At 35.9% G+C, this 72,000-nt stretch overlaps 1 protein-coding gene and 3 pseudogenes across 1 annotated transcript; 1 reads left to right on the plus strand and 3 right to left on the minus strand.

The window, feature by feature from the left end:
- Window positions 1–16,675: 16,675 nt before the first annotated feature.
- Window positions 16,676–45,612, plus strand: AADACL2 (arylacetamide deacetylase like 2). The gene is made up of 5 exons (XM_032852664.1): window positions 16,676–16,893; window positions 19,668–19,890; window positions 24,928–24,997; window positions 27,799–27,970; window positions 44,687–45,612. The coding sequence occupies exons 1-5, from the start codon at window positions 16,756–16,758 to the stop codon at window positions 45,287–45,289; spliced, it is 1,206 nt and encodes a 401-aa protein (XP_032708555.1). The 5' UTR covers window positions 16,676–16,755; the 3' UTR covers window positions 45,290–45,612.
- On the minus strand, window positions 30,074–37,120 carry LOC116864740 (annotated as a pseudogene).
- Window positions 45,613–47,332: 1,720 nt separating the features above from the next.
- On the minus strand, window positions 47,333–48,128 carry LOC116864786 (annotated as a pseudogene).
- Window positions 48,129–57,335: 9,207 nt separating this feature from the next.
- On the minus strand, window positions 57,336–57,956 carry LOC116864823 (annotated as a pseudogene).
- Between the last annotated feature and the right edge of the window lie 14,044 nt (window positions 57,957–72,000).

A 72,000-nucleotide genomic window follows, 5' to 3' on the forward strand; every position in this document is an offset into this window, starting at 1 on the left:
ATTTCCTTTTACTATTTGGTTTTATCAGTTTTTCCCCTTTTATTTTTCTACCTACAAACATGTCCTCCTAATTGACTCCTAACATGTTACCAACTGTTCTACTTTGCTCCCAACTCCTTCTTTCTGGATAATCCTCTTTTCTTTCTCAGGCTCCCGTCTTTACACTGTGGACTCTGTTTCCCTCTTTTGAATAATTCTTTAAGCTGTGTAATTTGAGAATGGCCATTCCCCGCTGTTTCACTGAAACTCTCTGCTCCCTTGGTTCTGTGAAACACATTTCTTCAAACTTCCTTTTGCCTCTCCCCTTTCCCTTCATCTGTACCTCCCTCTTCAAAACAACACAAACACAAGCACACAAAACAAGTTCTCTGTCTTTGCACTTTGTAAGTGTTCATGTTTCTCAGTATACCTTTCTATACTTTTTGACATTCATGCTCTTTTATTTAGTCCTATTAACTTTTCAACCCTAACACCTCCACGCAACTGTGGACCTCCAGAGTTGTATCACCAACCTTTGTGGTTTGCTTTATGCCCCCACTCCTCTTCAAATTCTTATTTCAATTGTATTTAACATTTATTTCCCTGAGCATTTTTTGCATTTCATGACTCTTTTGTCTTTGAATATATTGCCTTCTGCAAATGACTGCCATTTGGTGGCAGTCATCAAATTTTTTATCTTTGAATATCTCCATATGGTAACAGAAAAAGTGAGAATATAGCGATTCCATCAGTTAATCATATTTTGATCACATTTCACGAGTATAGATGGCTTTCCATTGTTTTTTATTGACAGGGTAGATAATAAACTTGATGTGGGGTTGTTTGGGAATGGAGTAACAGAATTATTTCTTTCAAAAATATTATTATTCTTGTCCCTGTGACACAGAAATTTGATTTCCAGAGAAGGCACCCAACTCTCAAAAGAACTGGGATAGTGATTTGGGGTTCAGGTCAATATCTTTTATTATTGTTATATTATCCATCCCTTCTCAAAGGGGCCCAGCTTTTTATCTCTGCTGGCATAGAGACCTCTCAGAGGCACTGCAGGGTGAGCATCTTTGGCAACACAGCTGTGATAATTCTAGAAATGTCTAGGTGCTTAATTACCCACTATGCACTTGAGTTGTTGGGTTTTGTTTGAGCTGGTGATAAAAATATTAATTTTATTAGATATTCTTTGTTGGAGGAACATTGGGTGACAAATGTTGGGACCATCTCAGAATTTTAAGTCATTGTCAAAATGAGAGATCTTATCTGCTCATGATTTTTCCCTGAATTTTCAACAATATACCAGAAAGACTAGTACACACCAAGTACTTTCTGATCTATTAAGAGGTACTCTGTACTTCATCATCAGTGTGAAGGATTTTCTTTTCCGATCTCTCTTATCCATTACATAGTACAGAAATATACCTAGAGACTTCTAACCCAATACATGATGGGGTTTCTTGGTAAGTGAGAACCTAAGCAAATGGCTCCAATGCTACCCTCATCATAGTTGCTGCCTTAGAGCAACCAGAAGAATCCCTATTGTTTATGATTTGAAGGAAGGAAGAATATTCTTCCTTTTACATTATAATTTTAGCCTAATAGACAACTTTATCATTTTAGATATACTTCTGAAATGGTGGTATGTATTGTATCTGGCTTGAGAACTTTGTCAGTTACTTATGCTATTTGTTCTTTACCCTGAAGATCATTTAAAGTAACAGTTACATGTTGATATGTTACTTTGTTTATATTTTACTATATTTCAGATGTTTTAGCTACAGATTACAATATGACAAACATGCAAAGGCCATCTGGTCAGTATTGAATGTTTAGTATTGCCGTTGTTAATTTGCCAGTTTTTATGGAGAGTAAGATTACTAGTATAGGTAGAAATTTAAAAGTAAGACAATCAATAGAGGTCGTTCTTATAGTCAAAGAAAAAAGATAGCTATATATATATATATATATATATATATATACATGTATATATCTGTACACATATACATATATGTATGCATTAACAGATGTTATAATTTGCTTTACAAATGTCTCTTTTTAAAATTTAGTTTAATTTTGGTTTTTGTGTGTGTGTTCCAAAATTCATTGTTTATGCACCACAGCCAGTGCTCCATGCCATATGTGCCCTCTTTAATATCCACCACCAGGCTTACCCAATACCCCACTCCTCCCCCTCCAAAACCCTTAGTTTGTTTCTCAGAGTCCACAGACTTTCATGGTTTGTCTCCCCCTCCAATTTCTCCCAACTCACTTCGCTCCATCTCCCAATGTCCTGCATGTTATTCCTTATGCTTCACAAGTAAGTGAAACCATATGATAATTGACTTTCTCTACTTGACTTATTTCATTCAGCATAATCTCCTCCAGTCCTGTCCATGTTGATACAAAAGTTGGGGGCTCATCCTTTCTGATGGAGGCATAATACTCCATTGCATATATGGACCATATCCATTCATCTGTTGAAGGGTGTCTTGGTTCTTTCCACAGTTTGGTGACTGTGATCATTGCTGCTATGAACACTGGGGTACAAATGGCACTTCTTTTCACTACATCTGTATCTTTGGGGTAAATATCCAGTAGTGCAACTGCAGAGTCATAGGGTAGCTCTATTTTTTATTTCTTTTTTTAAAATTATTTTTATTAACATATAACGTATTATTTGTTCCAGAGGTACAGGTCTGTGAATCATCAGACTTACACACTTCACGGCACTCACCATATCACATACCCTCCCCATGTCCATAATACAACCACCTTCTCCATACCCCTCTCCCCCCAGCAACCCTCAGTTTGTTTTGTGAGATTAAGAGTCTCTTGCAGTTGGTGTCCCTTCCGATCCCATCTTGTTTCATTTTTTTCCTTCCCTACTCTCCAAATCCCCCACTGTTTTCCAAAGTGGCTGCACCAACTTGTATTCCCACCAACGGTGTAGGAGGGTTCTTCTTTCTCTACATCCTCTCCAACAAATGTTGTTCAGTGTCTTGTTAATTTTGGCCATTCTAACTGGTGTAAGGTGGTATCTCAATGTGGTTTTGATTTGGATCTCCCTGATGGCTAATGATGATGGACATTTTTTCATGTGTGTGTGAGCCATTTGTATGTCTTCTTTGGAGAAGTGTCTATTCATGTCTTCTGCCCGTTTTATGATGTGATTATCTGTTTTGTGTGTGCTGAGTTTAAGGAGTTCTTTATAGATCTTGGATATCAGCCCTTTGCCTATGGTGTCATTTGTAAATATCATCTTCCATTCCGTGGGTTGCCTCTTTGTTTTGTTGACTGTTTCCTTTGTTGTGCAGAAACTTCTGATCTTGATGAAGTCCCCAAAGTTCATTTTTGCTTTTGTTTCCTTTGCCTTTGGGGATATGTACAAATGTTTTTCCGACCAATAAGCCAAATCCATTACCATACTTTATATTTCTATTTCAAAGCTTTTATTTTGAATCAAGAATTCAGGTAGTGCTCATGATATAAAACAGGGTATGCCATCTTGAAGATTTTCTACATAAATAAATTTCTAATGTAAGATACCCACAAATCTCTTGTGCACTCTCAACAATGGTTGTGAGAAATTTGAGTCACCAATTTCGACAAGAATCTGATGAACACTACAGAGCATCTCCCTTACTAACTGCTTTTTTGCTGAAAAATTTACATATAAAATTACAAGGATGAAGACATAATCCTTATCTCTCTCATCTCCCCAGAGAGTCAACATTTTAAAAGCTTCATACAAGAATCTACTTTTTATTTTAAAGACAGAAGTTGATAGTAAATCCAAGTTTGATTGGTGAAATGAAAGATTCCAAGTAGGGCTAATTCAGTTCACGGGACTTGTTGGCTAAATTGAGAGATATTTGGATACATGCACCTGAAGTATAATCATATATGCCTTGTCACTTTCTCTTTTTTTTTTCTTAAGCTATAAACTAGCTCCTTAATATCAATTCCTTGTTTCCTAAGAAGATGCTATTTCTATGATCAAATTCCTTCTACAGGATAAAATTCTTAAAAAATATGGAGTGGATCCTCCCCAAATCTGTATTTCAGGTGATAAATCTGGAGGTATAGTAGCTACAAAAGTGACTCAACTCGTATGGTCAATGAATTAGATATGTTTCTAGTACATATATACTATAATCCTAACACAAAAGAACTGTTTTATTTCAGTCAGAATATTTTTATTGGCCTTATGTTTTAAACTATGAAGTGGCAAATATAAAAAAAAATCAGCCCACTGTCCTTTTGCATAATTTTTCCTTTATAGAACAAAATTAGTGTAAGCAGAGGGATACATACATTAAGAATCAACAGAAGCTGCTAACTCATTTTGTGGGATCACCTCTGCTAGCTTGAGAAAGATCCATTCAATCTCTCTGCCTCATTTTTTTAAAAAGATTTTATTTATTTATTTGAGAGAGAGAGAGAGTGCACAAGCAGGGTCAGAGAGAGAGGGTGAAGCAGACTCCCTGCAGAACAGGGAGCCCAATGTGGGGTGTGACCCCAGGACCCTGGGATCATGACCCAAGCCAAAGTCTGATGCTTAACTGACTGAGCCACCCAGGCGCCCCTGCCTCATTTTTGTTTATGTGACCATTGTTGTTTCTTCCACTCATCCGGTGAGATAATCCTTTTTTTTTTTTTTTTTTTGGGCAAATTATCTGTTTGAGGGTACTAGGAAGGGATCAAGGGCATAGGAGAGATTCTGTTAGGGAAATTTCTCTTTGCTCATTTTCTCTTTGAGCTCATGGTACCTACTATATTTTGAGTGTACATTTGAGAGTTGGTTGAATATCATTTCCTCTTGTGAGGTACCACTGATATTTCAATTAATTTTCTCATTTGGTATGTCAGCTAATTTGGTGGGAGGTATTTTGCTCCTACTCCTACTAGGATAACTATTGTTGTTGCTTAAAAAAACAAACAAACAAACAACACTGCTATGGATTTAGTTTCCAAATTTTTGCTTTTCAGTATACTTTGACAAAGAACAAGGCTGAATTATGGACTCTGCATTCCCTCAGAACAGGTAGAACATGCTGATTCATCTTTGGTTTAAGGGTATCTATTTCTGGTTTTACCCTGAGAAAAGTGTGGAGAAGTCGTCTGTCCACTTCTTGTTTTTAGAGGTTTAATTGATCATTGTTTTTTCCCTTATACCATTGAGGGTGCCCCATTACTAAACAAAGTATGAATGACATACTTTGCTTAGTAAATCACCTGTCCTAGGCTCTTGGGGAGGAATTCAGGGCCTGGGAAAGACAAGTCAGGCTAGTAATGTTCATCAGCTTGAGTCTGTCGCTGTCAGACCAATGCCCTAATCATATATTAGAATTTCTAGCCTGAAATAGCACCAGCAATGGCAAATTTCAGGAATCTGAGTAGCAGAAGGTTTTAAATAGCAAAATCATCAAATTGATGCTATAGGGAATGAATGGTGACTGGCCATGTTTGTTGACTATACTTTTAGAATGTGTCAGAGATGGAAGTCTCTTTCAACATTCAGGTCATTGAACCTTTCCAAGGTATTAGTGCAATGTCTATTACAAAGACACAGGCTGTATTTATAAGAGGATCTGGTTAAGAGCTTGCATCAGAAGGAGGGAATACCTTGCTTAATGTCCCTGAAAGCCATCAACTCAACAGTACTAAGCAAATTCTCAGTCTCTTATATTTAGGAGTGAGGGAGCAGAGACGACAGACTCTGAACTGAGGAAAATCATGGTGAGAGAGTGGATATTAGGGACAGGAATTCAGTTTCTTATTCAAGGATTTTAAAATATTGGTGAATTCTTGGAGCCAATTACAAATCATTCTTGTAGTACTGTATGTAGTCCTGAGGGCTTAAGAACAAAGCAGGCTTTTTTTCTTCAGAATATGGTTTCAGGATGTAGCACATGGTGATTTTGGCTCATCTGGGTTAGAGGAGTTAGATGGGTTAGTTTAAAACTAATGCATCAATTAATGTTGATATAAGATGGCAGATAACATCACATCTTTTTCCCAGACTTAAAAAAAAAAAAAAGGCAAAATAAACAAAATAAAGAACACATGGATGGAGCAAAATCCAGAGGAGTCTAGATACAAGCTTCGAAGAGTCCTCTCCTGATGAACTCGCACTTAATCCTTCCAACAACAAACTGTCACAACATTTGTCTACCAGGGAAACTCATTAGAAACTCAGTTCCTAGTGATTTTGTTGGAGGTTAGTGACTAGGTATCCTCTGCCTTGACACATATCAAAATCTAGATTCCCAGAAGGAAACTAGGTGTTCAGCATAAGACATATAGCTTGTATGAAGTGTTTAGGTTCGGTGAACCACTGTTTTCAGTCCTTTGTAAATGTCATGCTCTCTGTTTGGCCTGTGCTATCTGAATCTGGAGAAAGAGGCCATCAAAACCTGTTTTGAAGTGTACCTTCTTTGCAGAGATCATAGACCGAGGTGTGTACTATTTCAAAAATGAGATATCATGTTTTTGAGGATAATGATCAGATATTTAAAAGGCTGGGAGATGTGCAAAGTGATTATTGTGTTTTCTTTGATCCAAACATGCCATTTTGCCTGATACATGTACATGTTCATTCGATTTTAGTTTGTCATTGTTATTGTTAGTAATGTTTTCATAATACGTCAAATCAGCTTCTCTAAAGGAAAGGAAGTTGTGATTAGAAGGAGAGAATTTGAGGTGAGTTAGGTGAGTTAGGTAGCATGTGAGCCCTGCAGGGAAGGGAAGATCTGAGAAGGAGTGGCCACAGGGGGGATTCAGACCTTTGAAGGTGACTGGGGAAGAGGCTGCAAAAAGTGGGACAGGAGACGCCTGTGGAGTTCAACTTTGTAGCTCCCCATGGCTCGGCCTATGGAGCGCCTGGGCTCTATTGTGGTCTCTCAGGCAGCCTATGCCAGTTGTAGAGAAAGATATAGAGCAGACCTCTCCTCATTCCAGACTCAGTGGGTAGGAGCATTTTTCCTATTGAGACAAACGGTTGCCACATTGCTTTCTGATGGGCTTGCAAAATGTGGGTTTCTGATGGTTGTTGCAAAATGAACAAACTTTTTAGAATCTGTAAAAGAGAGTTTTATCTGAACCAGTTAGGACAGCTGCCCAGGAAATACGACTTCACAAGGAAGAAAGTGTTCCAAAGAATGAACAATTTTTATAGAGAATGCACAGTTTGTACATTTTGTAAAAGTTCAAAAGAATTTAGATAAACCTATAGATAGGAATCATGAGTTTTAACATCAAGGAATGCAGGGAGTTGGAGCATTGATCGATATCTTAAGGACATGATGATTTTGTTTAGGTTACTCGTTTACAAAGCAAAAACACAAAGCATATGACCATAAATCAGGCTTTCAGTTTGAACAAAGTTTATGTGCAGTCATGCTGATTTGGAAAGAAATCTAAAATGTTTTCCTTAAATATCAGGTCTCCAGAGAATTTTTCTCTCATTAGGCTTTAGCTTTCATTGTTTCTCCTCCTTGAGAAAATTTCCAGGTATAGTTCTATAGTTCCAAGTAAAAGTTCATGACTTAGGGCACCTGGGTGGCTTAGTTGATTAGGCATCTGCCCTTGGCTCAGGTCATGATCTCAGCATCCTGGAATTGAGCTCCACATCGGGCTCCCTGTTCAGCGGGAAGTCTGCTTCTCCCACTCCCTCTGCCTGCTGCTCCCCCTGCTTATGCGCTCTCTCTCTCTGTCTCTGTCAAATAAGTAAATACAATTCTTTTTTTAAAAGAAAGGTCATGACTTTGGAGGTTTAGTTTGTGAATTTCTGCTTCTGGTCTCAAGTTTATGAAGCAACAGGAGAGTAATTGTCTTACTTGCTGAGGTTTGCATCACACACAATTCTGTGTCATCAGATCTTCTGTGGGTGTTTGGGTGTTTCTTCTAATACCTTTCCCCTATATACCAGGTCAGACTTGTTTACCCTGAACACCTCTGTAAATGGATGACCAAATAGTTTATTGTACAAAGCGAGGTAATTGTGAAAGTGAAGGGAAATAAGCCATGATGATCTCAAGCAAGAGGAGCATAGGATCACCTTATATAGCATGGAGTGTTTCCCAAGTTCCCTCAGGATAAGCTCAAACTCCTCTATTTGGCTTATGAAGCCTGTCTGTCTTCAGTCCCTATCTCTCTTCGTATCCTTAGCTGCCATTTATAATAGGCAACCTAACCAAAAATCTTTCACATACCTGAATTCTTTCTGCCAGGAGGGTGCTACCTCTTACCCTCCCAAAACAAACACCAGAGACCCACATATTAAGGTTTCAATTCACTTCTTTTTTTTTTTTTTAAAGATTTTATTTATTTATTTGACAGGTCACAAGCAGGCAGAGAGGCAGGCAGAGAGAGAGGGGGGAAGCAGGCTCCCTGCCGAGCAGAGAGCCTGATGGGGGACTCGATCCCAGGACCCTGAGACTATGACCCAAGCTGAAGGCAGTGGCCCAACCCGCTGAGCCACCCCGGCGCCCCTTAGTTCACTTCTTAAGAAATACTCAACTGCTCTTTGATACATTTTTGTGACTCTTTCTCAGGAGAATTTGCCACTGAAATAAAGAGAAAAAAGCATATCCAAATGCACATGCATGTACATTCATATGCATAGATTGTCTCTTTATAGCTGTTTCTTTATTTATTGCCTTAATGGTTAGTGGCTAGGAAAAAGGGAGAGTTTACCATATATATATATCACTCATAAGTTTTAAGATTTTTTTTTTTCATTTTTCCCTGTTGTTTGAAAGGTAGTCTATACTTGTCAATATCTTCTTAGTTCTAAATGTTTTCTATTTCAGGTACCTCGTTAAGGCAGTAGGTAGGGCATCAGTCTCATAAATATTTTCTATTTCATTTGAGTCTTATTTGATATCTGAGTTGTTTAGAGATTCTTTTTTTAAATTTTTTACCTAATTGTGATGTGATCTGAGAATATGGTCTGTATGTTATAATCCTATAAAATTTCTTGAGATTAGGGTTATTGCATAGCATGTGATCAATTTGTATATGTGTCCATATACACTACAAAGAATGTATATTCTTTAATTGTTGAATGAAATGGTCTACTTATACCATTAGCTTGAGCTTATTTGTGTGTTCTATAAATCTTCCACATTTTTTCTGAGACTTTTCTCAACTTGATCCCTTAATTATAGGAATGATGTATTACAATGTATTAAAATTCTGTTAATAACAATATGTCAATTTCTTTTTGAGTTTGTTTCTGTTTTTCTTTCCTATTTTGAGGCTAGTTTGTTAGAGTATGGAATTGATCTGTCCTCTAGTTGCCTAAAATTTAGCATTATTTAGTGATTTTATGTATAGAAATGATTTTTGCCTTGAGTCTATTTCGATTAATAGCAATATAGCCATGCTGGCTTAGTTAGTAATTTCTTGAAATATCTTTGTCTTATAGTGAATGCTAATATTTTTTATACTATATTTTAGATTTGATTTTTGTGACCAATATATGGATAGATATTTAACAATCCTATCAGGCTATACTTATTTTATTTTGAAGATATCTATATTTATATCTATCTATGTAGCTAGCTAGCTAACTAGCTGGTTTTTTGCTTGTTTTTTTGTTTGTTTGTTTGTTTGTTTTTTTGTTTTTTTGAGAGAGAGAGAGAAAGAGAGAGCACTTGCAAGCATGGGGAGAGGGTAGCAGGGGAAGAGGGAGAGAGAGAATCTTAGCAGGATCCACACCCATCGTGGAGTCTGACACACAGCTTGATCTCATGACCCTGAGATCATGAACTCAGCCAAAATCAAGGGTCAGATGCTTAACCTGGGTGACTGAGCTGCCCAGGCACTCCTATTTTGAAGCTGTATTAAATCAACTTTTATTGTGGTTATATTCGTGAGAACTACTTCCCTTTTTTTCAAATATGGTAAAAAAAATACAGAACGTTAAATTTCTTATCTTAACCATTTTTAAGTGTACAGTTCAGTAGTAGTGTTAAATATCTTTATACTGTTGTGCAATAGAGCACTAGAGCTGTTTTCTTTTGCAGCAGTGAAATTCTATACCAACTAAATATTAATATCCTTTTCCCTTTCCTCAGCCCTTGGTAATAGCTTTCTACTTTCTGTTTCTATGATTTTCACTGTCTTAGATACTCCATATGAGTAAAATCTGGCAAAATTTGTTCTGTGACTGACTTATTTTGCTTAGCATAATGTCTTCAAGTTTCGTCCATGTTGTAGTATGTGACAGGATTTCCTTCTTTTTCTTTTTCTTTTTTTTTTTTTTTACACAGACAGAGATCACATATAGGCAGAGAGGCAGGCAGAGAGAGAGAGAAGAGAAAGCAGGCTCCCTGCTGAGTAGAGAGCCTGATGCGGGGCTCAATCCCAAGACCCTGAGATCATGACCTGAGCTGAAGACAGAGGCTTTAACCCACTGACCCACCCAGGCGCCCCGATTTCCTTCTTTTTAAAGGGTGAATAATATTCAAGTATATGTATATATGATATTTTCATTATCCATTTATCTATTGTTGGACATTTGGGTTGCTTCTACCTTTTAATTTTGTGAGTAATCTTCATACTATTATCCACAGTGGTTTCACCATCTTAAATTTACACCAGTTCTAGTTTCTTCACATCCTCACAAACACTTATTACTTTTTGTTTTTCTGAAGAGTAGTCATCCTAATGGTGTAAGGTGATATCTCACTGTGGTTTTGATTGGCATTTGTCTTATGAATAGTGATGTTGAACATCTTTTCATGTGCTTTTTGGCCATTTGTGTATCTTATTTGGAGAATTCTTTATTTAAGTTCTTTGCCCAATTTTCAATGAGGTTGTTTGTTTGTTTTAAAGATTTTATTTATTTATTAAAGAGAGTGAGAGAGAGTGAGAGAGAGAGAGTGCACACAAGCCGGGGGATAGGAGAAGGAGTAGAGGGAGAAGCAGGCTCCCTGCCAGTCAGGGAGGTCAATGCAGGGCTCGATCCCAGAATCCCAGGATCATGACCTGAGCTGAAGGCAGACGCTTAACTGACTGGTCACCCCGGTGTTTCAAGGTTGTTTTTTGTTGCCAAGTTGTAGAAGTTCTTTATATATTCTAGATATTAACCTCTTCTTTGCCCAATTTGATAATTTGCTTTTATATATTACCTGGAAAATTTTGTACAAGATGGTTACCCTCACATATCATTTAGTTAAATAATGGCATACCTCATATAAGAAAGACAAAATAAAATGTTTATTATTTTCTTTTATTTAATTCCACTTTTCAAGATAATGAACTAATTCCCGATTATCTTCAGAATGTAACCGATTGGTTAAGAAATAATATATCAGTACAGACTTGAGAATTCAAGCCTATTTTATTATTTATTTATTTATGTATTTTAGAGAGAACACACACATGAGCAACTGTGGAGGAGCGGCAAGGGAGGAGAGACAGAATGTCAAGCAGGCTCCATGCCAGCACAGAGCCCAGTGATGGGCTTGATCTCACCACCCTGAGATCATGACCTGAGCAGAAATCAAGAGTTGGATGCTTAATCAACTGAGCCACTCAAGAGCCCTGATTAATTTCTTATTAAAGTAGTTCTATAGTCCCATTCTGGGCCAGTGGAAGCTCCTTTCAGACCTCTTGATATGACTCTGAAAGTCATTGAGATCTTCCCTGCAGTCTGGTTTGTCAGTATTTTCCAGACTCACCTTAGGTAGTCCCTGAAAAAAATTTGGCATCAGTCATTTATGCAAATCCCTGGTTTTCCTTTAATATCTGATTTATTATAATGGTGGTGATATTTCAGTACCATAGTCTGAGCACTAGGTTTCTTCACTGGACAAAACTAGGAATTTTATACAAATACCCAATTTTAAAGAAAAAGTAATTCTTGATATTCTTGATAATATTTTCATTCTGATATTCCCAGCCCAAATTCAAGACCACAGCGTTTTTACATAATCTCTTTTATATCTCATCTCTTTTCTCCACACTGACAATCCAAGAATCTAGGCATTTGGGGAAACATGTATATGAGAGAATAAGAACATCTTATAATTTCTTTGTTTTTACTCACCTTACAAATTGAGCAGTCTTAGATAACAACATGAACACCATCATCACTAATTTTGATTACTGAAAAGTTACTTTTGTATTTTTGCTCTTTCTTTTCTTCATTTTATCTGTTTACACTTTTCTACACTGTTAGATAATAATGCCCACTGAACTTTAATTCTGTAATAACAATATATTTCATTACGTTAACCAGTATTTATGTTGTCTCTCTATTAATTTTGGTTTTATGAAGCTCATTCTCTACAAGATTCCTTAGGAAGCACTCTTGGCACAATATATTGAGTTATTATATCTTAAAAAATTCTGGATATTACATTATTTACTCAAATTACTTTCATTAAGTATGTTATATATGTGTTATATTTTCTTTTGACATAAATAATGACCATTAAATACTGAAAATAATCTAATTATTTCCCTTATAAGCCAAATGACTTTTTGCCTGAACATATAATTTCTTTTCCTTTGTTCTTTACAGTATAGTAATTTTTTTTTTTTTTTTTTTTGTCAGAGAGAGAGAGAGAGACCACAAGTAGGCCGAGAGGCAGGCAGAGGCAGAGGGAGAAGCAGGTTCCCTGCCGAGCAAGGAGCCTGATGTGGGACTCGATCCCAGGGCGCTGGGATCATGACCTGAGCTGAAGGCAGCCGCTTAACCAACTGAGCCACCCAGGCGTCCCCAGTATAGTAATTTTTAAGAATATGTCTTCTGTTGATTATTCTGATTCAATATTTTTAGGTACACAGAGCAATCTTTAAATATGTGTTTTCAATTTTTTAAGGAAAGTTTCTTCGATTATAATTTTTAACATATTTTTATTACCTTGTTTTAATTTTTTAAATGACTGAAATTGTCCACATTTGTCTTTTTTTCCTATATTTAATATTTGTCAGTTTCTCTTGAATACCATTTATCTCTTCTTTTCTTTTTGATGTTTAAAATTTTATTCCTTTTCACATTGCATTTTTTTAAGTCAATGGCTTTTGTTTATTTTTTCCATTTCTTCTATTTTAATTTTCTTCTCTGTGTTGTATAGTTACTTTGTATGAGCCTTGAACCTTGATAATTTTCTTCTTTACCATTTTTTATGACCATTAAAATTTTTTTTTTTTACTTATAGAGACAGTTCAGCTATTTTCTCCTAATACAACAGAGTTCCTGCTTCAGTTTTTATAAAGTGTTAAAAAATAGATGGCTTGTTTTCAGAAATTTTCTGAAAACTTCCGCTGTAACTTCTGCTGGCCCCAAATAGGAAATTGGGAACTACTTTATCATTTTTCAAGATTGTTCTGGCTATTTGGAGCCCCTCATAGTTCCAGAGAAGTTGAAAGATTGGCTTTTCCATTTTTGTGGAAAAGGCTGTTGGAATTTTGATGGGAATTGCATTAAATCTATAGATTACTTTGGGTAGTACTGAGATCTTAACAATATTAAGTTTTCCTATCCATAAGCATGTGACGTCTTTCAAATTTTTATGTCTTCTTTAATTTCTTTCAGCAATATTTTGTAGTTTTCAGCATGCAAGTATTTCACCTCCTTGATTAGATTTATTTCTAAGTATATAAGTTTTTTAGTTGCTATGGTAAATAGAATTACTTTCTTAACCTCCATTTCAGATTATAATTGGTAGTGAACAGAAACACAACTTTATTTTATATTTTGGTCTTGTAGTCTGCAATTTTGCTGAATTACTTTATTAGCTCTGGTATCTATCTTGTGGGTTTATTGGGTTTTCTATACATCAGATTATGCCAATTGCAAATGCAGATAGTTTTGTCTCTTCCTTTCCAATCTGGATGACTTTTATTGTCATGTCTTTTCTGATAGTGCTACCTAGAACTTCAGGTACAATGTTGGGCACTAACAGTGAAAATAGGATCCTTGTCTTGTTGCTGATTTATTTGTGTTTTATTGTAATGCCTAACTGGCATAATGCGTTAATGTTAATGTTGTTTGGGGTTTGACTTAGTCTGCTATTAAAAAAAAAAACAAACTATAGACCGAGTAGCTTAAACAACAAACACTGGATTCGGGAAAGTCCAAGATCAAGGTTCAGCAGATTTGTTGTCTGGTGAGAGCCTTCTCTCCACTCATAGACAGCCGTCTCCTTGCTGTGTCCTCACATGGCAGAAGGGGCAAAGGAGCCGTCTAAGGTTTCTTTTTCAAGGGCACCATCCCACTCATGAGGTTTCCACTCTCATGCCCTAATCACTTCCCCAGAGCTCACTTCCTAACACAGTCACTTAGATCATTAAACTCTCAACATATGAATTTGGGGAGAAAACAAACATTCAGTCCATTATAAGAGTTTAAGAAATATTTGTATGCATATACAATGGTATGATACATAATCAAGATTTATGCTCACTATGTTTGTCTTACTGGAACAATGGCACAAGTCAATACTTCTTTAGGAGGGTATAAAGAAAGGGAAATTGATCCACCTACTATATCAGGAATCACAAAAAGCAATGCAGAAGTGGTTGGTCTAGAAATTAAAAATAGGAAGAGTATTTGATAAGCAGGTAGGATCAGAGAACTTGAGGAGCTCATTCTAGGAAAAGAGATATGATGAATTCCAGAGGGCTTATATGGCTTTTTGCTATAGGGTAACTTCCAGCAGTTGAAGTTGGTCTGGATTGTAGGGTCAAAGGAGAGACTCTGAAGATGACTGGAAAGATACATTGCACCACTGAGAAATATGGATTTTATCTTGGAGGGAATGGGAAAATATAAAAATGTTTGAGGTTGTCTGATCTGGATAGAATTGATGTGTGGGAAGGGGCATACAAGAGTCTATAGATATTAGTCAATTGATAATGATATCGTGTGATATCAGGTGGAAACCTGTGGGGAAAATAAGTAAACATTGCTCTGAAATGAGTCTATGGTGTTTTAAAACCTCACAAGCAAAAGGCCAAACAAACTATGCCAAAACCAAAGCTGTGGTGTACACAAAAGGCCAAACAAACCATGCCCCAAACTGGCAAACCAAACTGTGGTGTGCACAAAACCTTCACCTTTCTCCCATTTAGTGATATGTGATAAAGGTTCAAGGTAGACATAAAGCAATGCTGTTGACATCTATAAAATAAGAAAAGACCCACAGGCATTGAGTGTGAGAGAAGATGGTATCAGTTTTATTCCTTTTTCATGTCATGTATCTGATCTGTCTTCCTTCTGTGCTTAACAATGGTGACCCAAAGGACATGAAAAATTATCAAAGTTGGAGATCCCCCTAGGGCTAGACCTAACTTCAGATGTTTTGACTCCAGTCAGAGATCTAACATCCCCCTGTAACCTCACTACATAGACCTGCATTGTCTTGAAGGATTCCTTACTCTTAAGTTTCCTTTCTCCTTTGATCCCAGCAAAAATGCTGAAAATAATACTATTAGTAATAATGACAAAATATGTATTTAGCACCTTTACCTGCAGAGCATTGAGCACTTAGAGGTTACAAAAACAAACAAACAAAATGTGTGATGTCTTAAAGTCCACTAGGAAAGGCAGGCATGCAAATTAAATTTGATAAAAGAGTTATATGATTAGGGTAAGTCTGTTAGTATCAGTTTGTCCAGGACAGTTCCAGTTTATATGCACTGTTATTAGTGCCTCTTTAACTTGCAACAGTTTAATAACAAATGATATTACTAAAATACGCCCTGAAAGATTCAGGGAAGACTGCAATGTAAGTGAATAAAAATAAACATTTTAGTAATGCAATTTAGGATAGACTTTGGAGTTAATCCTTAGGCTTTCAAGAGGCCCAATATAGACTTATACTAGACGTCTGATTGGATTGAATTCTGTCACTAAAAATTACTTTCTTTAAGTACCAATCTCTGGCAATGAGCTTGAGAATTACAGGTTTATTGATTTGTGACTGTTCTTTTATTTCCTAGGTACTGACATACCAGGCAGAAAATCTCCAGTTCCTTGCATCTCTAAAGAACATAAAAATGATCAGCTTTATGGACAGGGTCTATCTCAGGTCACAGCAAGCAGAAGTCCAATATCTGCACTTGATATTGCCACACTAGGCTACTTGGTATAGACTGGTTTTAAAGATTTACCATTTAACTATAAGAACAAAGTCACTGTGTAATCATTTTTTTAATAAAGTGTTTCCTGAGGTACTTACACTGAGCCTCGTGGTCCTTCAGTCTGTTAGAGTTCCGGCTTGATGAATAATGGCGTATGGACAAGTTGCTCCATGCCTTATCTTTTGGCCCAAATTTCGGTTCACCACAACAAGTAAGATTTATTAATACAGTAATCCATGCTAGTTACATAAGCCTGCATTTTGACTAAATATCAGCTAATTTTTTGTAAAGCCTCTTCATACAAAATTTTACTTTGTGGTGTCTTAAGAGCTCTCATGTAGGCTCCAATTTCATACCAAATTGCTTTAGGATGAGGACAGTATGGCAGGGTGAAGAAACACTGTGGGAATTGTTAATTAGTTTATTATCAGATAGGCATGAACTGTTGTTATGCTACAATATCTTTCTCTGAATCTGCGTATTTCAAAAATGAGTCACCACTGATGCAATAACTTCTGAATTAAAAATTTGCTTCACACTGGTACGATGATCGTATATTACCTGAAAGGGTTCCCAATCTGCAGTTGTTCTGCTACTTACTAGTCAGTATTTGTGGAAATGTTTTAATCTCAACGCCGTGAAGAGGCCGGAGAAAGAGGTATCATGGCATTCAAAGCTCTCTGTTTGGGGCTGCTTTGTCCTCTCTTTGCTTTTTGTATATATACCCCCATACCCAGCAACATTGAAGAATACTGGAAAGTAACAGCCATAGATATATTTGCTAAAACTGGCACATTTATGGTAAGATTCACATTTTTTTCTTCTGGAAATTGGAATGCCTTGTTGACTAAAAATCAGTGCTTATGAACTTTTTAGTAGTTACTGCTTTTGAAATAACCATTGCTTCTTTGTTAGAATAGATCAATTACATAAAAGTAAGTAAATAAAACTTGCTGCAGCTTCATCTGTGCAAAGAGAGTGGGGTAGAATTCTTGCTTCCCAGGAGTTTATATCTAAATGTAAAGATTGTATCTACTGTGATATGCATTAAGTGGTATTGCTGAAGGGAAAAGCTTTGTTTACTTGGTAGCTTAACCTTTGAGTTCTATTTCACATGTTTGAGTTTTCAATTAGATTTTACTTATATATATTATACAGATAAACATTATTGGTGTTTGTACCCACTTGATGTTAATTTAGGGCTACCATTATCTCAGTGGTTTCCATTGCTTATTTTTAATTCTAAATTGCTAGGTTTCAGATTGTCTGACTTGAAATATGTAGGGTTGATTATGAATTCGAGCAAAAATAGCTCCTTGGTAAAGGGCAGATATGGTTAGACACTAGCATTTTTTAGCTTTTAGAATACATAGGCTTTCTATAATATATACCTCCATGCATCCCCAATTTCTTTTGATTATTTGTATCACTTTATAGAGGTCGATAAAAAAGTTTAGAGGAGCTCATGCAGCAAGAAAGAGACAACTTCAGAATTTGAGCCCACAAATACCTCATTTCAAAGCTCATATTCTTTCTGCCAAACCAAGAGGCTCCCAGAGATGTTCTTTGATAACAGAAGCAATAAGAAGGTGAAGGAGACAATGGCAGCAATGAATGATTAGAGAAGAGAGAGTGATGTGTGGTATCAGAGGGAGAGGCTGTCCCCTGGTACTTTGTCCAGTGGACAGTAGCTCTGTGAAAACACGCCCAACTCCTACCTGTGTCTGCTAAGTCCTGATATTTATCTCTCTGTTTACTTCTAGAGCCACAGCTTCACTATAACTATCTCTTCTGCAATGCTCTTACCCCTTGAGTTAAATAACATGAACATAGGTGTGGATAAGCGAGTACCAGTTCCATAACGGCTATTCTTTTTCAGCTACAAATTATTTTTGCCATTGCCCATCTATAATAAAATTTGCTGCCTTTATAGATTTGATGTTGTATTAGGATTGTTCTTTATTTTCAAAAGATAATAAGAAAAGCATCCATGTATTTACCTTAAAGATTAATGCTGGTAAAATTAACAGTCATTGGATGTTCTAAAGAAACAGTTTAATTCTTCCCAGTGCTGAATTTTGTAAATCAAAGTTGAGATACCAGGAAGAAAAATTAATGCTTTAACATATGAAAGGGAAGTAAAAATTAAAGTTCTTGAGGAAGAAAACTTGATAAATAAAATGCATTTTTATGTCTATCACGTGTTAAATTGGAAAGTTTGGTAGAGTTTGGTAGAAGAGCATGTCCCACCTTGGAAAATTCCCTTAACCCTTCATTGTACCTTCTTTTATACTTAGAAAATGGGGATACTAATTATAAACACTTTCCAGGATTGCTCTGTGGATTATAGATCACATATGGTAGAAGAGCACAAAATAATGTCTAAAGCGGCACTTTTGTTATTGTTCAAAATATACTTAAGAATTTGCTCAGAAACAGAAAATATCTGAGAAATGAGAAACAAGGCAATCTGCCAAAAATCTTTTCAAATTCAATTCAGTAAGTGAAAAATTAGTGTAATTTACCTATTTACCAAAAACTTGCTTTAAGGGATACCTTACCTGATTATATTCAATTAGCATGAAATTACTTAAGAATTTTTATTAGTGAAGAATATTTAAATAAGACAAGCTTTATGGAATACATACATGCCTTAGACACTCTTCTATGTACATTAAAAGTCCTAACTCACTTAAATTCTACAACAACCCGCCAAGGGATTTTATTATTATTATTATTATTATTATTAAGATTTAAAAAATTGAAGTAGAGAGTAATTTGCTTCCAGTCATATAGTCAGTAAGTGATAGTCTAAGAGGCTGGTCTAGAAAAATGGGTGCAGATTTGACTTTGACATTTCCTGGTTGCAGTTTAAGAGCTTCTGCATGCTTCCTCATTGTTAAAGTATAGGCATTAGATGCTCTTTAAGACCCTGTAGTACCTCAATCTCTTGGAAATAATTGTAGGAATAAAAGCTGTTTAATGTATTATTCATTGACCATGTAATTTTTAAGGTTCTTCTTTTGAGTAAACTGTCCTTTGTAATGTCACAAAGATCCTAGAAAAGTTGTCAGAAATACCAGAGAATTTTCTACAGTGATATCAAACATGGAATTTGGGGCATGGGGATGGTGGGGGGCGGTGAAGGACTTAAATCTATTTGGAGTTGAAAACCAGGGCAATTAAATAATTAATGGTGGGTCACAAGACAACATTTAAAAATTTGGATTAAATAAAGTGAACCATAAAAAAGAAAAATACGATAGCATGTCTACAAAACAAAAAGAAAATGTGGTATAAGACATGGACATTTTTCAGATAAGAATTTATAATTAAGAAAAAATTATGACAGACATAAAAAAATCTGCTGGTAAACTGACAGCTATTGAATGACACAGTTACTAATCTGAAATACAGAATACTTGAGATTTTCAACAAGGTTACAAACTAAGATCTATGCAATATTATGTGGAAATAATTGTTACAAAACATTGTTTATTTTGCTTATGTTTTAAAAATTTTCTCTTTCTATGCATTTGATGATGAAAATGTTCAATTTTGTTTTGTTTTTACAGGCTATATGTCTTGAGAGTATAGGTATCATAAAATATGAAAAGTTTATTTCCATGATACTGAGGATGGACCACACCCAACCAGTTTCTGATGAGTATGTCACAGTGATGGATACAGAATTTGTTAACATTCCAGTACGTTTGTACTTGCCAAAGAGAAAGTCAGAAACCCCAAGACGAGCTGTAATCTATATTCATGGTAGTGGTTTTTGTCTTGGAAGTTTCAGTAAGTTCCTCATATAGAGAAAACTATAACTGGCTATATATTTTTGATATAAGAACTATTTAGTATAAATATGCATACTTATATGTGCAATAGGTATAAGTGTAGCTATAAATATTAGATATCTAGTAGAGAGATAACCACAGACATGTGTTTGGCAAAAAATATCATGATCATTATTTTTGTTTTTGTTTGGTTTGGTTTTGCTAAACATTTTCTTTTCAGCTTTTATAGTAAATGAATTCATATCAAATGAAAGTAGGATATGAATGAATCAATTAGTATAACTTGTTTTCTTTGGGATCAAAATATACTCAGGAACAGAAGTATTGAGGTGATGCAGATGTTTTAAATGGTAAATCAGAGTCATATGTTGTTGGTGGCTACAAGGTCAAGTTTGTAGTCACTATAACAATAACACTAACAGTGATAAAGCTTAGAATGGTACCTAGTCGTAATTCGTAAAAGAAAACACAAAATAGACCTATGTTATAATAAAGTGTTTGTTTTGGGGGCACCTGGGTGGCTCAGTTGGTTAAGCATCTGCTTTCAACTCAGGTCATGATCCAAGGGTCTTGGGATGGAGCCCTTTGTCAGGCTGCCTGCTCAGTGGGGAGCCTGCTTCTCCCTCTCCCTCTGCCTACTTCTAGCTCCCCCTATTTGTGCTCATTCTCTCACTCTCTTTGTCCAACAAGTAAATCTTCAAACAAACAAACAGCTCTTCCTATGATGTCTAGTTTCCCTATCTATCTCTGGCAATGATTCTAAGAGGCATATATAGCAGATTCAAAACAAAAACATGAATACATTTCTCTATATGAGAACTTTGGAAAACTTGATGATACAGTAGTACTAGTATAAAAGAAGGAGGCACTGTTCTATTTAGTTAAACAAATGAATATAATCGAGGAAAGATAAACAGGTAATAAATAATTTTTTTATACATTTTGTCTTTCTCTAAGCCTCATTTGGTTCTAAATAGTTTGAGAACCTTAAAAAGATATGTGCAATATAGCAAGCTATACTTAACCAAAAATAAGTTATGAGGACTAGTCATAGAGAAAATTAGCATGGAAAATTAATGAGGCATAAAAACTCAGATTAATATACAAAATGCTAAAATGGTTAGACTACAATTTTGCCTTTCTAGTTACCTCCTCCCTAGTTTTCTGACATCCAGGAATACCATGGTTATTCTCATCTTTAAAAAATTGTTTTCTGCTTGACCATGAATTCCTCTGTGTAATCAGTTCCTTCCATTTTCCCTTCCTTCTCAGACCCATTTCTTTGCCCTTACAGGCTCTAGTCCTTCCCTACTCCTTTCTTTTTCCACCTTTAATTATCTCTTTGATCTCTACAATCTACTACATTTGATGAAGGCTAGTCTTTTCTCTTCTGACATGTACTGCTCCTCCCTGATTCCATGACAAAGTATCTCCTAGATTTCCTGTCATTCCTTGTTTTCTCATCTCTCTCTTTCATCTCTCATTTAAAAATAAAATAGGCCCACCTGCATAGCTCAGTTAGTTATGCTTCTTACTCTTGATTTTGTCTCTGGTCCTGATCTTAGGGTCATGAGATCAAGCCCTGGATTGGGCTCTGTGCTCATCTTGGAGTCTGCTTATTCCTCTCCCTCCCCTCTCTCATGCTCTTTTTTCCATAAATTAGTTAATTAACTAATTAATTAATTAATTAAATCTTTAAAAACAAACCAAAGAAAATAAGAAAATAACAGATTTTCCACATTTATTCTTCATAAATATTCTTGCCCTCTACCCCCACCCCAATTTTCTCCCTACCTTTGGGTTTTGACTTCACACACTCTGTTTTCCAGTCTCTTCTCTTTTCCAAATATCTACATGTTGCTCACATCCAGTCCTGACTCTGCTTCTCTGACACTATTCCTGAGTCCTGGATCCATTTGTACAATGATCATTTAGACATTTACAACTGGACAAACCACACACATCTCGAGCTCAATAGGATCAAATACAACTTTTTGTCTTGTGTCCAAATGGCCTTAGAAAACAAGCAAAAAACCCACCATCCGTCTAAACCAACATCTGAAAGTCTTCAGTAAATAGCAATTATGGCCAATTATTTATGGTTCTTTAGTGCTCACGTCAAATTACTATACCCCATTCATTATTCTGGAAGTTTTGACTTCATTAATACAACTTACTACTTCATGATCTTTTAAAGATATTCCTTTCTGATGTCTCTGCTTGTGTCCTGTTCAACTTGATTTCATCTTCTACTCTTAGTGTACTGTATCTTTCTAACATGCAAATCTGGTTATATGATTTCTTTGTTTAAACTCTTCAGTGACTTTCATCACATAATAAAGTAAATCTAAATCAATTAGCAAAGTGTTCAGATTTACAGATTCTTACATTTTTAATTTTTCTTGCCAGTGCTTCCCTTCATAATTTTGTTTCAACCATACAGAGCTGTATTTAGTTTCCAAGCCCTCGATGAATTCTTATTTCTGTCTCTGGCTATGCCTCTGTAGAATGTCCTTCCCACCTTACTTCAAGAAAACTCCTGCTAACCCTTTTATGTTCAGGAAAAGCATCATTTCATGGGTGAGGGTGTGGGTTGGTGTGTGTGTGTGTGTGTGTGTGTGTGTGTGTGTGTGGTCTTCTCTGGCTTTAAAAAACTTTAGTAATGTTGCTATATGGTCCATTGCAGCTTATAGTTACCTGATAGCAACAATCCTTGTTTTGTTTTGTAATTGTGTAACATGTTTGGTTCAGCATCTCTTCAGGAAGTAAAATCACCTCTTAGCCTCTACCAAAGTATTTTCCATTCAAGGAATGTTCAGCAAATAAATGTCTTCCGAGGGAAAAAAAAAGTGAATGACTGAAAAGAAATTCTGTGGTGTTCTCTAGAGTGATTATTAGTTAAAATGTTTTCCCAGTATTTTTATGTCTTTTAACTTCCTTAGTCTTTTTTAATAAATTAGATTTCATCTATAATTTAATTTATATCAGGCATTAGGGTGTTTGGAATACTTTTTTTCCTTTATAAAATACATGATAAAATATCATAATATATATAAGATAAATTAAATAGCAGTTTGGCCTCATTTGTCTCTAAAGAGATTTATTAATGCCATTAAGGTTTTTATAAGGTCTATGAAATACCCAAGTATCCATATACATATCACCTGGGACTTCAGTGAGCCCAAGAGAAATGCTCACTGATGAGAAAATATCACTTTGAAAAATACTTAGAAGTGGTCTTGATTATCAGATTGATTTCCCCTTCATTGGTAAGTACAATGATTACAATCAGTAATCCCTAAAAATGTGCAAATTATTATTCAGGACACACATTCCAATTTCTTGCTCAGCTAAATTTCACTTGTGTCTTCTTCTTGTGTCTTGGCTTTATATTCTCACATTATTTGTTCATAGATCTGTCAGGACTTATGTAAATAAACAAACTATAAAAGACTTAGATACTTTTTTTTTTTTTTTACAAATCAGGACATAGACACTAGCTATTCTTTGGTATTTACTAATTTCAATTTCCTTGCTTTGTTTCCTAGGCTTCCTATTTTTTTTTTTCTCCTTCAAACTTGTTGAAGTTGGTTTGAGAACTAAGAAATATAAGAAGAAAATATTTCTCTGGTAGACTTTTTTACACAGAACTGTAGTTGTTGTTTTCTGACATCTAACCTAATGTCTTCTTGTTTCTATCTGGGTTCTGTAAGTGATGTAAACTCAATAATTGGACGTAGAGAAAAACACGAGTCAACAGATTATATCAGCAAAGATTGTGAGTTAGGACAGCTGGAGATAAAGAATGGAAAACAAGAAATTTAAACTGACTTTTGTTGTAAGAAAAGTGAAAAGTATTGGGAAATAAAAATGAAGACAGGTTTGAAACATGTCATTGAGGAGCATTTAGCGTGGGGGTCACAGGGTTCTTATGTCTTGCACATTTTGGTGTTCATCCACCCCCTTACATTGCATTGAGAATTATCAACTCAATCTTTAATGAAAATACTATTTTTCTACATAAAAGGCTACCTGACTTACTTTTCTGTTTTCATGGTAGTCACACACACAGTATTTCATTAGTTATTAATTTGAAGTTTTATTAACGTGCAAGAGACATCTTGGAAAAGTTTGGAATTTGATCATGGCTCTAGAATTCTCTGAATTTCTAGGATCCTGTGGTAAATAAAGTAATAGCAGATGTCACAGTGTTGCCAAAGTTTTGGGGCCAGGGCACTGGTAAATTGGATTTGGAGGTATCTGGGATGAGATATGTATGTATACTGGGGAGAGGGGCAATGGCTTGTGTGCCATGTGTACCAAAATGGATATGTACATCTAAGTCCACATACTTTCTAGAGGCTCTCTCAAAATTTAGTTGCTTTTCCTTAGACTCTGTCTTAAATACCAAGGTTATTGCATCATTTTATAATGTGGCATATTCAAAGAATTTGGAAGTTCAAAGAACCATATTATTGAGAACTGTGGTTTTAGAGTCAGTACATCTATTATTGACTTTCTCTCCTGGACCCACTGAAGATTATACACAAAATTAAAGTAAATGACGGTCAAAGCATAACTATTATTTCTAAAGAAGGCTTAGAGAATGAGTATGTAGGTATTGTTATGACACTCTTGAGTTAGATCAACTCATCTGTAGTGGCTGGCCCTGCTGACCAATCACACACTTCCTCCCTATAAAACTTGCTGCCTGAAGGAACAAGCAGAGCAAAATGCAACAAGTCACAGAAGGTTCTTGGGAGTGAGGATCCTTGTGAACAGGCAGCAGATGAAAAGATAAAAATAAGAATAGTCTGAGCCTCCTTTCTCTTCCTCCAAACCACCAATTTGCGAAGCCATCTTTTCATCCCTGAAGACAGCGAGTGACTGAGGAGGCACCCCTGCAGAGTGTGTCGTGCTGACTCTGGTCCCTCCTCACAGAAATAGAACAGGAAATATAGATTCCTTTATAACACTCACAAGTCACATTTTTCTCATTACAGGGAGGACATTGACATTTATTTCTTCATTTCAGAGAATACAGCTTTTGATGCCCTGAATAGATGGACTGCAAAGAAACTCGATGCTGTCGTTGTCGGAGTGGAGTAAGAAATGATTTTCTTTGGTTACTATGATTTTGCCTTCACCAAGTAGAGGTTTAGTTTCCAAATCGAGTCATCTATTTCTCAGATATAATTTCTTAAAAATCATTCTGTCACCATTGCATCAAAAACCATTCCTCAAAAGAGTCCACTATCTCATATTCTTCTGTGATTCTGTGAGTCTCTGAGTGACATCTTTGAGTGAGCATTTTTGGGAACACTTGCTGTAGACACATAAAACTCAGTTCTCAACTTGCGTCCTGGATAACACAACTAGGTAGGAAGAAATAAATTATTATGCATTTGGGGATACTAGGTTGTGTTTGGGTAGGGGGTAAAATGTTTCATTTTATGATAATTCTTGTTTAGAGTAATGTAGGTGATAAAGGTTGGATCAGCTAAGAATTTTAAGCTAATCTCAGGTAAAGTGATCTTACATTGTGGATTTTGCTCAAAAATATCAGAATGTCCCAGGACAGTTCAATATTTTCTTAGATTGGTACAATCTATATTTCTGGAGCTGACATCCCTAAGAGGAATTTTTTTTTTAACCCCTCTTCCCTAGTCCATAGTAGTAACAAAAACATACTTAGAGAGTTCTAATCCAATAGTTTCTTAGAGGACATAGTAACATACATTTTTGTTTGTTTGATTGTTTAGCTAGGAAGGTATGAAAGCTTAGACAACTAAAGTGACAATTTGATCATCTAAAGAGTGATTGCCAATGTTGTCATTATGGTTATTTACAGTACCTAGAACTTTCTATTTTCTTTTTTTTTTTCCCTAATATTTTATTTATTTATTTGACAGACAGAGATCACAAGTAGGCAGAGAGGCAGGCAGAGAGAGGAGGAAGTAGGCTCCCTGTGGAGCATAGAGTCCGAGCGGGGCTCGATCCCAGGACCCTGAGATCATGACCTGAGCCGAAGGCAGAGGCTTTAACCCACTGAGCCACCCAGGCGCCCCTAGAACTTGCTATTTTCAAGGATGCTTCTAATATATATAATATGAGGACATTATTTTTTTTTAATTCCATAGTTTTGTTTGTTTGTTTGTTTGTTTTAAGATTTCATTTATTTATTTGAGAGAGAAAGAAAGAAACTGAGAGAGCATGAGCAGGAGAAGGACAGAGGCAAACTCTGCCCTAGGCCAGGAGCCCAAAACTGAGCTCAATCCCAGGACCCTGAGATCATGACCCAGGCTGAAGTCAGACACTTAACTAAATGAGCCACCCAGACACTCTTTACCTTCATAGCTTTTGAAGTAATCTAAACCTTCTCATTTTAAATCTGTTTTAATATAGTGATATGTTTGTGTCCGGCTTATATATCCTATCAAATCCTTATGATTTGTGTTATTCCTTCCTCTAGAAAGTCTAAATCTAATGGATTTAAAGTAATAGACACCAATATCTTTGCAGTGAGTTTAACCTATACTTTGTTTAGGACTTTCTAAACATAATTTATGGCAAAATTTTAAGTAATTACATCACTAACATTTAATGTTAAGTACAGATATTTACAAATTTTATTATTCTGAAGAACGAAAAGAGCCCTGATAGATAACAGGCTAATAGCATTATTCTATTCCCCCACATATACAAGGGAAAAATCCATTTATATCCATTAAGAATAGGGTGTAATAGTTTGCCTTACAAATGAATTTATCAAAAACAAGCAACCTCCCTAGCATATTTTTTTTTAAGATTTTATTTATTTATTTGACAGAGAGAGAGATCACAAGTAGGCAGAGAGGCAGGCAGAGAGAGAGGGGGAAGCAGGCTTCCCGCTGAGCAGAGAGCCCGATGTGGGGCTCGATCCCAGGACCCTGATCATGACCTGAGCCGAAGGCAGAGGCTTAACCCACTGAGCCATCCAGGTGCCCCACCTCCCTAGCATATTTAAAGTTATTTATACTTTAAAATTTTCCATCTAAAATCAGCTGCTGGGGGGATGCCTGGCTCCCCCTGCTTGTGCGTGCTCTCTCTGTCTCTGATAATAAATAAGTAATCTTTTTTTTTTTTAATTTATTTATTCGACAGAGATCACAAGTAGGCAGAGAGGCAGGCAGAGAGGCGGGGCGGTGGGGAAGCAGGCTCCCCACTGAGCAGAGAGCCCAATGTGGGGCTTGATCCCAGGACCCTGGGATCATGACCTGAGCTGAAGGCAGGGGCTTTAACCCACTGAGCCACCCAGGTGCCCCAATAAATAAATAATCTTTAAAAAATAAAACATTAAACTTATATGGACTTATTTAAAAAAAATAAAAATAAAATCAACTGCTGGGAATTATCCATGGTGAAATATGTACATCGCAAACATGTAGATATTTTTTCTAAATGACCTTGAAAAAATATAACACTTCACCTAGAATAGTCTCTTAGATCTGTTGCCTTCAAAAATCCATGGTGTTTTTCATATATATATATATATATATATATATATAGTTATTTAATGTTTGGATCATTGGTTACATTGAGATGATATGAGCTGTGGAGTATATTCAGTTCAAGATGTACTTGGGCTAAAACTTATGCTTATAATCTTAGGGAGTTCATGATATCTCCTACTCGTCACACATAACGCTACCCATGGACTTTAGATACAAAGTTGAAAACTTTCATACCAATTTTCATTTTTTTCAAATAATGAGTTAGTGGAAAGAATCAGGTTTGAGTTTTGGAAGATTAAACAATAGAGAGTGGTGTTAAATTGCATCTATTTGGCATTTAAAAGCTGCATAGAAAGATACAACCATAAATCGTACTTTAAAAAATTGTTTAAATGAATTGTTCTTTTCTAAAGCCATAGATTAGCTCCTCAACACAAATTTCCGGTTCCATATGAAGATTGCTTCACTGCAGTCAAGTTTTTTCTTCAAGATGAAATTCTTACAAAATATGGAGTAGATCCTACCCGAATCTGTATTGCAGGAGACAGTTCTGGGGGCAATTTGGCAGCAGGAGTCATTCAACAGGTATGTTTTGTCTTTATTTTGAGAGGTTAAGGTCAAAACTCATTTTTTTTTTTCTGTACAGATAATCAGTTCTTCTGGCATCATTTGTTGAAAAGACCATACTTTCTCACTGGATTATAGTAATGCTTGAGTCTAAGATCAGTTGACCATAATATGACTACTTCTGAATCCTCTCTTCAGTTCCATTGCTAGTACATTGACTTCAGCTTTGTTTTTTCTTCAAAGCTGTTCCTACTACTCTAGTCTGTTCCATCAAAATGTTGGGATATCGTGTCAATTTCTAAATTCGAAAGTGGTGTTTTACTTTTTCAATGTATATATCTGACAAATCTTTCTTCAATTTTTTTCCCAAGTTATTTTGGAAAATTTTCATGTAAAATAATATTTTTCAAATATTTCCTTGACACTATATAGAAATACATTTAATTTTTACATTGGCTTTTTATAATCATACCCTTTTTTTTTAAACAAACATATCCTTAAAAGTTTCACTTACAGATTCTAGTATTTTTTAACATTTTCTAGAATTTTCTATACAATCATATCTTCCACGACTAGAAACAGTTTTAATTTTTTTCTTTCCAAATCTTTCTACTTTTCTTAATTAGTGCACTGGCTAGGTCTTTCAAGATAGTACTGAATACAATTATCTTTCTCTGAGTCTCAGGAGGAAATTGCTCAACATTTCACTAATAAATATGATGTTAACTGAAGGCTTTTCATAGTTGGCTTTTGTTGGTTGAGGAAGTCCTTTCTATCCCTAATTTGCAGATAGTGTTTCCATAAATAGGTATGAAATTAGATAAAATTTTTGTTAGATTTTATTTATTTATTTATTTGCTATTTTAGATTGAGAGACCTCTAGCAAGTGAGCAGGTCGGGGAGGAGTTGGGAGGGACAGATCATATGGGAGAGGGACAAGCAGACTCTGTGCTAAGGGTAAGTCATCCTGAGATCAGGACCTGAGCTCAAACCAAGAGTTGGATGCTTAACTAACTGAACCACGCAGGCACCCCAAATTTGCTAAACATTTTTAGTGCATCTATTGTGATGACCATGTGGTTTTTCTCCCTTATTCTTTTAATGTGGTAAGTTATGTGATTTTACTTTCAGATGTAAAATTATGCTTGCAAAATTATGCTTCCATTCCAGACATGAGCCTCACTTGATCATGATGACTTAAATTTTTATATATTACTGGTTTCCATCTGTTAAAATTAAAGATTTGAGCAATTGATTTCTCTTTTTTTAAAGCTCTTTGTCAGGTTTTGATATAACAGTTATATTGGCCTCATTCAATCATTTGGGAAGCATTCCAACTTCTTAATTTTTTTTTCAGAATACCTAGTCATAAATTAATTTATCTGTTCTTGAAAGGAGAAGAATGGTGAAGAAAATAGAAAGCTCATAGCTGAAATAAGAAATCATAACATGAATTCTTTATTTGTTCCAATGACACTTGGTTTCTAAAAGTCAAACCTTTAGAGGGCTGTTGAGGAGAGAGTAAGTCAGGTTTTTTCGAATATGTGATTGTGGGGAAATCAGATATAGGCTAGTCACAAGTCAATTAGTCATCTGTGTTTCCTGAGCCCAAGTATTCATGGCAGCTTTTTCATTCATGCACCAAAGCTTGATGTTAGGTATGCAAAGAGAAACTCATAAGAATTGTGGGTTTGGGGGCATCTGGGTGGCTCAGTGGGTTAAAGCCTCTTCCTTTGGCTTAGGTCATGAACCCAGGACTCTGGGATCAAGCCCCACATTGGGCTCTCTGCTCAGCGGGGAGCCTGCTTCTCCCTCTCTTTCTCTGTTTGCTTCTCTGCCTATTTGTGATCTCTGTCTGTCAAATAAATAAATAAAATCTTTAAAAAAAAAAAAGTAAAAAAAAAAAAAGAATTGTGGATTTGCCCTCACTCAGAATTCAGGGTACTGATACAGGACATTGGAAGGAGCCCTTGTGGGCTGAGAGGGAACTTGTAGAGGTGCTCCAATGAGTTGCTGCTGTTGGGAAAAAGGAGAAAGGGGCCAGCTGGAAGGGAACAGGGGGAGCTCCCACGTAGTGCCGGCATCTAGGGGAGAACTTTGGCTGGATGTGGGCCATGTGGGTCATGTGAGAGGAACACTCAGTGTCTGCCTCCTTTGGGCTGTGAGGTGTGGAGTGGGTGAACTGAAGGACTGCTGTTTCCAAGAGTCATCCACAGCAAGTGGAGCTAGGGTAAAGGTAGTGCCAGTGATGATGTCACCAACCCTCACAAAGGCTTCTTTAAGAGTTTGGTACGTTTGAAACATCTCATCTCAGTGATGAGCTTGCTCAGCAGATTCCTCCATCTGACTCTTTTGGTCTTTTAAAGAATATCACTGTTCTGGGCGCCTGGGTGGCTCAGTGGGTTAAGCCTCTGCCTTCGGCTCAGGTCCTGATCTCAGGGTCCTGGGATCGAGTCCCGCATCGGGCTCTCTGCTCGGCAGGGAGCCTGCTTCCCTCTCTCTCTCTGCCTGCCTCTCTGCCTACTTGTGATCTTTCTCTGTCAAATAAATAAATAAAATCTTTAAAAAAAAAAAAGAATATCACTGTTCTAAGAACTCTGAAGTCACAAAATCTTTAACATTATTGATTATAAAGTGCATTATTGTTTTTGGAATTTGATGTCAACACATATATGGAAGGTACACATGTAAGAATCTACTAGGTTATGAATGGTCTCACTTGACTCTCCACTTCTGGGTCTATGGAAAACTTTTTTGCTTGACTATTCTCATTATTTGCAGTTAAATATTCATCAGGAGAAACCTCAGTTCTTAGTAGAGAGGACTTCCATCTGCCTACATCCTCCTGTGAATCACATGCTACCTCAAGAAAGCAACAATGTTTGTATACCTTCTTTTGTTTTTTCTTAAAGAATGCAAAGATGCATTTGCTAGACATTAAGCTCCTGTCCATGTCCCAAATTTCCAGGTTGTCCAATACTTCTTTTCTTTCTTCCTTGTCATCTTTGTATGAGAACAAACTTTCAGTGGCAAGGACAAACCAGTACCCTTTAGAGCTTCCTTGATGATGATGCCAGTAGTGCTAATGGCTAGCTACTCCTTGCAAGTCACCTAATTTCCGGTTGTGTCTTTCTCGTGAACTTGACTGCTCCTCTGCTAAGCATTTGCATAGTTAATGAAATCTTCCTCCTTGGTGTTAATGTGGGAGACTCAAATGTCAATCAATAGCAGTACCTGGAGCATTGTCTTGCCTTTTTGCTGTCAAACACGGTTAGCAACAATCCTTTCCATTTCTTTGCAGGGTCTGGGCAAGTTTGCCATTTTGGGGTGTATACTTCTTGATAGTGTTGATTAATTTTTATGTTACCAATCTACACTCTTCAAGGAAGGCCTTATCAGTTTCGCAATTCATTTTTTGACTATTGCTTGGATTGCCATGTCTGGAATAAACAACCCTGTCCTCATACAGGGCATGTTTTTGATTGCGTAGGTTATTTCTCCTCATAGTTCTTTCTCACTGAACTCCATCTTTACTATCTCAGAAGGAAAGCCTTCATAGGAAATGCAATTGATTTTAGCACCCCTTGAGAGTTCCAGGATATCTACTTGATCCCCTGACCCTTTGATTCTCTTCTCAAAGTCCACAGCAACTTGTTGACCTACCTGTAGCAATGCTTTGGTCTTCCTGGTAGGGTCTTCTGGCTTAATGATTTTTGTAGGCTTCTACTTCATTTTCTTTGGAGAGCAACTGTCCTTATAGCTTGTTCCTGAAGTTTGGCAGAGTATCTCAAATGTGACTGGTAAGTTGCTGACTAAGCGATTTCTTCAGGAATGGGGTCCCCAGCCAATCAGCAAGATGTTTGCAAGCTGGATTTGAGAGAAGCAATTTCTTTTCTGTCAGTGTGGCAGCCTTAATGTCCTTCTTCCTATCTGTGTTCTTCTAGCTTCTGTTTACCACTGTCACATAACCCCTGCAAAGAGGCAGAATCTTGTTCTCTAGGACATCCCTGGCATCTGTTTCTTTATCTGTAAGGTCTGGTTTGGTGAGGAATCCTGTGGTTCTCAGACCTTGAGGATCAACATCTTTAGCTAGATTCCGGGATTTGAGTTTGTAAGATTGGTTTTGGCTAGGGCAATAGCCCAAAATCCATTCTTCTGCATGATGAACTGCACGATCATTTCTCTGATTTGTTACTCACTATCTGGTGGCTGATCTCCTGTGAGAACTTTTGTAACTCTAGGTAGGTTGGTAAGAGTTAGATTTAACAAATGTGGGGAATAGATTCATAAATTAATGGGTATGAAGGAAATACCTTTATTCATTCTGATCATCTGATCTGTTTCTGCTTCAATTTCATGATACATGTCATCAAAATCTGGGCCTTTTTTCCTTCATAGTGTAGAAATCCAGCATATTCTGCTTTGGAATAACAAATTGCAGCACAAGAGGCCATCTCATTACAATGAGGAGAAAGTCCTAGATTATCATGTTATTATAAAATGACATAACTTAGATGCAGCCAGATGGGAGACATGCATGGGGCAAGTTAATGCCCTCTCCACGTGTGCCATTCTTCCCAAAAATCCATGTATACACAAACCCAGAATCTCCCTCATTTAAAGAAAGTTACTTCCTTTTAAGTATGAGAATAAAATACTCAAGTTAGATCATTACCAAAAAGAAAATTTGCAAACCATTAGACTTGTTGATTCCTGAGGCCTCTTATGACCTGAAGTAATTTGCTATGTATTTGAAATAATATATCAACTTATTTGAAAGATCTTGCTGGGATGGGGTGGGAGGTATGGTGGGGAATGAATATTGGAGACTATCCCCTCTTTTACATTATTATGCCAAGTCATATAGCAATCTAATCTTGAATTTTATCTAAAACTCACTTTGTGGATACAGAAATTCTGAAAACTGTCCAGTAATTATCCAGTAATGATCAAGAAGCACCTTGATAAACTTGTAATTTCTGTTTGGATATTGTAGTATTTCTCAGGCTTTGTAAATGAGAAAAGCTTTTGAAGTGACAACAGATATAGTCATAGACATTCATCAAGATACGAAGACCTATCTTATTGCTTTCCAACAGGGCAATCCTAAATACTAACATAGTCACCAAAAACAGACGTAATTCTTAGTAAAATTTATGGGGCAGTGTAATTGTTGTCTTGAAGTTAATTAAAATTTGACATTATCCTTTTCCTTGAATTAGTTAATTATACAGGAACATTAAGTATCTATTTAACTTTCTGATATATCTGAACAAAGAGATTGTTACAATTGAAAATACTATGTCAGAATTCAATATGCTTAAATAACATGAAAAAGGTGATTTCCTTTACCCTTTCTTGTTTATTTTTATGACTGTACTTTAATTACTTACTCATAGTCTGCTAAACTTTCTACATAAATTACATTTTAATCAAAAAGTTTTATTCCCCATACTAGGTTTATTTTTTTTTAATCTGGGTCATCAAAATCATCTTTTACTTTGTAAATATTATAAACCTATTTTTTCACCCAAAGTCTCATGACCCTGTGTTTAATAATATGTTATAGATTTATGGCCTGAAAAACTTAGATTCAAAAGAATAGATCACTGAGAGATCAATATTGTTCTGTTCTCTGATAAGACTTCAAGAGGCTATATTAGATGTGTTTTTCCTGTGTGGATACAAAAAAAAAAATCATATAGAATTCACAATATAAAAAGATGTTCTCATGAATGAGAAGTCAAATACATTCTTCTGTAATTTTCTTTTTTTTTTTCAAAGATTTTATTTATTTGCCAAGAGAGAGCACAAGCAGGGGGAGCAGCAGGCAGAAGAATAAGCAGGCTTCCTGCTGATCAAGGAACCTGATGTGGGACTTGATCTCAGAACCCTGAGATCATGACCTGAGCTAAAGGCAGCAGCTTAACCGACTGAGCCACCCAGGCATCCCCATAATTTTCTTTTGTGGACTTTGTTTATTTTTCAATTATATTCTAATTATTGAAAAGGAAATGAATATATTTCCCCTACAATTCTGAGACTTTCCGGCAACTTCATATAATGTTTCCTAAAATCACTAATGTTGCTAGCCCATCACAGTGATCTGAATAATCACTATATCCAAGGAAACTTTTCCGGGCATAGCCCCTTAATTTTTAATTTAAAGGAACAAATATTGTTAAAATTTAAATGCAGCATCTCAATGCAATTTCATGGCCAGCTCATCCAATTTTATTTTAAAGTAATTTATGCATTATTTTTGTTTATTTAGCTCGTGTCTTCTTAATTTTAGAAAATAATATGGATTGATTTGATACTTCGAAGTAATTACTAAATTCCATTCTCAGTTGGTTAAGTGCCTGACTCTTGGTTTCAGGTCAGGTCATGATCTCAGAGTCCTGAGATTGAGCCCTGTGTCCAGCTCCACACTCAATGTGAAGTCTGCTTGTGAGGTCCTCTCTCCCTCGCAATTCTCTCTCCCTTGCCCTCTGCTCTTCCTGCTCATGCTCTCTCTCTTTCTCTTAAGTAAGTAAATCTTTAAAAAAAAGGAATATGTAGTATATCTACATTTCATAAAGTTTATAGTTTTGGCCTTTCTAAATATACCATTCCTAATTTATGTCATTTGTCATAAGGTGTTATTTATGTGGACTTGTGATCCAATTTACAGCAATATTTCTGTGACATCCCTATATCATGTTTCTATGGCCACATATGGTCTTGTATGTTTGACCCCTCTTAAAAAACATTAAAAAATTTTTCGTTACAAAATAGCTTTAATAGTAATTTTTTTTATTTTTTAAAGATTTTATTTATTTATTTGACATACAGAGATCATAAGTAGGCAGAGAGAGGTGGGGGAAACAGGCTCCCCACTGAGCAGAGAGCCTGATGCGGGGCTGGATCCCAGAGTCCTGGGATCATGACCTGAGCAGAAGGTAGAGGCTTTAACCCACTGAGCCACCCAGGCGCCCCCTTAATAGTAAATATTAATCAGAGACTGTAATTAATGATGATGCTTTAAAGAAAACTTGACCATCAGCACCTCTGGACCTGGGATATTTTCAGTAGTGAAGTATACTTTTTTTCTGCCATGTTTATTTATCTCTATGTAATCACAACATCTCATTGTCACCCAGAGTACCTGAAATCAATTGAAAGCAGATATAACTTCCCTCTTTTAACTTGAATTTTGTATCACCATTGCTCTGAAATCCTCTATCCATCTATGCTAGCAGTATCAAGATAAATTGCAAAAGCCATTATGTAGTCTCAGGAGAGTCTTTGTCATCATTTAATAGATCTTGAACGGAGTATCCCTCACTTAAGACCTAGAGAAATTCCTCCATTCCTCTATTATGGGTTAATTAACAATAGCTCTTTCTCTACCTGTGTTGGTCAAGTGGAAGATGTGTCTAGGAAAAGGAGCTTGTCTTGAGATATAAATCTTCATCTTAGGGAAAGAAATGTCTCAGTAAGTTTGCCTAGATTAAATAAAAGATTGGCTAACTTCTTCAGGTCTGTAGAACTAAAAGGCCTTTATTAATAGCACAAGTTAAGTCTGAAATTCATCTGGCTTTGAAATTATTCCTTTCGATGTTTGAAAGCTGTTTGCCTAAGACAGTATAAGAACAAATTTGCTTCACTCTGGAGTTACAGATGGTGGTCCATTTGGTAGGTAAGAAAGTTGTTTTGCTTCAGCGTAACATCAGACATTCAACTATCATGATTTTGTTTTTTTCAGATTTGGGTTAATTGTTTTCCTCATCAGTGGGAAAAATAGTTTGAAATTATTTAATTAATTTGACAATGACTTGCATATTTATTTTTTGATGTGAACTCATAAAAGATCAAGGAACTGTATCTGTTTCAATGTTGTAGAATTTTAGATTCCAGTTGGTCCACGATTATATTGAAGATGCTTTTGGTGAGACATTAGTTTCCTTAAGTAGCCAGGCTTTTTATTTATTTTTATTTATTTTCTTATTATTATTTTAATAAGGAAGTATAAGGGGAAGAGATATTTATGTTAGCCAGATACTTATGTAATAAAAAGAATTTCTACTTATCCCTCTGTCTCTGTCTATCTTTCCCTGGTTTCCTTCTCTCCTCTAAGAGATATCCAGCTTGAAATCAGTTTTGATTCACAAGCTTATTTTTACGTCTATTGTCTGTGAATTGAAATACATTTTCTTAAGGATATAATCAGCAAATGGCCACCAGATATGTTCTTCTTTTAAATCCTGTATTGTCTCCAGAGCCAAATGACAAATTGACCAACCAAATATCAAAAAAAAAAAAAAAAATTCCTCAATATATGTTTACATGTCTTCTCCCCTATCTTTTTATGATTAAAAACAGCATTTTAATTTCCATTTTTTTTATTACTAGTGATGTTTATTTTTATGTTTTGATCATTTCTCTTCCTTTTTTTTTCTTTCTTCCAGTTTGGGTGGTCATCACTGAAACCTTTATTTAGTTGCCTCTATAATTATTTATTATTTTAAAACAAATTTGAGCATAGTTAATGCACAATGTTACATTAGCTCGAGGTGTGCAGTATAATAACTCAACTTCCCTATACATTGTGCTATGCTCATCACATGTGTAGCTGCCATCTGTCACCATAAAACACTACTGCAATATCATTGACTATATTCCCTGTGCTATGCCTTTTATTCCTGTGACTTAGTCATTCTATAACTAGAAGCCTGTATTTCCCACTCAGAATCATCCCACCACCTCTCCTGGATGACTTCCCTCCCACCTCCTGCCACCTCAGGAGTCTTTACCTAAAAGTTATTCCTTCCCAGTATTTTCAAAATCTCAAACCTTATTTGCTGTTTTACTTCAGCATATAACCATATCTGGGCCTTTTCATCGCCAAATCAAAACCAAAAGAAAGAGCTAATAAGCCTTTCTTAACCCTTTATCCAAACTTCTATTCTATCACTAGTCTTCCTTTTTGTACCCAGTTGAATTAAAAGCAAATTATGCTCCTTTTCTATATACTCATAATGTATACTTTTCTCAGTTCATCACCTTTATGTTCTCCCCTGGACGTTTCTTCAACTTCCTGTGGCTGAATTTGTCAAGGATCTCGTTATTTCTCCATTTAAGGGCATATTTGTTATTATTATTTTTTTTAATATAATGTCTTTTCATCGCTTAAAACTCTTTCCAGCTTTTGCCTTAGAATAGTCCCTTTTTCCCATGAGGTCTGTAATAGCACTCTCTCTGTTTTCATCTTACTTCTCTTCCCTCCAGTTTTATGTGAGGCAAACTGTTGGTCTATACACTCCTTTACATCTGGATTCCTTAAGACTCAACTTTTGGTCCTTCTGTCTTTTATGCTACTCTCTACTTGGCTTCCTGGCTTCAGCTCTGACTGATCTGGGGAAGGCTCTTAAAGTTATGTCTCCCACTAAGGCCACTGTCATGAGCTCAAAAACCATATATCCAGTTTTCCCCACCTGGATATTCCATAAGCTCTAGAAACTCCCACAGGCAAACCTCTTCTCTATTACCCGAAGCGGTTTTACACAGTCACAGTATAGTGATTATTCTATCATTTGTTGCATATGCGTATTCCCAACTAGACTCTAAGTGTTTTAGAATCTGGGAACAACAATTTTTAAAAAATCCTTATGGATCTAAACTGTGACATCATACCTGTCCTCTTCCTGCCTTCTTCCTCTACCATTCAGAATACTCCAGGATTTGACTTTTGCTTCTCTTCAGCCTGTTTTACCTGTTTAGAAGCTTTCTGTAACTTGTCCCATTGTGTAACAGAGCACAGTCTTACAGATTATCTTCAATAAATTTTTGTGGGAAAAATTTGAGATTAAATAAAGACACTGATTCTGCACACTGCTGAAATGAGCAGTAACTGATTATTTGTCTTTGGAATCAAGTCGATTTTGCTATTTGCCTGAGAAGAGCATAAGTAGATTCATTTTTGTCCCTTCCCTATTTATGCAGTCACTGTTTATTTCTCTCTTTGAATCTGACCCCCCCCCCCAAAAATTCATAGCTATTACATCAGAGGAAAGTATGGTGAACAATGATGTTAGAAAGGTTGGCAGGGACAAATCACACAAGGGCCTTGGAATTTTTTTTTAACTTGACTCCAGGGGCATTGTGAACTCATAGAAAAATTTTAATCACATTTATATTTTAAAAATTACTATTGTTTGGCTTATTTCACTTAGCATAATACCCTCTAGGTCCATCCACATCATTTTAAGTGACAAGATTTCATTCCTTTTTTATGGCTGAGTATTCCATTGTATGTATGATTTCACTCACAGGTGGAATTGAAGAAACAAACCATCATAAGGGAAAAAAAGAGAGAGACAAATCAAGAAACAGACTCTCTGCTATAAAGTGCAAACAGATGGTTACCAGAGCGGTAGGGGGGATGGGTTAAATAGCAGATGGGGGTTAAGGAGGGCACTTGTGATGAGCACTGGGTGTTGTATGGAAGTGCTGAATCACTGTATTGTACACCTGGAACATTATACTGTGTGTTAACTAACTGCAATTTAAGGAAAAACTAAAAAAAACAAAATACTGTTGCAAAATAGAGAGTAGTTAAGAAGGTGGGAAGGAGAACATGATAAAGAATTGCAGAACTTTGATGACTAAAGAGAATATTGTGGACTAGGATAGTGGCAATGGGAATGGAGAATAGTGGGTAGCTTGGTGAAATAAAAAGAGGTGAAATCAACAGGCCTGGGGAACTATTGGATTTTAGGGATAATTAATAAAAAAGAAGTCAAGTATGGTTGATGGGAAGTGAATATTAATGTTTTGTGATGTATACAAGAAGAAATTCAATGTAAAACACTAACCAGAATGTCTTGCTTGTTGCAAATGCTCAAGGACTATTAGCAATCATGACTTCTCAAAAAGCATACAGGTTCTGATATTTGGGAGCTATGCTTGTGTTTAAAAGTAGAGGTGGGGCTGGTCAAAAAATATCTACTCAAAAGAAATAAGAGAAATGAAAATAAAAGAGAATTATTTAACAGGCTAGATTAAGCAATTGACTGAAACGGTGAAAAGAAGCAGCTTATGGCAATGCTCCTCTATTGTATAGTAATGCTTAAGTAGGGCTGGGAAGAGGGTATGTTTTTTAGAAGACTTATGTGGTCTGAGCCATGGGTTTGCCCAAGAATTATTAAAGTGTTTGTCCAGTTAAGACACCACTGGTGCATCCTCAAACAAGACTGGAGCTGAGCCAGTATTTCCTACAGTTTATCCAGTGGAAGATCAACAAACATTTTCTTTTCTTTTTTCTTTGAAGATTTTATCTATTTATTTGAAAGAGAGCGAGCGAGTGAGCAAATAAGTAGGAGAAGGGCAGAGGGAGAGAAAGAAGCAGACTCCCTGCTTGGCAGAGAGTCCAATTTGGGGCTTAATCCCAGGACCCTGGGATCATGACCTGAGCTGAAGGCAGATGCTTAACCAACTGAGCCTCCCAGGTGCCCCAACAAAGATTTTCTGAAGCATCTCAAGGATAGGCTGTTGAATTTCTATTACATTTGTTTCCATGACAATAAGTATAGGTATCATTTACCGAGTGCTTACCGAACGTCCAGAAACATACTATCAATGCTTTATCTCACCCCCACAAAACTGGTACCTATTAATTTATACCAGTTTTAGAGATCAGGGAATGGAGCCTTACAAAGTTAAGTGTCTTGTCCAAGTTCATAGAGTTAATATAAATCCAGGATTCAAACTTGGGTATGAACAACTTAACCACTAAGCAATACTGATTTCAGGCCCTTCTTCCCCAGTTGATTGGATTTGTACCTGGACATGGTGTCACATGAATCCAGTACTGCTGAGTCATACACTCTGTTTCACTCCTACTTTTAAGACATAGAATGGGAGGTGCACTTTTCAAGGGGGGAATAAGGTGCAGGAAAGAACAAGGTAAATCCTTAAGGAGAGCAAGTTGATCATCTTGGGCTTTTTTGAAGGGCTCTGTCTTCATCTGTTTGGGCTGCTATAGTGTAATAGTAGGTACTGGGTGGCTTATAAACAGCAGAAATTTATTTCTCACCATTTTGGAGGTTGGAAATCTGACACCAGGGTGTCAGGATAGTCTGGTGAGGGCCTTCTTTCAGGTTACAAGCTTCTCATGATATCCTCAGGTGGTGGAAGGAGAAAGTTAGCTCTCTGGGCCATTTTTCACAAGGGCATTCATCCCTTTCAGGAAGGTTACACTCTGGTGACCTCCCAAACACCCCATTGACTGATACCATCATCTTGGTCATTAGATTTTCAACATATGGATTGGAGGAACATAAATGTTCAGGGTACAGCGAGCTCCATGTGGGAGTTCTCCAGCTTCCTGTGCAGCTAGAACATACACCCTAGGATGAGGCCAAAGGCCTCTCATACTGGAATTCCTTCATGACGGTTCATAGTTCACCCAAATATGCATTGGCTATCTATATATTGGTGAAATTGGGTGTGGTGTGGGTTGGGGTGGTGAGTGAAAAGGAAAATTAGTGGGAGGAACAATCCCAGTTGCTGTGGAGCTGGGATTGCTGGGTCAAACATAGTACATGTGCTAAATTTGGTGAACAAGTCTTAAGCACTAGTGATGTAGGAATTCTGCATATAAGTTAATATTTTGCATGCACCTATCCTTCTGTGGATGACAGTCAATGGACAAGTTGCTATGTATGTGCAGAACTTGGAGTAACACATATCCAAACCAGGGGGCTAGATGGTAGGGACCCTTGGGAACCAGTGACTGGTTTTAGAGGGGCAGTGGATAATGAGGGACTCAGTATGGGAACTGTAGTATAGGACCTTGACAGGAAGAACCTGCCTTTCTCTAGGAAGGCACCATGCCCTAATAGATGGTCTTGGGACATCTGGGGAATGGGAGAGGATTTGGTAATGCTTCAGACGGTCCGGAGCAAGCTTTATGTCATGCACAAGTATCTATGAGAGACAACTACTTTGACAACTACTTTAGACAACTACTGATGTAGGCCTCTCTGCACAGGGTATAAAGTCATGAAGTATATTTTCTCTAACTTTGCTATCAGCCACTCCTCAGCCACCATTCCCAACTCATGGGGGTTGGTTGTAAACAAAGAAATTGATGTAGGAGTGAAAATAGTTCTGACCCACATGTCACTCCAAGATTTTTAGCATGATGCAGAAGCCTTTTATGAACTGGTTCCAAATTCGATCCCACACATGTAGATTTAGAAGACCAATCTTTACCATGGTGTGAATAAACTACTCTTGTGATAACAATAATATCAGTGGTGTGACCTCAACTTGAAAAATCAGTTAGAGATTCACATTATGTGGTTTAATAAAAGAGAAGCAGAGGGGATAGTTTATATGGGAGAATTCTATTTTAGATTTCACGAATTTAGGATTAACGGTACTTAAGTATAAAAGGGAAGTTCAAATGTGTCATATCCACTGTGTTCTCATTGAAATAATGTTAATGATCGAAGCGGATTAAGAATAAGGACATGCTTTGTTGAACATATTCCATGGCCTTTTACTGGGTTACCCAAACGTCTTTATTATACTGAAGAATAAGAAAAATTTAAACAGACAATTCAAGAACAGTTACTTATGTTTCAGCCTCAAGGATAATATAACAATCAAGATAGATTCTCTCAACTTTATTTTTTTTTGATTTTGTATTTTCATTCTTGTTCTTTTCAGAGTAATAATGTCCTGAAATAAATGTTTTATACATTTTTTTTATGGTCAGGTACATATGAGATGCCCACAAAATGAGAATCATATATCCATTCATGTAATATTCACATTTATATTATAGGATGGTCCACCTAGGTCTTTCAGTAGTAATGTTTATGGGTCAATATTAATGCTTATTTGCACATTTGTACGTGTGGGTCTAGAAGGAAAAGACAAAGCTATAGATAATTCAATAATTCAGTGTTATTGCCGGGACCTATTTGTATATATTCTCTTACTGCTTCTTATATGATTTCTGGTTCTAGTGTCTTCTTTTTTTTTTAAGATTTTATTTATTTATTTGATAGACAGAGATTACAAATAGGCAGAGAGGCAGGCAGAGAGAGAGGAGGAAGCAGGTTCCCCGCTGAGCAGAGAGCCGGATGTGGGGCTTGATCTCAGGACTCTGAGACCATGACCTGAGCCGAAGGCAGAGGCTTTAACCCACTGAGCCACCCAGGTGCCTCTGATAGTCTCTTCTTAAGAGCATTATGAAGTGAACAGCAATATTGATTTATTCATTTCTTTGCTTTCTTAATACTAGACTGAGCATTTCATTATCTTAGACTCAGTAAGAGATGCAATAATAGCTTAGATATTATCAGCATTTTTGGAATTCAAAATCCAGTAGAAAGATCCATTATGTACATTTTTATAATATAAGGGGAAAATGATCATGGACCTGAAAGAGGTAGAGAGCTTAGGAAGTTTAGAGGAGCTTGGAGAAAGAAAAGTGAACTTTGCTGAGGTACTCAATGCATAATCACATTTACATGGTTATAAATATATAGAGAGTGTGTAGAAAACATCTGAGAAGATTCATACCAGACAGAGAACATAGTTATTAAAACTAGGGCAAAATTGCCAAACTTGGAGGACCTGACTAGCAGGTTCTCTTCCAATATTGTGACTTTGAAATGAGCTTCAAAGGATGACTGAGAAATAGGAAGAGGCGTTGAATGACCAACCAACAAATGATGTAATAGGGAACTTGGAATAGTTTGTATTTGTGACATATTTGTGGGGAAACAATTTATTTCATCTGACATTCCGAAAAGGGCAGTTAGGGCCAGATAAGGAGGTTAGTGTGTTCGTTTTTGCCCTATCCTGGTGTATGTGGTCCTGCTTATTTCTCTGTCTAGGTTTGGGATTTTGGCAGTGGGATGTTCATGGTGGACTTTGGCTCAATAAATCATCTACCTGAGGGCACTTGGAGGGATTTGGGAGTTTTCGTCAGGAAACATTGTTTTGGCTCATTTTCATTCTAAACTTGTGAAGCCTCAGCACCTTCAGAGACCATCAGGGAGGTGGTAGGAAACTATTTGCCTTTCTGAGGTAGCTCTTGGAATTCCGTTTATTCCCTTTTTGGGTTCAGCCAGCCATTGTTGTGAAAGATTGACTTATAGGTACATCCTCTAGTCCTGAGCTTTTCACTGAGGGCAGCAGCAGTTTTTTTTTTTTTTTTTCATTTGTCCAGGTACCATTTGTCCAGGTACCATTTCTTTTCATTGTCCAGGTACCAGATGCCACGCTCTCGCTAAGACACTTGCTCTTTGGAGATTATTTTGAGGTTCTCTCCTATGGTCCACTGGATCATAGGTGAAACTCAGGACACTCTTCACCTCTGGAAAGAAAAAAAGGCTCCTTATCAAATATTTCACATTTTTCTCCTTGCATGTCAAACTGTAAACATCAACAAGGTTTTTTTGTGGTTGTCTTGTTTTAATAATTTCATCCCTTTGTTTTCCAAATATCACCATTCTTTCAGAAAGTAAGTTACCTATCAGTTGGCTTTTTTTCTTTTTCTTTTCATCTATGTATTTCTACATTTTATTTATTATTTATTTATTTATTTTTATTATGTTCAATTAGCCAACATACAGGTACATTGTTATGAGTACTTTTACATTTAAATGCATTTCCTAAAATTTATGGTGTGATGTTGGGAACTTGCTTAATAGCCAAATAATCTTATTTTAAACTTTAAATATTTTTATTTTAATATTAATTTATAATTTTATTTTTAAATTAAAGGTAAAATATTATTTTAATAATTACATTTATTTCTTCCATTCACTGTGGTTGTTTTCAGTCCACAATTTTTATAAATTTATATGTACTGTCAATTTCCCTCAGGAATATACTATTTGGGTTATTTGCATTGGTGATTTTTGACAAAAGCATCATTATTTGCATGTATTTCTCTCTTTCCCTGTCTCTCTCTTTGTTTCCCTTTGCCCACTGTACTGAACTCTTTTTATGCCCTAAGCCAACTGATGATAAACCATCAACCTGCTAAGACGAATCTAGCATGGTTTGCACTATGAGTGATTATGAAGCAAGGTTGCTTCTCTTGTCACTGCCTCAGACTGAGGAGATCACTATGTCCGTTTCTCCCAGTCTCTCAAATTGCTCTTGGGTACAACCTAATAGTGCCTCACCTCCTGCCATATGTCTGTTTTTAAAAAAGCATATAGATATATAATTTACATAGAACATCATGTTGGTTTCAGATGTACAGTATGATAATTTGATATATGTACATATTGCAAATTGACAGCCCAATAAATCTAGATAACATCTACCACCACACATGACTACAAATTGTTTTTCTTGTGATGAGAACTTTTAAGATTCACTATCTTAGCAACATTCTAATATACAATGCAGTGTTACTGAACTATAGTCACCATGCTGTACATTACATCTCCATGACTTACTGATGTTGTAACTGGGAGTTTGTATCTCTCTCTCTCCCTATCTCCCACACACACCAGGATTTTTAAAACATTACTGTTGAAAGGAGGTTGGTCTTTTTTCCTATCACTGAAAAACATTGTAAGTATTGTGAAAATAATTAAAATATCACATAAATTTATGTAGATGTATTTATCACAAGATTGCTTAAATTATTAAAATTAAATCTCTTCCTCCTGGTGTTTTGGAAGTCTTTGCTTATAGGACATTATTGTGTTTTCTCAGGTGCAGAATGACCTTGAATTTAAACATAAAGTCAAGATACAAGCTTTACTTTACCCTTCCTTACAGATACTTGATTCTAATTTGCCATCTCACCAAGAAAATGAGCATGGTATAATCCTAACAAGGGACTTAGCCCTAAAATTTGTGAGTTTGTATTTCACCGAGGATGAAACATTTCCCCAGGCAATAAGAAGAAATGAACATATGCCTCTGGAATCCAGACATCTGTTTAAGTTTGTCAATTGGAGTACTCTCTTACCCGAGCAGTTTAGAAAGGGTTATGTTTATACTGAACCAATTCTTGGAAGATACAATTATTCATTGCCAGGACTTACGGATATCAGAGTTTCACCCTTGTTAGCCAATGATTCCTGGTTACAGAATTTGCCACGAACCTATATTCTTACTTGCCAATATGATTTTTTGAGGGATGATGGACTTATGTATGTTTCAAGACTTCGAAATGTTGGAGTTCAAGTAACTCATGACCATATTGAGAATGGAATCCATGCAGCTTTATCATTAATGACATCACCACTGTATTTACAACTAGGTTTCAGGATAAGAGATATGTATATTAGTTGGCTGGATAAGAATTTGTGAATACAGTATGTATAAAATACAGATGGCCATCAGGAAATGGATTGTAATTTGTGATATTTTATAGTTGTAGTGCAAAGAACAATGTCATCTGTGTTGTCTGAATCTAGACTTAAATCAGTTATAACAGTTACTGTATGTCCTCGAACTGGTTAATTTTTCTGATTCACAGAACCTGAATGTGTAAAATGCATTTAATCCCTTCATTTATAGTTGATTATAATTATGTTGGTCCCAATAGGGACTGATCCCTATTAAAGTTGAGAAATAAGAATGGTTACTGGTAAACTGGAGAATATAGTTTCCAGGCAGGCACAGAAATTGCAATCGTGTATGGGAAAATAAAAAGAAAAAAAAAGTTACAACGTAATCGTATTAGTTTCCTGTGGCTGTTGTAACATATTACTATAAATCTAATGGCTTAACACAACAGAAATGTTTTCTCTCAGGAGTTCTGGGGGGTCACAAAATCAAGGTGTTGGCAAGAGCCACATTCCTTCTGGAGGCTCTAAATGGAGCTCTTCGCCTCTTTCATCTCATGGCTGCCGGTATTCCTTGGTGTAGTCAGAGAATATTATTTTGGAAATTATCATCTTCAAATCTTTCTCTGCTCCATCTTCACATGGGCTTTTCCTCAGCCTCCTTTTTAGAAAGATACATGTGTTTGCATTTCAGTTCCACCAAAGTAATCAAGATAATAACCCCATCTCAAGATCCTTAATTTCCATGTATAGTAACATTCACAGGAATTAGGATTTAGATGTCTTTTGGAAGAAAAATTTTTTTCACATTTTCAGTCAAATGTTATGTTTTAAAAAGGCAACAGATCAACATTATAATTTATTATAATTCATTCTAATCTAAATATGTACTCAACAATGTAGCCCAGCTCAGGATGGAGTGAACAAGGTTTTCAAAAAACTGTCATATATGTCATTTAAAAATACCCAAGTAAGAAATCACTTCTACATGCCTCTTGTTGAGTGAAATCATGAACTAAAACTAAAGATTTTTTGCTGTGAAAAAAAAAAGTCTGTAGTATAGTAGTATGACTCTTAGATATTAAGTATAACCAGTTGAATCAAGTTAAGAAGTTAAAAATGTAGCAAGAAATTTTGTGCATGTCTGTGTATGTGGTAGGGGTAGTGAAAATTTACAAGCTAGTTGACCCAAGAGCAACTGAGATATCTAACTTGTTCAGTTAAGAGCAGACATTATATCCATCCTACATTTTTCAGCAGGCAATTGGGAATGACAATTTCAACAGCCTACAAACTCATACATATTTTTCATTCTTTTTTTTAATGTAGAAAGAAAGTAAGTATGTGCAAAAAACTGTTTTTCTTCAGCTCACTTTCAGCACCTAAAGGATGGAAAAATATCTAAAACTATCACAAATGAGAACAACATGAATGTCATTGGAGTCAGTTCTATTTCTCCTTTGAGGTTTATAAAATCTATATGGAAAGTTGATCTTATAACAAGTTATATTGTCATAGTTCTGATTTAATTTCCTTTAAATTCTTTTAAAATAAATGTTTAAGTTGTTGTAAATTTTTTTTTTATGATACTGAATCTGATTCCAGTTCTTTCTCATCATTTAGTACTGGCCACCTGTTCTAATCAGGGTGGACACAACCTCCTAGAAACCTATTATGATAGCACATTCAGCAAAAATAACTGATATGCGAGCAAACCATAAAAGGTGCAGCTTTCCAGAAAGCACATTTTGTTGATTGTTCACTGTCTGAATATTCTTCATAGTGATTCTAGATGAAAGCCTCTTTCAATACTGTTGAGCTTGAGTGTGTAGTCTCCCTAGCATGTAGTTTCATATCCTTGGACAGGAAGGCTGGCTCACAGCTAGAGAAAAAGTCAAAGTGTTTAATTCCTGAAAAGCCTTACATTCCACAGAGTAGGAAAGCACTTTTCCTTTATTTTTTTTTAATTTTAATTTTTATTATTTTGATACTTAAGAATGTGGGAGGGAAAAAAAATAATGTGGCAGAAATGTATCCTAAGGTAGCCCAGTCAATCCTTATTTATTTATTTTGTAAATTTAGTCTCAGAACATCCTGGAAGAGAGACATTTTGCAAAAGCCACTTCTAGACAGGCTTCCTTTGCAATCTCTGACACTGGGCTCTTGGCTCCCCAGTGGCTTTATCTAGCTTTGATTTCTGTTGACATGCTATAAGGTTATTTTCACTGGGCTATGCTCCCCAAATTGGTTGCCTTTTATGTGGTGGTATTGGAACACTGTGATAAAGCCATCAAGATTGGAAACATCCAGGATACCTGGGTGGCTCAGTCAGCTAAGTGTCCAACTCTTAGTTTTGGCTCAGGTCATGATCTCCTGGATACTGGGATTGAGCCCCACCCTAGTTGGGCTTCATGCTCAGTGGGAAGTCCACTTAAAGATTCTCTCCCTCTGCCCCTCCCCCTGCTCTCTTTCTCTTTCTCTCTCTCTCTCTCAAATAAATAAATAAATCTTTTTAAAAACCTCCAAGCAAAATCATCTACTCTAATTTTTTTATTGGCAATATAAAGGATGATCTGATTACATCCCATACCATGTCACTTAAAATTTCCATTCTCTTTTCTAACTATGTTATCCAGACATTGATTGGTTTCCACACTTTGTATCTGTCCCCAAAAGAAATAGTGATATGGAACTTGACATTCAGGGTAAATATTCTCTAGGTACCAAAAGAAAGGTTAATATTATAGTTTGTATCTTAGACCAAGTCTTGTTGATATATCCCTATAATCTATCTTTGTAATACCTAGGGAAACTATATAGAAAAAAATCTTGACTTCATCAATCCAAGCTCTGTGAGTCATCTGTTACTTTTATTGATAATGTGTCCTGTGCTCCTAGAAACATATAAGGCATAGAAAGGTCAGGGGAGGATGTGATTTTACAGATTTTTAACTTTATGACTCTTGAGCTCCCTCTTCTGTTAGTCCTGTGAAATACATTTTTTCCTGCCTTTTAATCTGCCTCCCCCCAACCCCAACCCCTTCAGCCAGGCTAATTTGGATTCTATTCCTATATTCCCAGCAGTTTTTAGTCACTGTGAAGTTCTGTCCTGGAAGAGGCTTTGATTGGCACCTTCAGATCTAATTCCAGATAGCTTGTAGTCACCTACTGATAGGGTACACAAATCCCTGCCAGTTTCATCTGTTTTCCAAATTTTAGTAAGATTCCCTAATAAACGTGTTGGTAAATGTTGAGTCTATCAAATGCTCTCTTGTTTCCCTCTGCTATCTCTTCGAGAGTCACTGATGCTGCACAGGCCTTGCAGTTGTCTGTGGATTGTTTTGACCATTCAGACTTGGAGGTTTATATAGGTACTTTATATTCTGGCTCATATTTTGCTTCATAATATATTGTCTGTAGATTTTTGGTTTTATTATCCAAATTTATGCATGGATTCTCATGAGGGAGATTTGGGGATTTTCAAAAATTAGGGCCCATAGTGGAAGATTTGAGCCCATCTTTTGTCAGTATATGATAGAAAAAAAAAGACAAAAATTGATAAGTAGACAAGATTTTAACAACATAATAAAAATGATTTAATTTACACATATTGAACTCAGTAGCAAATAATGTCATAATACACATTCTTTTCAAGTACACATTGAACATTAAAAAATCTTCTTGGCCATTAAGCAATTAGTGTCAAATTTCAAATGATGTAGAGCATATTCTTGGACTATAATGGAATTAGGCTAGAAGTTAATAGCAACATAATAATTTGAAAATCCGCATCAGTTTGAAAGCAATGAATATATTACTAAATGACTTAGAGTTAAAAAGCTAACTCATAGAAATTAGAACATATTTTGAAATTGAAAGATAATGAAAACACATTTCATGACTTGTGGGATGCAGGTAAAGCTGGTCTCAGAAGGGAATGAATAACATACATTATAATTTCTAATGCATGTGTTAGAAAGGAAGCAAGGCCAATTATCAATTAGTGAAATGATCCATCTGGTGAACTGTCAGATTGTATTTCAGCAGAATCCCCTCTGCTTTTTACAGTCCAGTCATCAAAATACCAAAAAGCTCCACAGTCACATCAGACTGTCATGCCTGTGGAATTGGGCTCATACATATACCCTTCTACTTAGAAGACCATCCTGGCCACTACTTGTGTCTGGCCTCCATTTTGGCTGTGTAGACTTTTATCAGTAGCTCTAGCACTTTACTTGTTTGTGTAGAGAATATGAATCTCATTTAAGAAGTTACATTTTAAAAAATACTGGTTTTTCTTTCTCCTTGGGAGCTGGGGAGAATAGTCTGGCTGAGCACAGGGGTTTTTGGGTTGGGGGAAAGCCTATGAAATCATGGACGGCCTTAAATGGACTCTCTGTCTGACTTACATTTATTACAGATTGCCCATGCCCTTCAAGATTGAATTAATTTCCTCCTTTCTTTATCTTGTCTCTCTTTTGAAAGTCTTAATAATAAAACACCATGAATTCACTATTATGCCCACTTCAACTGGTTATTACTAATCTGTTATATCTCCCTATATGTTTCTCCTATCCAGTCTCTTTCTCTTAAGAAACAATTAAAATTCTGATTTGGGGGTATGAAATTCTCTTTTTCTTTTCTTAAAAATATTTTTTAGATGTGTATAAGCAGTGTTAAGCAATATGTTTAGTTTTGCTTGTTTTAGGGGCAAAATATGGAATTACACTCTATGTAGTCTTTGAGACATGAGTTTCACTCAATCATTAGCCATAGATATTGCATAGAATGCAATCTTATTCATTTTCACCAATATATAAAATATTCTATTATGAGAATATGTCACAATTTATTTAACCGTTCTTTTGTTTTGGAGTATTTAGGTTTTTCCCAGGTTTTTGTTTTGTTTTTGTGGGTTTTTTTTTTTTCTTGGTGTTATTTTGCTGTTACAAGATACGCTGCTTTTCTAGGCCTCCAGGTGTGCATATGTCAAGAGTTTTTCATATATATATATACATATATATATAAATATAGTCTACTGTACTATATATATATGGTATATGTATCTATCTATATATATATCTCAGGTCCACATACATATATACATATGTGTGGACCTGAGATATATGTATCATTATATATACATATATATGGATATTATATATCTACTCCCACATATATGTATGTGGAAGTAGAATTGCTGACTCATGGGAAATTTAATGCTGTTCTATTTTCAAATAGCTATACCTGTTTACATTCTCAAAAGCAGTGTATGAATATTCCTATTGTTCTGCATCTTTTACAGTAATTTGATGTGTTAAACTTCATTTTTGCCAATTAAATCTATGCGATATAGTATTTTATTTGGTTTTAGTTGCATTTCTCTAAATACTAATGAGTTTGGTTATCTACCTATGTTTAGTGGTCTTAAGTGTTTCATGCCATGCATATTCAAGTGTTTTGCTGCTTTTTTCATTGCTTGTTCTTTCTAATTAGTGCAATGCACATTTTTCTATATACAGATGCATATACATATATAGAATCCTGATTTGTTGTTGTTGTTGTTGAGGGAGGAAGTAGAGAGAATGTTTGCTCATGTAGCGTCTGGGGTAGCTGTGGTTCATCCAGGTGGAAGGTCTAACACTTCTGTATACCAATCTGGAGATCAGGAGAAATACTTTGCTGAAAGCTCTTTGAGAGGAGCAATAAACTGAGGGTGACTAGTAGGCTCTTCTAGATTTAACCAGTATTTTCTTTTCTATCCCAACTTCATATGAAATTCAGGCAAAATTTGCCTTTACTTGGATGGAACTCCAATATATGCTTATTATCTTCCTTCAGGGATGTCTGACCCCTCTCAAATACTGTCACTATAATGTTAGGGACAATTTTGACCTGGTGAATATTAAGAGAAAGGTAATTCTTTATAGTAGCTTATCAGGATAATTTCTCCCTGGGGAGAAAACCAAAGACTATATTGATTCACATGATTAGCTGAAGATGGTTAATCAAAATAGATAAAATACATGAACTAACCCAATCAGTAAGTTTTCTAAGAATAACTTGATTCAGGATCTTGAGATACATTACAAGGATGTATGGAACAAGATAGTCTTTGCTGGATGAACACTAAGAAATAAACAGTCCCTGCAGGCTATTTGGATATTGCTAGATGTATATACCAACATAGGCAGGCACCCTGCATTGAAATAACGAATTTTGCCAGGCTCTGGAACAAAAACGGCCTGCACACAGGATTTTGGAAGTGGGCAATAGACACTTGCAGGTAAAGTCAAGCACCACTACCCAGTGGTATCTTTTGGAATTATGGATTCAAAATGTACTTAATGCAGTAGCAAAATACTACATTTTTGAACAATTGCTAGTCTATTATTGGGCCCTGCTGCAAACATTTTCCATTACAGAAGTCCAGTAGATAATCTTAAGAGCTGAGATACCTTTTATGTAATATGTAGTGTCAGAGAGACATCTTTTTTGATAACATGGAAATTACATATATGGGACATATCTCGAGATATATCGGGTTGGGATTAAATCCTCTCGGTATTTGTTTCCTATTTGTTACATTTGCTTTTTTTCCCCACCATTTTCCTTCTTTTTAAAATTATTTCAGATTTTTATAATTGCTTTCTCCAGTACTGGGTTATGAGATGTACCTCTTGGTTTTATTATTTTTTAGTGGTTGATTTAGAATTTACAATGTGCATCTTTATGTTGTCAAATCTAACTTCCAATAATGTGCTACTTCATACAAAAGTTCATACAGAACTTTCCAACAGTTTACTGCCATTTCCTCTTTTCCATCTTTTTGGTAATTGTTGCCATATATTTCAATGCTAAATGTTATGAACCCAACATTATAGAAATAATTTTTAAATTGTTGATTATCTTTTGAAGAATTTTTAAGATGAGAAAAAAATCTATATTGACCCAAATGATTATCTTTCTGTAAATCTTCATTCCTTCATGTAGATCAAAGTTATCTTCTTTTTTCTTTCTGAAGCACTGCTTTTTATCATTTTCTGTAGTGCATGTCTGCTTGCAGTGATTTCTCTCAGCTTTTATTTCTTGAATACAATTTTATTTTTTTGAATTTAAGAAAGTGATTTCACTTTGAATAGGGTTATCACGGGATTTTTCTTCAGAACTTTAAAGATGTTGATCTGTTCTTACAAATTTTTTAATGAGAAGTCTGTGACTATTCTATTCATATCCTTTTATATTTAATATTTCTTTTTATCTCTGGCTAGTTTGAAGACTCTCTTTTTATCACTTTTTAGCATTTTTGATTAAAATGTGACTTGCTATCATTTATATTTCTATTCTCTTGTGACTTACTGAGTTTCTTGGATCTTTGAGTTCATAGCTTTCCTTAGATTTGGAGAATTTTGACCTTTTTGACCTTCAAATAATTTATCCTTTCTTCTCCTGCTCCAACAATATATCTGCTGCCTCTTACACATATTCAGTGGCTTGATATTTTCTCAGAGGTCACTGGAACTCTTCATTTTTCCATTTTTCCTCCCCCATGTACTTAATCTTAAATACTTTCTGTTGTTATTCAAGTTCACTGATTTTTGTACGAAATTTGAAAACTGGTTTGGTAAATACTCAATCTTTGTTCTGTTTAAAAGTGGCCTCGACTGTTCTATGTTCTTTGCATTAAAAAAAATTACAATTTGCTTATCAGTTTCCCCCCCAAAAAACTTTTGAGATATTAAGTCAGGTTTTGTGGAATCTGTGGATTAATTTTAGGAGAACTGGTAAATTAAAGTTAGTTTCCCAATGCATGCACATGGTGTATTAAGTGATTTAAGTCTCTTCTAATTTCTCTTGACAACGTTTTCAGTGTCATAGTCTTACAAATCTTTCATTAGATTTAATTATGGGAATTTGATGTTTTATGTTGCTATTTTGAATGGTCTTGATGTTTTAATTTTATTCTCACTTTTTTGTTATTGTATATAGGAACAGGTTTGATATTTTAATATTGACCTGTATATTAAAATGTTGCTAAATTTACTTATTAACTGTGACTTTGTAAATTCCTTAGGAATTTCTTCTCAGATGATCATGTCATCTTCCATGAAAGGCAGTTTATTCCTTTCTTTTCAATATATATGACTTTGATTTTTCTTCTGCCTTACTGCTTTGGCTAAGACCTCTAATGCTGAGTTAGGGTAATGAGAGTGAGTGTCTTAATTATTTTCCCCCTGATTTTAGGAATGAGGGATTTTATATTTCACTATTAAATATGATAATATGTTAGACCAAGGTTTTTCATAGATACCCTTGGAGAAATTCTTTTGTTGTGCTTGTATGGTGAGATATTTATTATTATTATTGTTACAGTTATTATTATCATTATTAATGCATGTCAGATGATTTCAACTGCTTTTACTATAGTCTATTGAGATCATCATATTTTTCTCCATTAGTATGGTTTTCAAATGTTAAGCCAACATGTATAAATAAAATGAATCCCATTTGTGATATATATATATTACTTATATATATAGTATGTATATAGTAGTTGGCTTTATTTGCTAATATTGTGTTTAGAATTGCAGTGTTCACTCTCATGAGAAATTTTCATCTATTAATTTCTTTTTATCTTTTTTTAAAATTTGGCCTTGAGACCAGTTTAGCTGGTCTCATAAAATGATTTGTGAATCAATCGGTTAAGCATCCGCCTTCAGCTCAGGTCATGGTCCTGAGGTCTTGGGTTGAGCCCTGGGTCAGTCTCCCTGCTTCTTCCTCTCTCTCTGACCCCCACTCATGCATATACGCTCTCAAATAAAGAAATAAAATCTTTAAAAAAATGATTTGTCATGTACTGCATCTATATTTTTTCCCTTCTCTGGAAAGTTTATGTAAGACTAGTATTCTTTCTTCTTTCAAAGTTTTGTAGATTTCAACAGTGAACCTATCTTGTCTATGGTTTTCAACATTGGTAGTTTTTTTTAAATTGCAGATTAAATTTCTTAAACAGTTACATTGACATCCAGATTTAGATTTATTCTTGGGTGACTTTATTCAGTTGTTTTTTTCAAAGAATTTATCCATTTCATGCCAGGATTTTAAATTTATTAACATAATGTTGTTTATAATATTTTATCTTTTCAAATGCCAGTAGAATCTCTAGTGATGCTCTCTTTCTTGTTTCTGTTAATTTTTTTTTTGATGATCTATTCAAGGATTTACCACTTTATTAGCATTTCCAAAAGGTGTTAGGACTTTTTGTTGATCCTCCTTATTTCATATTTATTTTTATTCATTAATTAATGTTCTTACCTTTATTAATAATTTTCTCTGCATACTTAAAGTTTTATTTGCTGTTTGTAATTTCTTGAAATGGGTGATTGGATCACTGATTTTCATTTTGAGTGATACTATGGAATGAACACTTTAAACATATGTCATACATATAGGTATACAGAATCAGCTGAACAACTTTTCAACTTTTTTAAAGTTTGACGGCAATGTGGATTAATGAGGAATTCTTTTATGATAAATAGATTTTGTTTCTTTGCCAAGTGATTTCTAAATATCATGATGAATATAGAAGTGATTTAATAATTAGGGGCACCTGGGTGGCTTAGTCATTAAGCGCCTACCTTTGGCTCAGGTCATGATCCCAGGGTCCAGGGATGGAGCCCTACAGGGGGCTCTGTGCTCAGCAGGATACCTGCTTCTCTCTCTCCCACCCCCCCGCTTGTGTTTCCTCTCTTGTTTTCGCTCTCTATCAAATAAATAAAATCTTAAAAAAGTGATTTAATAATTATAAGAATATAATGTCAACATCTTTCAGTTTAGTGTACAAAAAATAATTGTAGCATAGTGTAAGGTAATAATGAAACAAAGCACTGGAAAGTATTTATTAAATGGAAATTTTTTCCCATGACTTTTATTTTATGATTGAATTATTAATGGAATGGTCATAAGAACCTTTGACTGTACATATCAATGCAACCATATACTGTGATTATACAACATCCTAAAATTTACAACAAAAATTTATTATACAAAATTCATTGGTCTCTTCTTTGGGGTTTTAATATTTAGATATTATAGGTAGAACTATATTATCTTTATTTTAAAGAGAAATATGGTACATACACATATATATAGCATTGTAATGATTAAGATTGCTACATCTCAGCTAATTGGAACAAAGGAAGACCCAAGTCCAAATTTAAATATAAAAGGGAATTCCATTTCACCAAATTCCATGCACCAAGGGGTGCCTTGTATCAAAACCTCACAAATTATTAATGAGAATTGTCTCAAACTAACTTTCTCTTCCTCTATGTTGTAACTGAAGAAATCTTGTTTATTTGCACCTATTAGTCATTATAGGTCACCTACTTTGGGAGAACAGTGCTATATACCTGAATGGTCCCTACTTTCCACAGCAGCTGAGAATATATTTATATATATTATAAAGAATATATTATGAGGCATGTACTTCCCAGCTCAGCCTCCATTATGGAGACTGAGACCAAGAATGAGTGGGGCCACATCATAATTGTAGGAATGGAGAGGGACTGACCAGCACCACTGGACCTACTGGTTTTATATTTAATCAGTATCATGGGGTATAATTCACCCACTGAAAATATACATACCACAAACCTATTTCAAAAAGTAATTATTTCTATCAAAGTATCCTTATAATTACAAATAATGAAGTGTGGGACTTTTTTTTCCTTTCCATCCCCTTTCTCCCTCAGTCGAAGGGAGATACATACATTGATAAATACATTGATTTCATATGTATATTCTCAATGTTAATTTTGGTTGAGCTGTTTCTTTTTCTGGCCCATGTATGTTTTATGTTTCCCTGTTTCTGTGACTTACAGATTAGTCCTGCTCTCTATAGCATCAAGGTGAAATTCTGTGAAGCCTCCTCATCTTTCTGCCTCCTGTCCCTAGCTTGTCAATTGGATTTTCTTCTTGGGCATCCCCCCCTCCCCCACCTAGAAAGGAACCCTCAGGTTTCAGATAATCACCCTAATCCTCCAGGTAGGGATCATTCTTGCTATCTGCACGTACACCTGTCAGTTCTGGGATATTTAGACTGGCATAGAGCACCACCACCACCACGTGGCTAGAAATTAGAACAGCAGAAATTACTTTTGTTTTTTGTTTTTACTTTTTTTTTAAGATTTTATTTATTTGACAGACAGAGATCACAAGTAGACAGAGAGGCAGGCAGAGAGAGGAGGAAGCAGGCTCCCCGCTGAGCAGAGAGCCTGATGTGGGGCTCGATCCCAGAACCCTGGGATCATGACCTGAGCCAAAGGCAGAGGTTTTAACCCACTGAGCCACCCAGGTGCCCCTACTTGAACATTGTTAAACACGAAATCCCTAACCACAAGGACTGGGCTCAAAGACTTGTTATAAGTAAATATTTGGGAACTTTCCAGATGGGCTGCATCCATGCTGAATAAAGCGTAGGCAATACCCCTTATACTAATAAGGACAATAGTTCCCCAACATAGTAGTTATTCAGGTAGTCTTTTCTTATTACTTCCTTCCCAAGGCAGAATGAACACATGTTGAAACAGGGTTTCTTTCTCTGTCTCTATCTTGGGATCTTTTCACTCAGGGACTCTCACTAGGAAGAGCTGTGCTGGGGCTGCTATTTAGCTAAATGCCATTTGAGTGGTAAAAGGAGCGTGGAAACGTTAGAGATTTATGTTCTTCTGACATGTAAATTTCTGACTTTCAGCAAGACAACGGGACTCAGTTGAAATAGTGGATTCAGGGGCGCCTGGGTGGCTCAGTGGGTTAAAGCCTCTGCCTTCCGCTCAGGTCATGATCCCAGGGTCCTGGGATCGAGCCCTCCATCGGGCTCTCTGCTCAGCAGGGAGCCTGCTTCCTCCTCTCTCTCTGCCTGCCTCTCTGCCTACTTGTGATCTCTGTCTGTCAAATATATAAATAAAATCTTTTAAAAAAAAAAAGAAATAGTGGATTCAGTTCTTAGTTTCCTTTCCCTTACATAATTAAAAAAAAAACTCTTTTACAATTATGCATTTAACCAACTACTCTAGATTCCATCTTTTGCTGAAGCTCTTCTCCAGCCAATGCTGGACTTCTTGAAGGTTATAGTAGAAAGGGCCCTTTCCTCCCAGATAAGCAATTCTCTGTCTCTGCACAATACACACATATTCAAAGCCTACATCATAAACAGCATTGGGATTATTGTCCATGTGTTCAGCCACAACTTGGCACTGGGGTGGCAAGAAGAAATGCTCTAGAAGCTGGTGGTCTGCTGCACATCGGTCTTCTGATGTTTCTTCACTTCAAAAGACAAAGAAGAATCACCAGACACTGACCAATCCTCTGAAAGATGAGCCTCATCCATGTAGACCAACAGAAGGTTAGCCACTGAGGAGAACTCTTCCACTAGTTTGCTGAAGGCTGGCAGCTAGCTAGTAAAAGGAGGTCAAGTGGCTGAGCCAAAGTTGACCACCAGTAGGTGCTCAGGGCTGCCAGTCTACAAGGTGGCATTCAGCTCTATCAACCATCTTCACATGAGCACCATTTCTAATGTTGTCACCTCCTTTAGAATTGGAGACACACCACACTGGAACTGGGGACTCTTCACCCAATTTTACCTGCTTATAGGCATTGGGGAAGAAGCTCTTCCAGATGCAGCACATTCCCTGGCCCAGGTCAGCATGGGCCTCCACTCTGCATCACCATGGGCCTCCACTCCGCATCAGCAGACTTGAAGCAGCTCTGCAACAGGACTATATACCCCAAGTCACATGGAGCAGTGGTTCAAAACCAGCTTATTGTAACACCAAAATATATATTCTTTCTAGATCCCAAGGCAGGGAAAAGAATGAATGAAGGAAGGAACAGGGGCTCCTGGGATTCCTAATTCAGTTCTTCTCACCTTGCTTTACTCTGCCTACAAACTTTTCATTTTCAGGAGGTCCCTACAGTGTCTGTTGCAAGATGATCGCCTGGGGTTACCACTTGCCTGGAATGACCAGCAATCCCTATACTGATGGATGAAAGATTACTCCAAACTCTGCTGTGAAAGAGAGGAGAAGCCAAGGGGGTCAATGCTCAGAAACAAGACTTTAAATGGAAATTTGACAAAAGAAATTCTTGGTACTGTATCTTGCAGATAGGAATACTATATTGTGTTCATACTAGCAAACAATTGTTATTTAAAGTAAAAATAACTTCTTTGCTAGAATTTGCTGAAGAAATAAACATTCTCCTATGCCTTTACTTCTCAAATATTTTTACATGGAATTTTTTTGTAAAAACAGCTTTCATTCTACTCTGAGGAAGATGTCAAACTGATGATAAAAACTGGGTTTTTTCATTTGTTTATAATTTATCTAAAAAAGCCTGCTAGATATAGGCAACACTTGGAAAAATCTCAAAGGGATTATGCTGAGTATAAGAAGGCAATCTAATTTAACTCTATGCCAAAAATCCCAACACTATTAAATAGCATAAACTATGTATTTTACAACTAACAATATCCAATTTACAATGTCTGTCACTTAATAAAAAAATGAAGAGGCATCTAAAGAAGCAGAAAAATAAGACTCAAATCAGAAAAAGAAATTAGATCATTGACCTACTGGCTATCATGATAGATGATATAGTTAGCAGACAAAGACTTTAAAACAGCTATCATAAATATGCCTCATATGTTCAAGAAGTTAGAAAAAAACATGAGCATGATGAAAAAAAGAGATGGAAAAAGCATAAAAAAGCATTTATTTAAAAACCCAAATGGAAGGTCTCAAATTGAAAATATATAGTATCTGTAATTAAAAATATATGGGTAGGTTTAGTAGCAGATTAACAGAAGATCCATAACCTTGAAAATATGGAAGTGATAAATATCCAAAATCAAACAGAGAGACAAAAATAATAGGAAAAATGAGGAAAGTGTTAGTGACTTCAGGAGTAATATCAAACTGTTTATATAAGTGTAACTGAATTCCCAAAAGTAGAAGTGGAAAGAGGGGTCAGAAGAAAAAGATGTTCAAAGTCTTCCCAAATGTGAAAACTAAACCCGCACAGATCCAAAAAAGCTCACAGAACCCAAATTTGGATATAAAGAACATCACACAAACCTACATCAAATTCAATTCCAGGAAATCGGTGATAAAAAGTAAAGCTTAAAAACACACAGAGAAAAAGGCTCATGATGGACGTACAAAGATAAGAGTGACTACAGACTAATCTATCTGAAAATATGAAAGGAAAAGATGATGTAGTGACGTTACTAAAGGACTGAATGGAGACAAACAAAAATCTGTCAGTGTAGACTTCTTCACAGATGAAAACAATTATTTTTAAAATAAAGGCAAAATAGCAAAATAAAGATATTTTCCAAAGAAAAGGAGAGAGAATTTATAGCCAACAAATCTGCACTATACAAATTGTTAAAGTGAGTCCTTCAGATGAGAGAAATATGATAACAGATGGAAATTTGGGTGTACATGAAGCACTGAAGACTCCTAGAAATGGGAAATATGTGGATAAAAATTATTTCTTCCTATTTATAATTTAATTAAAAGATAATTGTATGAAACAAAGTAGAATTTATAGTGTATGTAGAAGTAAGATATATGGCAACTTTAGCACAGTGTATGATGGGGATAATAGAAGCAGGTTATTATGTTGTTCTTACACAGTATGGGGAGTGATGTAATATTATTTGAAAGGTAGTGATAAAATACGTATTGCAGAGGCTACAGTATACAGTAATTATAAAACAAAGATATATAGCTATTAAGCTAAAAATGGAGATAAAATGGGATCATTGAGAAAAGCTCAGGTAATCTGAAATGACAAATAGAAATATTTAACAAGATGATGGATTTGAACTCAGTCACATCAGTAATTAGTGGGGACACTAATAAGGCACTAATTTAAAAAACTAGATTCATTTTATTAATATCAGACAATGTAGATTTTTAAAATAAAAAATTACCAGAAATGCAGAAAGGAATAATGCTAAAAGGATTAATTCTTTAAAAGGGCATGACAATCATAAATATTTTTTCACTTGAGAGCTTCTAAGTGGAGGAAAGGAAAAATAATAAAACTAAACACTGAAATAGACGAATCCAAAATTATAGTTGAATTATAGTTAACAATACTGTATCATGTATTTGAAAGTTGGTAAGAGAATGAAAGTTCTTATCACAAGACAAAAAAATTTGTGGGGTGCCTCGGTGGCTCAGTTGGTTTAGCATCTGACTTTTTAACTTAGCTTGGGTCTTAATCTCAGGGTTGTAGGTTTGGGCTCCACGCTGGTTATGGAGCTTACTTAAAAAAGTGTGTGGCTATATATGGTGATGATGTTAAGAAGACTTATTGTAGTGATTATCTCATAGTATATATAAAAATGGAGTCATTGTTTCGTATACCTGAAGCTAAAATGCTGTTTGTCAGTTATATCTCAATAAAATAATTATAGTTGGAAATTTCAATGCTTTTTCAAAGTAATTGACTGAAAAATTAAGCAGAAAATAAGTAATAATATAGGAGACTTGAACATTTCAAACATTTTGACTCAACTTTCATATAGGAAAGACTCCACTTGATAATACGAGAGTACACATTCCTTTCAATTATATGTAGATATATACATCTATCTATCTATCTATCTATCCACCATCTGTCTATATGTTATAGGCCATATCCTAGGTTATAGAGATGGCAGTAACAGAGACTGGATTTACACCAGTGCCTGAAATAACTTAATGACAAGTTGACCCAATATATGAAACAACAGTTTTCAGGAAACTGAAGGTTAGGAAATGAAGGACAGTGATCTCTGAATAGCTGTAGACAGAGGAGGTGAGCCCCATATGTGTTTCATCTTATTCCCTTGTGAGAGATATATGGCTTTGGTATAAGGAAGGGAAACCCAGGTGGATGCTAGTGATCTTCCTGATATGAGAAACTATGAGGAGACCAAAGCATCTAGAGGTTTCAGGACAAAATGTTAGTTTTACCAGATTAATAGAACTAAAAAGAGAATCCAGAAATTGGTGCCACACTTATAAGGTCAATTGATTTTTTTTTAACCAGGATGCCAAGATAATTCAGTGAGAAAAGTATTGCCTTTTTTATAAATGATGCTAGAGCTATTGGATAACTATATGTTTACATTTCTTTTTCTAAACTACCCTCACAGCATATATAAAAATTAAGTTGAAATGAGTCATTGACTTAAATTTAAGAGCTAAAACTTCCAAAAGAAAACAAGAGAAAATCTTCGTGGTCATGGAATAGGAACAATTTCTTTCTTTCTTTTACTTTTTAAATTTTTTTTTTTTTTCTGGGGCACCTGGGTGGCTCAGTGGGTTAAAGCCTCTGCCTTCAGCCCAGGTCATGATCCCAGGGTCCTTGGATCGAGCCCCTCATCGGGCTCTCTGCTCAGCAGGGAGCCTGCTTCCTCCTCTCTCTCTGCCTGCCTCTCTGCCTACTTGTGATCTCTGTCTGTCGGATAAATAAATAAAAACTTTTAAAAAATTTTTTCTTTCTCTTTTTATTTTTTAAAATTTTATATTTTCAGTGTTCCAAAATTCATTCAAGCTCCATGCAATACATGCCCTTCTTAATACCCACTACCAGGTTCACCCAACCCCCCACCTGCCTCCCCTCCAAAACCCTCAGTTTGTTTCTCAGAGTCCACAGTCTCTCATGGTTTTTCTCCCCCTCTGATTTCCCCCAACTCACTTCTCCTCTCCACCTCCCATAGGAACAATTTCTTAAATAGGACACAAAAACATGAACTAAATGAAAAAAAAATCGATTTTATTAAGATTTTTATCTTAATTGTTAAAAAAAAACAAAAGGTAAACTACAGAGAAAAAATACTTGATAAACCCATATCTAAGAAAGAACTGTATTCAGACTATGTAAAAAACTCTTCAACTCAATAAAACGTTAAAGTAATGAGCAAAATATTTGAAGAGACTTTTTACTAAATGGATATATGAATGACAAAAAAGTACTGAAAAAATGTCATTTGTCATTAAGGAAATGTACATTAAAAACATAATGAGATATTCTGCATACCCACTAGATTGGCTAAAATTAAAAATACTGACAATACCAAGTGTCAACAAGGATATGGAGCAAGTAACTCAAACTCTTCATATGTTATTACTGGGAATGCAAATTGTACAGTAACACTGGGAAACAGCTTAGAGATTTCTTATAAAATTTAACATATGGCCCAGGAATATCACCCTAGAAATTACTCAAGAGAGATTAAAAAGTATGTCCTCAAAAATATTTTGTAGGCCAGGGCATTTGGGTGGCTCAATCAGTTAAATATCTGCTGCCTCTTGATTTTGGCTCAGGTCATGACCTCAGAGTTGTGAGATTGAGCCCTCCATTGGGCTCACACTGGGTGTGGAGCCTGCTGAAGATTCTCCTTCTCTCTTTCTCCTTCTTCACCACCCCTCAACTCCATTCTCACTCTCTGTCTCTCAAAACAAAACAAAACAAAACAAAACAAAATTTATATGTAAGCGGATGTTCACAGAAGTTTTATTCATAAGAGTTACAAATTCATAAGAGTTACAGGAAGACCCAAATTCCCATCATCTGACAGATGGAAAAGCAAATTGTGTATGTTTAACAAAAGAACAATATTCAGCAATAAAAAAACCCTAAATGCTGATGCATGGATGATCATAGATGAACCTCAAGAGCATTTTACTAAATGAAGGAAGCCAGACACAAAAGAACACATACCAGTCGTAGGTTGTCACTTATGTAAAATTCTTGGAAAGGTAACACTGTAGTGACAAAGAGTGGTTCAGTGCTTACCAACACCTACAGCAAGGAGGGGGATGAGAGCAACCATGGTGTTGGTCATAGGACTGTTTGGATCGGCCAAACACATCATACTAAACCCTTAAAATATGTGAATTTTATTTGATGTGAAATATACCTCAGTTAAACTGATTTACAAGAGAGAGAATTGGGAAGGCCAAAAGAGTGAAGATCCACCACCTCAGAGGAGGTTAGAGAGAAGGGAATCCAAGTATTAGACTGGTGCAAAAATCCTAAGTGCCAAGCTCATGTAATGCTTTAGGTTCACAGGTCCCAAATGATCAAAATAAGAGACTATTTTAACCATTGAATCAGATTTTATCTAACTGAAGAGCCAAAGCATTTATTCTTAACTGGAATAATGTCCTTTATAATAATAACTAAATCATATGGAAATAAAGTCATTAGACCACTTAATTTCCAGATTTTGTGATTAATATCTTTCAGGCCCTGTTTGGCAAAATACTTGCATTCACTTAGTCTTTTTAAAAATAGCATTTTATCAAATACTGCAGCAAAATTTAAGATTTAAACTTTTGACTAACAGAGAAGGCCTAAGAAATGAACTATTTGTCTCTTTTATTTATTGTAATTCATTAGAAAGTTTCTTTAAGTATATTTTATTTTATTATTATTCAACTAGTTACAAATAGTGAGTATATATTTTGCTGGTACATGGGGGACTTCTGGCAAATTATTTACCTCTGGCAAGGGAGAGGCCCTTGGAGGGTACACTTAAAATATTATCTTACATGATTAGAAATCTCTTCTATGCAGTTAAAACTTTTTTTGAAGAGGTGCTAGAAAGTAACCAGGCCATAAACACAGAAAAAGAGAATTAAAATCTTTCTCAGTGAAAAGGGCATGAAAATGTCCTCACCCTTAAAAAATTTTTATTTATTCAGAAAGTGAATGCTGAAATTCTAGTTTAGAGATTAGGCAAATAATGAAAGCAGCTCTTACAATAAATCATTGTTAGGGTGCCAACTGTTGTGGTTTTCTGGAGGTTGAGGAGTTCCTCAGGATGCAAGACTTTTAATGCTAAATCTGAGACAGTGTAGACACAGAGACATAGACATGCAGAGACAGAGAGACAGAGGTATAATTACAATGAGATGTGATACATGTTTTAATAGCTTTAATAGAAATGTATCTGTCAGTGTTGGACACATAGGACAGAGTCTAGTCTACTCAGTGCTCTCATCCTGGGACAGACCAGGAAATCAGCCAGTAAATTGTCTCCCTCCTAGTCTGCAACTTTCCCTTGCACAATTTGTGGTTCTGTGGTGAGGAGTTCAAGGATAAAATGTTAGTAATCTTCTTAATCCGGAGTGTCTGTAGTGATGAGCTGCATGTTTTACAGCAGGGTTAGTTCTAGGTCTTTCCGTAGCAATTCCCATGAATTTTGTTGCTGCCTTCTTTGTTCCCCAACATTCAATAAAAGCCAGTTGATAAATTTAACTGTTGAGGATCAGAAAAAACAAGATAGATATTAACCAAATCATTCATTACTAAACCAGATTCCCCCCCACCCCAAACCCTTGGGAAGAGGGTTGACATGCTCTTGGAATCACATTTAAGTGGTAGCAACTAATGGAGTCATAGAAAATAGACTTCTACATTTTAGCTAGTATTTAAAGTTCAAAACCATCTTCCTGAACATTTTAAAACTTTATTGAGAGTTGGAAGAGTAGCAAGTTAGACATTGACAATACTCTGCCTGGGTGAGAGCTGAATATCACAAAAAATATCCAGGTTCACAAATTGGTTTTGCTTGTTGGTATTTTCCTAGGGTCTTCATTTATGGTGTTCTGATATATTTTTCCTTTTGATATTGAGATCCTGTTTAGGAGATTCAATTAAAAGTGTGTGCTACTAAGAACCTAGATGTCCATCAGCAGATGAATGGATAAAGAAGATGTAGTATAAAAATACAATGGAATACTATGCATCCATCAAAAGAAATGAAATCCTGCCATTTGCGATGACATGGATGGAACTACAGGGTATTATGCTTAGTGAAATAAGTCAATCGGAGAAAGACAACTATCATATGATCTCCCTGATATGAGGTAGTGGAGATGCAACATGGTGGGTTTAGGGGGTAGGAAAAGAATAGATGAAATAAGATGGGATCGGGAGGGAGACTCTTAATCTCACAAAACAAACGGGGTTGCTGGGGGGAGGGGGGTCAAGAGAGGGGGGTGGAGTTATGGATGGATATTGGGGAGGGTATGTGCATGGTGAGTGCTGTGAAGTGTGTAAACCTGGCGATTCACAGACCTGTACCCCTGGGGCTAATAATACATTATATGTTTATAAAAAATTTTTAAAAAGTTAAAAAAAAGTGTGTGCTACTTTTTAAATCAGATTATTTAGGGATTTTGTTGTTATTGAGCTATAGGAATTCCTTATATATTTTAGATATTAATCCCTTATCAGATACATGGTTTGCAATATTTTTTCCATTCCGTGGATTACTGTTTTACTCTGTTGATTGTTTCCTTTGCTGTGCAGAAGCTTTTAGTTTGATGTGGTACCATTTGTCTGTTTTTTCCTTTTGTTTCCTGTGCTTTTGGTGTCATATACCGCCCCCCCCAAAAAAAAGTCATTGCCAAGACCAGTGTCATGAAGCTTTTTTTTTTTTTTTTTTTTAGTTTTCTTCTAGAAGCATTATAGTTTTAGTTCCTATGGTTAAGTTTATAATCCATTTTAAGTTGATTTTTGTGTATGTTTTAAGATAGGAGTCCAGTTTCATTATTTTGCTTATGGGTATCTAGTTTTCCCAACACCATTTATTGAACAGACTACACTTTCCCATTGTGTAATCTTGGTGCTCTTGTCAAAGATTAGATGGGTTTACTTCTGTGTTCTCCATTCTGTTCCATTGGTCTATATGCCATTTTAGTTACTACAGCTTTGCAGTGTATTTTGAAATCAGGAAGTGTGATACCTTCAGTTAGTTCTTTTTTCTCAAGACCACTTTTTGTTATTCTGGAGCTTTTATAGTTCCATGCGAATGTTTAGATTATTTTTCCTATTTTTGTAAGAGATGCTGTGGGGATTTTGATGGGAATAATATTGAATTTATAGATTACTTTGGGTAATATGGACATTTTAACAATGCCAAGTCTTTTAATCTATGGACATGGGATATCTTTCCATTTATTTGTGTCTTTTAAAATTTCTTTTATGACTGTATTGGAGTTTTCAGTGCACACGTCTTTTACCTCCTTGGCTAAGTTTACTGCTAACTTTTTTATTCTTTTTGAGGTTATTGTAAATGGGATTGCTTTCTTAATTTTTTTCCAGTTAGTTCATTGTTACTATATAGAAACACAACTGATTGTTTATGTTGATTTTGTTACTGCAACTTCACTGAATTTGTTTATTACATATAGAAGCAACCTCAGTGTCTATAGATAGATGAATGGGTAAAGAAGATGTGAAATACACACACACACACACACACACACACACACACAAATATACATATAGACACATATAAGGGAATACCACTCGTTCATAAAAAATAGTGAAATCTTGTCGTTTGAGACACCATGGATGGACCTAGAGGGTATTAGGAGTGAAATAAGTTAAACAGAAAAAGGCAAATGCTGTATGATTTTACTTGTATGTGAAATCTAAAAATAAAACAGACTCATAGATAGAGAGAACAATCTGGTGGTTGCCAGAGGGGAAGAGACAGGCAAAATTGGTAAAGGGGATTAAAAGATACAAACTCCTGGTTATAAAATAAGTAAATCATAGGGATATAATGTACACCATGGGAAATATAGGCAATAATATTTTAATAACTTTGTGTGATGATGGATGATAGATTGACTTGTCATAGTGATCACTTTGTAATGTACATAAATGTTGAGTCACTATGTCATACCACCGAAACTAGTATTTTATGCCAACTACACTTCAGTTAAAAAGACACAATGAGAATACCTCTCACCTATTAGGATGGCCATTATAAAAATAAATAAATAAATAAATAAATAAATAAATAAAAGACAAGTGTTAGTGAGGATGTGGAGGAATTGAACCCATGTTCACTATTGGTAGGAATGCAAAAATGGTATGGCCATTGTGGAAGACAACCTAGAAGCTACACAAAACTTAAAAATAGGACTATGATATGAGCCAGCATCCCATTCCCGTGTATGTGTCAAAAAAAATTGAAATTGGGATCTTTTAGAGATATGTGTACTCCCATGTTCATTACAGCATTATTCACAATAGCCAAGATATGGAAACAATCTAAATGTCCATGTACAGACAAATGGATTAAAAAAATGTGGTCTAGGGCACCTGGATGGCTCAGTCGGTTAAATGTCTGCCTTGGGCTCAGGTAATGATCCCAGGGTTCTGGGATAGAGTCCCACATCAAGCTCTCTGTTCAACAGGGAGCCTGCTTCTCCCTGTTTGTACTCTCTTTCTCTCTCAAATAAATAAATAAAATCTTTTTAAAAATGTGGTCTATACATATAATGAAATGTTATTCAGCCTTAAAAGAGAAGAAAATTCAACAATTTGCAACAATATGATGACCCTGGAAGACATGATGCTAAGTGAAATGAATCAGTCACAGAAGGACATATACTCCATAATTCCACTTACATGAATAAGTATAAGATAGTCAAACTTATAGAAACAGAAAATAGAATGGTGGTTGCTAGGGGATGGGGCAGGGGAAATGGGGAGTTTTGTTCAATGGTTATAAAGTTATAGTTATACGAGATGATTAAGTCTTAGAGACCCATTGTGTAACATACTGCCTGAAATTAACAATATGCTGTAATGCATTTAAAAAAATTGTTAAGAGGGTCCATCTCATGTTAAGTATTCCTACCAAACACACAAAAACCAAAGGGACACAAGGAAACTTGGAGGTGATGATTATGTTTATTACCTTGATTGTGTGAGGATATCATAGCTGTATGAGTATGTCCAAATTCATAAAATTGGATAAATATGTGCAGGGTTTTTTTCATCTGTTTTGCTATATCAATTATACCTCAGCCAAGCTGTAGAAAAAAAAAATGTGTGGTACTTTGCCATTGAATGCACTGTTCTTTCCCTCAGATACTTGCACTCCCCACTGTGACATCTCTTCTCAGTATTTCCCATAGAAAAGTAAGGAGGCATTTCCCTTCAGCCACATTTTGAAGTCCTGGCTTGCATCAGAATTTTACACTGTTTTCTAAAAGGAAGAATAAGAGCCTGCTGGATAGTGGGCAAAGTTTAGCCACATAGTTCTTCGTGTTTATATGTGAGCTGCACTTCTTTCAAACTTTAAATTCTACTTAGAACTAATTTTTGCATTATCTCTTTTATCCATCTGCAAAATTATTAAAAAAAAAAGTTAAGAAACAAAGAAAATAAGACTTGGACACCCATTGGTCAATGTGCATTTATCCCTTCCCCCTTTCTGTGCTGTATAAACATGGCCTTCCCTATTCTTATAATGACTGCTGAGCCCTGTGAAATCCATAAATTACTTACATGAAAATGCTGAATTTTCATTTACCTCAGTCCATAAGACTGAGCCGTAGCATAGAGAAAGGAAATACATGGTATGGGTACAGATGCATCTGGGCTTGAATCTTGACTGTGTCCTTTTCTCACTGTAATAACAATAACAATAATAGTAATAAAATGAGCAACAGTAATAACATTAACTGTGGTGTTACCATTTATTTATTTATTTATTTAAAAGATTTTAGGGGCGCCTGGGTGGCTCAGTGGGTTAAAGCCTCTGCCTTCGGCTCAGGTCATGATCCCAGGGTCTTGGGATCGAGCCCCGCATCGGGCTCTCTGCTCAGCAGTGAGCCTGCTTCCTCCTTTCTCTCTGCCTGCCTCTCTGCCTACTTGTGATCTCTGTCTGTTGAATAAATAAATAAAATCTTTAAAAAAAAGATTTTATTTATTTGACAGAGAGAGACACAGAGAGAGAGGGAACACAAGCAGGGGGAGTGGGAGAGGGAGAAGCAGGCCTCCTACTGAGCAGGGAGCCCGATGTGGGGCTCGATCCCAAGACCCTGGGATCATGATATGAGCCAAAGGCAGATGCTTAATGACTGAGCCACCCAGGGGCCCTGGTGTTACCACTTATTGATGACTATGTGTCATAACCTGTGCTAAGTTCCCTAACTTCATTACCTAATTTATAACTAAACAATAACTGTGAGGTTTAAGTATCTGTATGCCTGTATTCTAATATGAATTGAATCTTGCATCAGACATCTTCGTTATATCACATAGGTAGCAATTATGTAAGTTACAGTTTCCTCATCCGTAAAGTGCTCGACGTAATATCACAATGCCCTGTTTTGTATTAGCATGCCAAGCACATTTATTGCAGGGAATAGGATAGAATGGAAGTTTTATTTGGTTCTTTGGTTTTCCTTAGCTAGACCTCGAGCTCCCTGCTTTCTAACATTCTCCCACTGCTAGTTTGCCCTGGACTGGCCACGACATGATATTTCTGAGCAGCTTGCTTTCCTGGAGCTGCTTTTAGGAGGCTGCTGATCTTAGCCTTCTTTCTTCGTATTGCTTCTGAATTTATCTGCACCCATTTGGGTTAAAAATCTTCTTCTGGGGCGCCTGGGTGGCTCAGTGGGTTAAAACCTCTGCCTTCAGCTCAGGTCATGATCCCAGAGTCCTGGGATAGAGCCCCACATCAGGTTCTCTGCTCAGCGGGGAGCCTGCTTCCCTACCTCTCTCTCTCTGCCTGCCTCTCTGTTTACTTGTGATCTCTGTCTGTCAAATGAGTAAATGATATCTTTGAAAAAAAAAATCTTCTTCTCCTTATGTTTCTAAGTTAGTAATGTTGTAGCAAACACAAACTAAAAAATAGACCTTAAAGATGAAGAATTAAATTTTCATATCTCTGTTTTCACTAAACAAGGTATTCTTGATAGAATTAAACCCATGACTAACTAGAAATTTTTAAAATTATAGTATATTGTGAATATTTTATTTGGGTATCCTTTATTTCTATTTTTTAAAAACAGTTTATTAATGTTTAAAGTTGATAAAGCTATGTTCAAAATGATCCACAAAAGTCTGAAACCTGTTAAATACTATTTTTTTTTTCTAAAGGCATGTCTTGGTTTAATTGCACTGAAAACTGTATTAAAGAGACAGCAATCTATTTTTTTTTGCAACATTTATACACATATTTACTTAACTACTTAATGAAGAGCTGAAACTTCCAGTATTCCCCATCAGTAAAAGTAATGCTTTAATGGCACAAGAAGGTTGTATTTTCTTAGGACATACATGTTCAATTATGTTAACACAGGGTAGAAAAATCCAATAAAATGCTGAAACAAATACATTCAAAGTTCACAGAAAGTACTTTTAACACAACAAAATACCACCATGCTGTTGGTTGAACGAATTCACACAATACTCTGAAATAAATGTCAACAAAAGTGCCGAAGACAAATGTATTTGTTAGACAGATTCATTAAGAAATTTCTCTTGGTTTATAGTCCTCTCCTCCCCCAACACACACAGTCAATTTTCACCTTGTTTGGCTAGTTTGTTTCTCCTATGACACGAAGGATCCTGCTTGATATCGTTTAAATAAATTGGACTTCCTTATGCAGATTTCAGCCACAGTGGATCATGATGCTGTAACATATTTTGTTGTAAAGTTGTTAAAAGAAAAAAAAATCAAAGTGATTTTAACCAAATTCCAAAAAACTGATCCTGCTTACATGGAAACTTTGGCCTCCGCAATAAAATTGCTTTACATCTCCAAACCATCTTCATTCCTCATAGTTTACCTCCTAGACACAGCCTACCTGCTACAGACCACCAAGAAATGGACCACGTCACAACCCCAGCTCCAAGGAAGGCCAGGTAGTTTGAATATAAAGTAACAGAATTTTGAGGATGGGTGTGAAGGGGAAGAGAAGGTGGGATATGCAGAGCATATCCAAAGAAGCAGAAGTACACACAATCACAGCCTGGAAACTAAGGTGAAAGAAAACATCTCAAGGCTCCCAACAGACACTTTTATTTTAGGATGTTTGTCTTTGAGGAGGGGCCAAATGAACCCTTCAGGAGTAAGGCTATGCTAGCCAGACCTTTGGCTCAGTGCAAAATCAAAGCTCCAGGGTACACGGGCAGGGGCAGCTTGTGGGGTGGAGGTGCGGGTAGGAAATCCATTCTACGAGAGGACCTGATCTCCACACTTCCCAGTGCATTGTTCCCCAGGAACTAACCCACCAACACCCAGGCTGCTCTTACTCTGCCCTCCCTCTGGTTCCCAGCAGCTCCTCCCTGGCAGGAGTCCAGACAGGTTTTTCTTTTCCCAAACACTGTGTGGTGGGTGACCATGCAAGAATTCTCCTCATGGGTTGGCAGCTTTCAGTTTTAGGAAGAACAGTTGGTTTCTTTTAAATTTTGTTTATAATATACTTAAGTAAAAAAGGGGGATAGAGAGGAAAGGGTGGTTTGCATGGTATTTAGACTTTTATATTTGAGTAATATTTTTTTGTTTCTTCCAAAACTATATCATTTCTTTTTCATGAGGGGACTTCTAGAGAAACACTTAGAAACAAAATAAGATATATTCATGGCACTTTAAGTGATTAGGAAACAAGAGGTTTTCTCCGTGGTTATCCAAGCTTGAGAGTTTCTATTTTCTTGGTGTCCAAACTCTTTTGGCAAGTTTAAGGAAGACGAAAAGCCTTTTTTTTTTCCCCCCCCTGTAATAATACATTCTCAGTTAAAAACACGTGACTGATATATTTATATAACATCATATTTCCCAATCACTTACCTAGATTTTCACTTTTATCAACTGGAATACTTCACCATCTTCCTCCTATTAAATCTAAGTTA

The sequence above is a fragment of the Lontra canadensis genome, unplaced genomic scaffold, assembly GCF_010015895.1.
Source record: "Lontra canadensis isolate GAN:19392208 unplaced genomic scaffold, GSC_riverotter_1.0 scaffold6, whole genome shotgun sequence".
NCBI classification, from domain to species: domain Eukaryota; kingdom Metazoa; phylum Chordata; class Mammalia; order Carnivora; family Mustelidae; genus Lontra; species Lontra canadensis.

Coding starts and splice junctions, on each gene's coding strand:
- AADACL2 (XM_032852664.1), top strand. CDS start 16,756: ATGGCATTCAAAGCTCTCTGTTTGGGGCTGCTTTGTCCTCTCTTTGCT. Junction 16,894..19,667: donor CTAAAACTGGCACATTTATG/GTAAGATTCACA, acceptor TTGTTTTTACAG/GCTATATGTCTTGAGAGTAT. Junction 27,971..44,686: donor CAGCAGGAGTCATTCAACAG/GTATGTTTTGTC, acceptor GTGTTTTCTCAG/GTGCAGAATGACCTTGAATT.